The sequence below is a fragment of the Glandiceps talaboti genome, chromosome 4 (genome assembly GCF_964340395.1).
Source record: "Glandiceps talaboti chromosome 4, keGlaTala1.1, whole genome shotgun sequence".
Lineage (NCBI taxonomy): Eukaryota > Metazoa > Hemichordata > Enteropneusta > Spengelidae > Glandiceps > Glandiceps talaboti.
In genome coordinates this window covers 4,178,572-4,239,519 of record NC_135552.1, presented here as the reverse complement: position 1 = coordinate 4,239,519, position 60,948 = coordinate 4,178,572, and the positions used below count along the sequence as shown (strand labels likewise).

The 60,948-nt window shown below is 34.8% G+C and overlaps 2 protein-coding genes across 2 annotated transcripts; one reads left to right on the top strand and one right to left on the bottom strand.

Annotated features, from left to right (window-relative positions):
* Positions 1 to 1,722: 1,722 nt before the first annotated feature.
* LOC144433554 (selenocysteine-specific elongation factor-like) lies at positions 1,723 to 20,954 on the bottom strand. The gene is made up of 16 exons (XM_078121873.1): positions 20,557 to 20,954; positions 19,703 to 19,786; positions 18,712 to 18,831; positions 17,351 to 17,421; positions 16,366 to 16,464; positions 11,784 to 11,915; positions 11,268 to 11,408; positions 10,393 to 10,570; positions 9,906 to 9,974; positions 9,177 to 9,263; positions 7,924 to 8,141; positions 7,420 to 7,479; positions 6,386 to 6,457; positions 5,794 to 5,950; positions 4,969 to 5,049; positions 1,723 to 4,113 (listed from the first exon to the last, which is right to left on the bottom strand). Exons 1-16 carry the CDS (start codon positions 20,621 to 20,623, stop codon positions 3,992 to 3,994), a joined length of 1,758 nt encoding a protein of 585 aa, XP_077977999.1. The 5' UTR covers positions 20,624 to 20,954; the 3' UTR covers positions 1,723 to 3,991.
* A 44-nt stretch (positions 20,955 to 20,998) lies between these two features.
* LOC144434008 (uncharacterized) lies at positions 20,999 to 34,040 on the top strand. Its single transcript, XM_078122445.1, has 4 exons — positions 20,999 to 21,130; positions 22,560 to 22,690; positions 23,143 to 23,274; positions 32,498 to 34,040. Exons 1-4 carry the CDS (start codon positions 21,115 to 21,117, stop codon positions 32,720 to 32,722), a joined length of 504 nt encoding a protein of 167 aa, XP_077978571.1. The 5' UTR covers positions 20,999 to 21,114; the 3' UTR covers positions 32,723 to 34,040.
* Positions 34,041 to 60,948: the final 26,908 nt, after the last annotated feature.

Here is a 60,948-nt window from a genome sequence, read left to right as displayed (position 1 = left end):
GAACGAATATACTAAATTATATTGAAATTGAAGTATGCAGTCTTAAGATATTGCGTTTATTTCATTAATATGCAAATTTCTCTAATTAAACATTAACAGATCTGGCTCAAAACCTAATCAGGTCTAGCTATTACCCTAAAGATTATATATCCCAAATTTCATTACAATTGAGCCAGCCGATTTTTAGAAAATGATGACACAGACAGACAGACAGACAGACAGACAGACGGACGGACAGACACACCTTCCCCTTTTAATACCTCCCGTACCCTTACGGGAGGTAAAAATAGCAAAAGACAACGGAAATTAATATTCAATTTACTTCATATAATTTTATTTCCAACTGTAAACAAAATTTCAAAGGTACATTTGTATACAGTGCATAGGGCCCTATGGAAAACTAAAATTCAGTCAATTATTTCTTTGATGAAAAATACTTAATTCAAATATGAAAAAAACAGGAATTTGAAGTGTATGCTGTTTTGAAGTTTGTCAAATTAGGAAGGACTCTTCCTTTCCATAGATTTGACTCAAGATAAATTTTCCATCTATCTAACCTGAAACTGGATACAGGAAAACTTAATAATTTCCTCTAAGTTAACAATAAAACGTCAACTCATTTACAAATTAACCTTGAAATGTGAGTAGTCCTATGTGAACTCTTACTATCACAGCCTGAAAGAGCCAGGCACAGGGAGCTCAGGCTCAGTTAGTTTTGTTTACAAATACAAACAAACAAACAACAAACACACAAATACTACCCCATATAGTTACCAATGGATCTCCATTGGTGACTTCTTCTTTTTTTCTTCTTTTTTTTTTTTTTTTTGGGGGGGGGGGGGTGTTTAGTGTTTGTTGTTTATTCATGTATTTATCTACTCATGTATCGATTTATTTGTTTATGTTTTTGTTTATTTACTTATTTGTTTGTTTGTGATTATTTGTTTGTATTTGTAAACAAAACTAACTGAGCCTGAGCTCCCTGTGATCCAGGCACTACTTCCGCTTTTATAATGTGTTTCTACAGTTGCCGTCCAAAAATGGGGTAGCGAGTGGTTACGGAAGTGGACCAACAGCTGGGCCTTTCAGACTAAATATTACTTATCAGAAAAGATTATTGCGCTACACCCACTAGTATAGTAGTAGTATTGGTTCAAATTTTTATAGGCAAAATTTAAAAACTGCATCGTGATATATTAACATAAATACTGGTGATCATGATGGCACTCAAAGTCTACAACTTTTAGTAAAATATGGTTAATCACAACATTCTGTTTATGTTTTTGTAAACATGAAAACTTCTAAATCTATAGTGCGCTGAGGTCTTCTCAAACCGCCCTGAATTGGTCCAGATATAAAACATCTACATTGTACATTGTATACTACACAAGGTATGTTTCCTGAAACCATCCCAAGTGTAAAAGACACCTACCGTATATTAAGTCTCCTGAAACCATCCTGACTTAGTACACCTACAGGAAATCTCCTGAAAGCACCCTGGCTTAGGAAATCGACAGGTGATCTCCTGAAACCATCCTGACTTACGACACCTACAGGAGGTCTCCTAAAATCTCCTGACTTAGTAAACTTACAAGAGGTCTACTGAAATCATCCTGACTTAGGACATCTACAGGATATCTCCTGAAATCATCCTGACTTAGGACATCTACAGGAGGTCTACTGAAACCATCCTGACTTAGGACACCTACCGGTACAGGAGGTCTACTGAAATCATCCTGACTTAGGACACCTACAGGATATCTCCTGAAATCATCCTGACTTAGGACATCTACAGGAAGTCTCCTGAAACCATCCTGACTTAGGACACCTACAGAAGGTCTCTTGAAACCAACCTGGATCTGCCCTGGATTAGTTCCATTTGTAGGCATGTATAAGTACATTTAGCATTATACAATGCAAACCTGCTTTAAGATGCCTAATGTTGGACACCTAAATACACACTGGGCTGCTGTATTAGGGAGACAGTGATGCAGAAAAGATTGTAGGTAAACCCTGTTTTCCCAAAACTTGACAAGATTTAGACTAACAGATACATAAAAACAACCAATCATCCTGGCACAACTCTGGAATATGTAAGAATAATTGAAAATCATTTTATTTCCGACAGTAAAAAAGCTGGAATTCCCTGGAAATAGTTAATCAGGTAAGTAAATATTGGAATAAATATGATGTGAACTTAAAGGGACACAAGCTGAGTTTTCATTTTTTGGGATGTAATTTTTTTCTGCATTTTAAAAAAAGTACTCACAGTATTCTACTTACTAATGTATTTGACTGAACTCAAACCTGGTATGACATAACTTATCAATGATTCAATGATATAATTACTTATATAATATGCATAAAAATATACAAGAACTCTCCTTATCATGCAATCAACTTCTAACAAGGTCAAAACACAAATTGTAATGTCATAGAAAGTGTGCATTGACATTAACATTACAATAGAAGAGTTTAAAGGAAGTTTTTGTAAGTATTTTCACTTTGAGTAAACAGGTTATAAACTCAGCTTGTGTCACTTTAAATAAGATGTCAATCATTCATCAGTAACATATCGTCTATCCTTAATATCTTTTACAACCCATAACACTAAAGTAAAGCACTTTCTGTATGTACCACAATCGTTTATAGCATACATATCTGTTTCATTTGCTAATCGACTACATTACAAAGACCACACGCTATGCTTGTAAATAAACACCAATTCAAACAGTATACTAATACACCTGATATGAATGCTATAAATGAGTGTAGCACACAGAGAAAGTGCTTTACTTCGGTATTACTTGTTGTACCACATTCATAATGTTTCTCATCATGCTATCCTTGCAATGTCGTCCTATAGTACAGTAAGTACAATAGTAACTTTGACAAAGCTGATCATACCTTGAATCAACAACAGTTTTACTTCCATTTTCATTCTGTGCAAACCCTTTCAAGGCAATAAAATGTAACCTCTATTTATGTAGCATGTCTTCACATGGCAAGTCTGATTAGTGCCAACAAACAGTCCAATGCAATAATTTGAATCTTTCTTTAAAATGGCTGTGTCCATTTGTTGTATGTGTTGAGATATAACTTTCCAGATATAAGATGGCACATAAGAACATTTATAATTGGTCAATAGGTTACAGGTCAATAGTACTTTGTAGTCCTGTTAGGGCATGCTACATAAATGAAATTGCAGTATTTTCAATGTCTTGTGTAAAATTTGTGGATTTCAAATGTATTAATAGTTGACTAGAACAAGTAAAATATTACTCAAAGCCTCAAAGGTAATATACATTTCCTAACATGAACTGAATTGTATTCATTTCTTTTAAAGGGGCACAAGCTGAGTTTATACATATTTGGGTGTAGTTTTTTGCTGCTTATTTGAAAGGTACTTGCAGTATTGTACTTACTGAATCCTACTTAAACACCACTTGCAATTGCCAGAACTCAAACCTGGTATCAAGATTTAACCCATAAAAGGTCTGATGATGTAATTTATCATGTCTCAAAAAATATTCAGGAAATCCATCTATGCAATCAACTTTTCTAACCATGTCAGAAGACTAAACTTAATTTTATACCGGTTGAAGCATGTATGAACATTAACAATATACTGTTTAATTACAGTATTTTCACTTGGGTAATATGCTTAGAGACTCAGGTTGTGCCACTTTAATATGAGACACTCTAAGACAATGATAAATTACATTATGTATTAGCAAATTAATTATCATCCTTGTATTTTAACAAAAATGATTTTTCCACGGCCCATTGAAAATATTTCTCAGTTTATTAGCTGACTTATATTAAGAACTTTGTTTTAAAAAGCATACTTAAGTATACAATTTTATAACATTTCAACGTTTTTGAAATTTATGTTTTCTAGTCAAATTTACCATCTACAATGATATATTAGGTAACCTAATCTAATCCAATCTAATAAAATCTATTCTACCTAATTCAGTTATCAAGAATGTTATGTTTGCATCATCTTTTTCTTGGGGTCATGTATGTATCTTTTGAAGTTCAAAGTGATATGAATTGCCTGGTGTTCTGTAGATGTCTCATCTCCCCCAGCATCGCCAGCTGCTGATGTATCTGAAACAAAGAGATAATGACAAGTTATGTTTCACTCAAAACAATCAATTCCATGATTTGCATAGGTATATCAATATTGTATATCATTTTTCACATTATTAGCATTAATGCTAAAACTGTTACCTAGACACATTTTCTGCTAAAGTCTGAGAAAGCTGGTAACAGCAGGGGGCATCGGGAAAGTTGGTAACAGCACGGGGAAAGTTGGTAACAGCAGGGGGAAAGTTGGTAACAGCAGGGGGAAAGCTGGTAACAGCACGGGGAAAGCTGGTAACAGCACGGGGAAAGCTGGTAACAGCATGGGGAAAGTTGGTAAAACTTTAATAGATTTCCATACCTTGCATTAAGATTTTGGTAGGGAACTCTGGGAAATCACTTTGGGCGCTGTAGTATATTTACTAACTTAGTATGTCATGGGGTATGTACAACAGTTTGAATCAGTGTCTGTCTCTAAATAAAAGGTTGAGGGGTCAGCCAACAGCTTTAATAGAGTACACTGTATCATTGTATTTATGGCAAAAGCTGTTATTTTACTTTTAGACTAATTTAATCTAATGTGAGAGAGAGAGAGAGAGAGAGAGTGAGATAGAGAGAGAGAGAGAGAGAGAGAGACAGAGAGAGACAGAGACAGAGAGACAGAGAGAGAGAGAGAGACAGAGAGAGAGAGACAGAGAGAGAGAGAGAGAGAGAGAGACAGAGAGAGACAGAGAGAGAGAGAGAGAGAGAGACTCACATGTACAATAGTCATGCATATATCTGCAATTTTATAGTCAGACACACAGACAGACAGACAGACAGACAGACAGACAGACAGACAGACACAAACACACAGACAGAGACACACACATCTCTTACCTGGCTGGGGTGTCTGTTTTCCTTTACCTTTCTTCTTACCAGTAGAGGATAATAACTTTTTAGTGTCAGCCTTTAGTCCATCTGGATGGTATAGAGTATATTAATATAAAGATTTCCACGCTTTAAACCGGTCAAAATGTACTATTAATAATACTCAAAATGTGGCACACGCTTTAATCTTTCTATACTTCAACACTTGATAAAATCACTTTCAATAACTTCAAAATGGCAGGGCAGGTTATTCATATCAGTATTATTGTAGACACTTTTCATCAAGTCTAGATGTATTTGTTTTTAGGTGTCTATTTTGTATGACAAATATGGCCACCATTTGGTCACCTTTCCAAGGTTATGAATTTATAGGACATGCCTACACCTTGTAGTATGTCAACCATTTATTGGCATCGATATGGCTGCACACAGATACATGCATGGACAGATAGATTGACAGAATCCACCACAAGAGTCTAAATATATGCTGTTTGGCATAGTCCCTCCAGGTTACAGATAGAATAACAGAATCCTTTCTATACGGTGATATATATGCTGTTTGACATCGCCTACTCAAGGTGATGCCCTTCGACGTTAAAAACACATCTGAAAGCTCACTCACTTGAAATATGTAGCTAAAAGTGGCCACTGTGAAACCCTTGAAAGAGTTCTATTGAGTGGATAGGAAAGTATTTTCAAGTATATTAATTTATAATTATGAACAACATGTTCGAAACTAATCAGTGTGAACAACACCATTATGATGTAAAGAATTACAAAGAATTACTGGTATGCTATTTACATGTATACAACACTAGAAACTAAACAACTTACCTGGTATTCTAACTTTGTACTTGCCACTCTGGCCAAAGCCACCTTCTATTATACCAGTTTCACCAGTTGAGAGGTTAACTTTCAAACCAACAAACAGTTGTATGTTTGTTTCTTTTTTGAAAAGTGCTCTACCAATAATATTGTAGTCATCAAGCATCTAGAACAGTAGATGAAAGTAAAGTTACTACATGTATTTGGTTTTATTTAAACTTGGTCTGATTTTATAGCATACTTAATTTACATATTTGAAGATAGACAAATGGTTGTTGATTTGTATACTGTTATGACATCATATGGTGCTTAATTATGTAATTTAATAGTGGTTAGATAGTGTTTCATTTGAAGATTTCATGATATCATACAATGCTTAATTTGCATATTTGGTTTCATGTGTTCTATTTCAATTATGCTTTTTGGAAATAAGGTATACACAAATGAAAACTGGCTGATTTCAACAAAGTCAACTTGGAAGGGTTCCAAAATGTTTGACATGCTTTCGTCTTGTTTAATAGAATACCATCACGTTGGCATATCAGTAGGAGATAAAATGTAAATCACTAGAATTTGTTTTTTAAAGTTCTTTTGCACATACCCTTTCAGCAATTCCTTCTCTTGATTTGTTTTTGAATATTTTCAGTTTTGGCAAGATGGTTTCATGATAATTCTGCAAGATAAATCACATGATAAATTAACTTATTAGTTGGACAACTGGTATACTGTGAAAATACAAAATAGAACTCTGCATGTATCATCGACAGAGAACAGGACAGGTCAGCCAGGTATATTTGAGAATCATTCTACATTGGAAGACAAGGGAGTAACATCATGAACAGGGACAAAGGCTCATACCAATTGCAGCATTCCTATGACCACATCATTGTCCATACGTCACCTAGCAATAGAGCCAACAAATGGATAGTTTGACAAAGCTTGCCAACCTTAATATGTATTTCTTATAGGTGAAATATTACTTGCAGATAATTAGAACTCATGATCATTTAAACTGTTTACCACACAAATGTTCAAAGTCACTTAACATAGAAGAAATCTTTCGCAAAGTATGTTTTTTCAAGATCTTGGCAAAACTAGGTTATTAATAAAAAAAAATGTTTTCTTTGAAATGAGTAGAATGAGAGGCAATGTTCATGTGTGTGAAGGCTAGTAGTTGGCAAAAACAATCACCTACGTCTACTTTTCCAATTTTTTCAATATGTTATCAGCAAATATTTGTAACTCTCCAAGGACTTATAAGCTAATGTTAGCAGAAGTAAGGTGCTCTCATGATAGGAACTTGTCAAGCAAAATATTATCAGAAGTTTACGATGACAGACATGCACACACATTTTTGAACTCATAAGTAACTATGAATGATCACCAGCACTATTTCAGTTTGAAATTTTGTGAGTTCAAACATCTAAACTCATCCTATCTGAGGTGTTGTCTGTAGTGAAGTTTGGAATTTTCAGGGCCTTCATATGGAAAATAAATGATCACTTTAGGTAGAAAATGGTGTATACTAATTTGCCTCATTAGCATATCAACTACCTATGAATTCTTATTGCCACTAGTACATATATAATATTGAATGAACTAAAATATTGAAATAGTTGAGCACTGCAAACTCACCTTGTCTGAGATGGAGTATACCAACTGACCATAGAAAGCCAATCTACACATATTAGCATGTAAATCTTTTGTTAGGGAAATATACTTTTTGATAGGACTGTAGTCTTATGGACCAACCATACATTTGTCATAAAGTTAGGGATGTTTAGCCCAATCGGCCATACTCTCATCATCAAATTAGAGGTTCCAGTCCAACCAGCCATATTATGTTCAACAAGTTAGGGAGTTCAGGTTACAATGAGGGTTATGACTGGATAAAGTTGGACCCCTTAGCATTAAAGAGATTGCAAATGTAGCTAACTGGATTTGTATTCAGCAAATACAATAATTTATCTAGACTCAATGATAATGTATCTATATATGCCAAAAGCAATGCCATTTTCATGACAGTTGAAATTTTGTGACTCAAAATACAGGAAAAACAATAAAATTTACCAGCTACTCCAACCTGTACAAATAAAAACATGGTCATTAACACAAGTGTGTGAAGTTTGAAAGGATATGAATATCTGTGTCTAGTTTTGAGCCAATAAGAAGCGAACTATCTGCACAGGTGATAGGTTTTTCAAATTCAATGAGAGCATACTGCTGATTGGGTAGAGGTGACTTTGTAGCTTCATCTGATTGGCTGGCATTTTCTTTGTCACTATCACTCTTCTTGGCTGCTGACTGCTTACTTTGTAACTCCTCTTGATAGATGTATTCTTGATCAAAGTTAAAACCTGGAAAGAAACAGAGGTAGCCGTGTAGATTATTCCTGAACTTTTAAAATTCATGACAGAATATAACTAAAATAGTTCAATATTGGAGATTTAAATAAAAAACTTACATTTAAAGATTATACCGTAAATATCCTATGGAATTTAGGAATGAAATATTCTTTGTTCTAACCTGGTAGCTGGAGTTTGCATGCATGTTCAATATGTGTATACATTTTCAAGCTAGACAAAATTGTTTGGTTTTTAGGTAAATACAAAAATGTTTGCTACCTATAACACATTGGTAAGTCAGAAACTGAATTTAAAATAAATGTCTACTGAGGTGTGACTATGAATAGAGGCTGGTTCCAAACCTTAATGTTAGTACCGGTAGTACGGTTACAGTTTTGATGCATCATTGCATACACAAATAAATTAAAAAAAAAAAAAAATTTATGATCAACAAACAGTTAAGCTTTTAAGCCATTGAAGTGTTTTGTGTAAACATTTTTTTTTGAAAATGCATCCTTGGAAATATTTTATTTTATTCCTACTGACAATCACTACTATAAATTAACAGGAAACTCAGTTTAAGGGAAAGTCCGGTCAAGTTTGTTTGTCTTTAGTACACTTGTATTGATTACCACTATCAACTTAAATATGATTTTGGGTAGGAAGATAGCACTTTGGTAACTTACAATTGAAATCTTGCAAAAAAGCATTACAACACTGAGTGTATCTGCCGCCATTTTGGACACTATTTTTATTTGTTGAAACAAAAAGATTTGGGTATTCGTGATATGAACACCAAAGGTTTTCCCATAAACCCTTGCAGGAAATCCACAAAATAGCTGAACACATGTCAAGTGCAGTATTGCTTCTTTTCATTTTTCAAAGTTGAGCAAGTTACCAATGTATCATTTTATCACCTCAAATCATATGTGAGTTGATAGCAGTAATCAATACAAGTGTACTAAAGACAGAAATAAGTCTGACTGGACATTCCTTTAACTAATCATATACATGTGAATATGTTTAGTATCTGTCATATTTCATTACCTGAATCACTTGTAACTGAATCTTCTTTCTCCGAGTTAGGACTGAAGAAAGACACTCTTCCCATCACTGTTGCATGTCCAGTGGTAACTGAAATGAAAATAACAATTTAAGGAATATTAAAGGTTCGTCCATGCTTCAACTTACAATCTCAGCTTTTGTTGTTACTTGACTGGTAGATTCTCCATTGTGTAATCATTCACAGTGTTTAGCTAACATTTAAAGGGGAATGCCACTCCAGGACATAAAGGTATTTTCACAACTTTGGGTTCTGAATAATTCTTAGATGAACACTGAATATTCATGACTATTTACCTGAAAGAAATCTCCTGTTATGTCCTCTCTCTGTTATCTTAATACAGAGGGCCCTGGAGAAGACTAGCATTTAGCCTACTGGCTAATCAGTATGATTGTTAATTTTTTTTTAAATACAGTTTCCATAAGATAAACAAATATAAATAAATAGGTAAATTAGTAAATTTATAATAAACAAAACTAAATGAAGCACTATGATTCATAAACAAGTTCTCTTCTTCCACTTTTGATTGAGAAATAGACATGTTTCAAATAAATCACTTGTCCTTCAGTGATCAAAATCAAACAGTACCCCTCGTCACTACTCACTTCCAGTAAATTATGACACTGTATATAAATATATTCCAACCGACTAATCTCATTCTTATAATTATTGTAAAGGGATAAAGGCAAGGACAGATAGAGAATGATACTCACTGTGAAATTTAGCTTTTGTTGAAATACTTGCTTTATAATAACCTATTTTCTTGACATCAATAATTCCAGCTGAAAGGACAAAATCACGACAAATAAATCAGCACCAAATGTGGCTACTTTGAAGCCTTTAAAAAACAGTAACTACACAAAGTGTTAGTTATGTGATGCATGGTGAACTGTATGTTGACAGCTCCTTGAGGTGATTTGTACAGGGTAATTCAAAACAAAACAAGACAATACTTTAAACTTTCTACTCTAGACAGTCATTAGATAAATCGGTATTAAACAGAGTTCTCACAATGTCTTCATTGAGTGGTGGGTTCTTCAGAAAGTTGACCCATTATAAAGTAATGATTTTTTTCCACAGTCTAAATACAAAGACAGCATTCATACATAAAGCTACTAACTACTGTATGAGACTCAACACAATGAACTTCTTTCCTGCATTCTGTTGACCAAAAAGCAATTAATTGATAAGTAAACTTACCAAGTATGGTTGGTAGGGCACCAGGACTGCACACCATGCCCCTCTCTAGCTGCTTAGGATCAAACTGTGTTACACAAATACCTGCTCTATCACCTTGCATGACAGAGTTGACTGGCTTCCTAAACATTTGAATAGATTTTACTTTCTTTGTCATCTTCAAGGCTGTGATTTCTATGTTCTAATAACAAAAAGAAGAAATTATATATAAGTTTTTATGTACGTGTATGAGCATAAAGGATGGTAGTGTGTCAGGATTTCATAATTTCTGTTTTAGCCAAGTAACTTGTACACTGTATGAGTATGGTGATATGGATACTTTTCTTAGCTAGGGATCTGAATACTCTTTTAGCAAGATCTTGTTTCAGATAATCTTTCATTTTACACCTGAGTTTTGTGAAGAACAATTTTTGATGTTGTTTTGAGAGAATTTATCATATATCACATCACACAAGTTTAATAATGTGTATGTGTGACTGTCTGTCTGTTCATAGTGTGTATGTGGGACTGTCTGTCTGTCTGTCTGTCTTTCTGTCTGTCTGTCTGTCTGTCTGTTTCTCTCTCTCTCTCTCTCTCTCTCTCTCTCTCTCTCTCTCTCTCTCTCTCTCTCTCTCTCTCTCTCTCTCTCTCTCTCTCTCTCTCTCTCTCTCTCTCTCTCTCTCTCTCTCTCTCTCTCTCTCTCTCTCTCTCTCTCTCTCTCTCCATCAAGATTTTAACCTCTTATAATACTCATCAAAGATAGAATCAAAAACTAATTAACAAGAAAAAATTCTTGTTTACATGTAATTAAACATTTTTCGGTACATCTATCGATTATTGTTTAATGAACAAAAAAATCTCCAGCTATTGGTGTGCTGGTGAAGAATGCTACAACTCACATCATTGACTGCAATACTTCCACTTAGTACTGTTCCTGTCATTACTGTGCCTTGTCCTCTAATAGAGAAGCAGTGATCCACAGCATAAATGAATGGACCATTGGTATCTCTCTTTGGTAAGTAAGATTGCCTTTTCAACTCCTGAAATGGAAAGAATACATTATCTCATTGTAACCAGATGACCTGACCAGTGACCTATGCACTACCTCTCTCATTAACAAACAGAAGTAAGAGGTGTTTTCTTATAATTCTAAAGTGATGAATAGATCATAAAAAGTGACCTGCACAATAACCCTTTTATTCCACAAGTAGTAGTAGTCACACCACGTATATGATGAAGGAGTGTGTACCTGTATCCAATTGTTCAGTCTCCTACTTTCCTAATAATGGATAGGTACAATATTTCAATACACTAACCTCTGACCTTAAAAAGCAACCTTACAAAATTTGCATAATGTATTTAGCAAAGAATATTAACTTTTATAAATTTTCTGTATATTTTCCTATTTTCTGTACCTCTACAAGTGTGTTGACTCCTTCAGCCTCAGATTCTGGTGCTTCTGGCCCACCTGGCTTTGCTGCTACAGGGATAACAACTGAATCAGCAAAGCGTGTGTTTTCCAGTGTTTTCAACATCCTTTTAGTCATCTGCAAATAAAATACAACACCACTACTATTATTCCTTACTCTACAGTAAGACCATAGACCCTGTGGAGGGTCTATGGTAAGACAGTATATCTGAAAACAAATGTACAACACCACCACAACTGTTATTCCTTACTATACAGTAAGACAGTATATCTGAAAACAAGTGTACACCACCACCACTGTTATTCCTTACTCTACAGTAAGACATAGGACAATGTTTACAGTGCTTCTTGGCAAGGTTGACAGTACAGCCCAAGAATTTTGTTCTGATTTGCTACCCCTGTGTCAGCCTAATACCTGGTCTGTAGCATTGGATTGTTAAGTTTTAAATAAGTTACCACTAAAATGCTATTTAACAAATTATAATCATATAACATGTATTAACAGTATTATGTATATAAACACATTAATAGTTAATTCGCAATTTGCATAAGACTGAATTATTAGCTTGCAACAATATTATGTATATATCAGTATACGAGTTATTGATTACAGGGGAACACCACTTAAGGCATTTTCAGACACTTTGGGTTCTGGAGAATCAAATGATTCATTTCATGATTTGACATCACATACATTTCATGCCATTGCCAAGAAACATCAATTTGAATTTTATGTCACATAATCACATTCATTGTTTTGTAACAGTCATAGCAGTGATCCCGAGTGTTGCATCTTGGGAGTAAGTAGACATGCATATAATGTATTAGATAAACAATAAATATTCAAGATTCCTAGGTGCTTATTACTTTCAGATAAATATTCATGAATATTTGTTGTCCATCTAATACATATGCATGTATGTATGTTAATTCCCATGAGGTTGTGTGGGATCACTGGGACAGAGAACATGAAGCAACTTTCAATTGGGTGTTTCTTAGCCATCACACAAAATTTATGCAAAGTTATATTATAAAATGACTCTCCAGAACCTACATGTAAAGTTTATAAAAATACCTTTATTTCTTGGAGTGGCATTCCCCTTTAATCAATTAAAACCATAACAAAATTGTCCATGGCACAAAATGGCTGACTTTAGATTTACGTTGTGTGTTTGTAGTTTTTATATTCTGTTACCCCAACAACACCATTTGTTTTGTCTATTAGTTTTTTCATTAATTTACAATCTTTAGGCATTCAAATCAGTTTGCACAAAAAAACCAAGAATTCACAGATTCCGTGGTAAAAATAAAGAGAGTGAAAACAAGATCTCTATGATGATGCTGTGTATGGGGAGGTGATTTATACAGATTACACACAATGTCCTTTATATACCCCTATCATGTTAAGTTAAACAATTTTTCCTTAAAATAAACTACATGTTATGAATTCAGTTCATTAATTATACTAGTATCACATGTTTTGTCATGGTTTGGTAACCCTGGTAACAGGTTAGGGTAATCAAATAACTGGAGAGATTTATTTCCATTCATCGTACAATAGTAAATTTGGTATGGAACCCCATTAAAACACGTTGGGAACGCTGGTAGATTTTACCTACTTTAAGCCATCCCTCACTAAGTTACTAAATATACAATGGTAAATATCTTGTTTATGGACACATTTGTTACTAATTTACCATTCCAAAATAACTAAAGAGAAGAAAAAAACATACAGAATCAGAAAATATGAGGTTAAGTGTTTATCACCACTTTTACATAACACTGTTTTATAGCTTATCTACAACTAAGACAAGGAAACCTATAAATCATTATACATTGTAACTCTTGTAAAATATTATTTGTAATTTTAGCATCAAAATCACATTTCCCTTTCCTGATATCACATCCTGACATAAACAGACTTCCTGGTACATGTACATTACTCAACAACTCAAAGGAAGATGACTACATGGTCATTTTAACTCTGCTAGTAACAATTTCATGGTTACATGTGTTATACTTAGTTCATTTTATTTCCTGCTGACAAACCAGACAATTCTGGAAAGACTGAAAAAAAGGTTGGGCCTATGTTACTTTTTGTTTGTCTAGATACTAGGCTTGAAATGAAATGTTTTCTTTGGTAGTCCTAGTGGGCTACCAATTTCAGAAAGTGGTAGCCTAACATCAATAGTCCCACATTCCTGAACTGAGAACAGAGTTCCTCTATTGGAAATATGTGTGCTGTTGAAATATTTTCAAATCAGTAAATCTTCCATCCTTGAATCATGGCATAATCAGTGGTAGTCTGAGTGGGCTACCAGCTGCAAATTATGGTAGCCCCATGACAAAAATTGGTAGTCTGTGGACACGGGACTACTGTTAATTTCGAGCCCCTGTGATGTTATGCTAGGTATCAAATTACCTCTTGAGAGATCATGAGATTTGATAACACTAGACTAGACCTATGCTGGGTATTCTAGTCAGTTTTGTAACATAACCGATATGGAGGTAACGGCCTAGTCATGTTAGGGTTATGGCACAGCACAGTCTATGTTGATATAGGCTTTATCCAATGCCACATTGGTATCACATTTGGCACAGTATCATTCAATTTGTGTACGTTTCCTGTGGACTGTATGCACTGTGAATAACCTGATAAAGAAAGGGCTAAAATATATCACCCACAATTCAGTTTTAGTTGATAATGATGATGTCAGAGAACATTTACGAGGCCATAGTTCAAGAAAAGGTCAAGGTTAAATAAAGTGTTGATACCCCGGTATCACAAAATTCACTTCCTATAATATTGTATTTATGAGTGTTGTAGACTATAATTTTGCCTCTATGTATTAGTTGTCTAATATTTTCAAGCAAAATGAGCCTTTACATGACAAAGATATGGCTATGCATACACTAGCATGGAAGGAATGATTGAAGTAGTCTCCTTCCACAATAAGTGCTGTATTGACAATAAAGGTATATGGAGGTACAACTACCGAGACTTTTAGTGAAGATGACACTAATGTTAACATATTGACATTACTTGTCCTTCAAAGTTTTCAAATTTGGTCATTTCACTTTCATTCAGTGTACATTATTATGTACTACCATGCTATAGATAACACATTGTAGTTGCCCCTTCAACTAAACCGTGGCACTGGGGTGGGATTAAAAGACCTGTACATGTATCATTCATTCATTCAATCATTCAATCGATGAATCATACAATCAATCAATCAATCAGTCAATCAAATTTCTATAGCACTAAACTCCAGAGCAATGTTCTGTTCAGTAGCACTGAATGGCTAGAGCACATTATAGGCTTTGGGGAACAAATTTGGGTCTTCTTTTTTGTTTTGAAATAATCCATGCTGAAGGCTTGGCAAATGTCAAGAGAAGAAAGAGTTCCATAGTTTGGGGGCGACATACAAGAATGAGTGATATCCATAGGTGATTTGTTGTAAGCAGATTCTTGTTTGTACCTAATCTCTCAGGGTTTAAAGGCCCATGAATCAGTCCTAAATTCTCACATTCATGCTATCTCATTAAAGCCTTCATTTTGATTTGAATAAAATCATTATTTTGTTCAGAATCAACTTTTTCAATAACTTTGTCAAACATCGTTGTTTTCTCATTCAAATCTTAATCAGAGTCCAACACAAGTCTTTAAAATGAATATAACTTAGACACATTGTCAACATATTGACAGCTGTTGTCCTTCAAAGTTTATACTTTGGTCAGCTAACACCCACACAGTGTATATATGCCTCTGATATCAGCTGTACTGTAGTCATGGAGGTAGATAACAATGTCATGCCATAGATAAGATTGTGGTCATTATAGATAAAATTTGGTACACACACTTCACACACCCAGTATCTTCATAGTTACAATACTATGACACAGGTTATTTTCCCTACTGAATTCTCAACGTGATGAAATAATTCAATACTATCTAGTCTGAGCAATTATATGATTGTGCTTGGGTCATTTTTATCGACTATCCATCTCCCTATATTGCAATTGGAAAACTTCTTTTTCTTTTTTTCTTTACATTTATATGCATATGTCACATTAAAGTGGCACAACTAAGCTGACTTTATAAGCTATTTAACTTGAATGAAAAACCACATACATGTACATGCTATACATGCTGTATAGATGACCATCGACACATACTAATACTTTGGCATGCAGTGTTTTCGTTAGGGTGGTAAGCAGGTAAAATCTACTTGAGTTTCCAATCATTTTACTGGGGTTCCCCACCAAATTTATGGTACTAATACTACTATGTATTGAAGGTACATTTGTACGCCAGATTTCCCCTTCTGCTACCAGGGTTCTCAAACCTTACCAAAAACACTGGCATGGTACTGATATCATATTCTGGCATTGTTAGGGTTTTGTCACTTCTTGTATTTGACTCAAAAAAAACAAGGCCCCTTAGATCATTTGTTTTATATTTGGTTGAACAAGGCCCCTTAGATTATTTGTTTTATCTTTGGTTGAACATAGCGGAATAATAGCTATAAATTGCAGCTCAAACAATACAAAGAAATATTCCCAACCTTTTCAATTTGTTGTTTCTTCTTCTCTGGAGGTAGGAGATCTACTTTGTTCAAGACCACCACCATCTTCTGACAAGTAATCTCTCCAATGACCAAACACTGAAATACAGACATACTGAACAACTTGAGTAGTGCAATTTATGGGCCCTTTCTGCCATAAAACCTCAGTTCGCAAAACCCATATTCAGGCCATAAAGATTATTATCAATACTTTTACATGTAAGACTAACTATAAATATATTATGGAATTGAAAATTAGAAATATTATGAAAAAAACTATACACTGGTAGAAATTCAACTGTTGTAGACTCATGAGTACTAAATTTTAACAAATTCTCACAATTTGATAAGCGAAGGGCTTTCAACTGCAAAGTCTTGTTCACTCAATGATAGGTGGCGCTGTTAATGATCATATCACAGCGAAAGCTCTCAGCGTATCAAATTATGTTGTGTGTTGGTTAAAATTTGAGTATTCATGAAAAGACTAATTAAACACAATATGGTCAAAACAGCATTGTGATATTGACTTTAGTATTGCTATACCATATTTCTATTTTATTTTAAATTTCTATCTGAGATTGTAACTTTTTCTGTTTCATGCCACATACTATCATCTGTGCAACTTCTAACAAAGTAACATATTTCACAGTATAGTAAAGAGCAGTGCATGCAGAAAGTTTTACTAAAAGGAACTGAATTTGTTTTTGTAGCATTAGAGGTCAAATTCTCAGATTGTTTCAAGACAAACAACTGTGAATAGAAAGTATGTTTTCATTAATCAAGAACAAAATTCAGAGGTTTGAAGATATCAGATACTGTTTCAAATCTAGCCATAAACGATGCCGACTGGCAACTAACTGTTACTCTCATGACCTGGTGGGCAGCTTCCGGGAAATCAAAGTCTTTGGCTTCTGGGGGATGTATGTTGCAAAGCAGATACTTAAAAGCGGATTGTATGCTCATACTCAGAGAGAAGATGACGTACCTCAGCAGTCTGTGTCTGTACACCTTTGGTGACATCAACTACCAACATCATCAAATCTATAATTTGTGCACCTGATAAACAAGAATCATACAAAATCATGTCAAGTTGTGAGTCGCAAATTTTATACCAAGCATACTGTATACCTTTCTCAATGATATAGTCACTACTGTAAACCTAGATATTTTCACCACTAGGAACTTTTCAATTTTCATCTTCTAGTTCTCAAAGACTAATTTCTACTAATTACCAGACTGGTACAAAGTGTTCATGTACAATACAAGAAGGCACTTTACGCACTACTTATTTTTGTGTTTTGGTTTTTCTGCAAAATAAAGCAAAATAAATCTTGAGTGAAAATTCCCATGTTTATAGTATTTCTTCTCTGATACTACATGTCTAGTGGTAGACTGTAGGAAAGTTCAGAAACATGCAGTAACTATCCTGACATTTGGTATCTAAGTAGTACATATTTCAATGTTCTTAGGTCAATCATCTCTCGATAAATGCAATATCATTTATCTCATGCTCAAAAAAGAACAAAAAGGTTGACTTATTCTCGCATGCACCTACAGTAATGTATGTGTAGTGTATGGAGCATAAGTCAATGAAGAACTTCAATGATTGTATTTTTCTGCCACACCTTGGGTGTAAAATTTGGAGGTAATGAGTATTGAGAGACTGTGACTTTGTCTATGTTATCCAAGTGACAGACTGATTTATTGTGTGGTAGAAAGTCTCTTCAAGTCAAGTACGAGTTTAGGTACAATGTCCTCATCTTCAAGTTCAATCATCACAGGGTTTATTTTACGAAATGTATATATATAACCTCAAATGGCAAATCTTTGAACCAAATCGCTATTTTGAAAAGAATCTATTAACAAATCAAACACTAAACACTTCACACAGCCATTTTCAATAATACACCAGTCCTGCATAATTGTAAACTATTATGTTCTACATTTATTCTAAAGAAGACTTGGCACGCTTTGATTTGGTGGACAGTGGAATGAAAAGTAGACACTACTTGCAAATAACTCATCCAGTCAGCATGTTCAACAGTTGAATTCAATACAACTGTTATTGACACCTTTCACAACACATGAATATATAAATATGACAATTCGTAAACTATATCAGCCAGACTTATTTCACAGAAAAATGTTTTGCTCATTTTCAGCTAAGATAAATCTATCACTGAAAACATACAACTACAGTTTTCATTCTGATCACATAGTAATTGGTAATGTCTCCAAGAGAGTATTACACCAATAGGAATCTAGGATACACTTAGCAATTATTGAATCCTTTTTTTTGGTTTGGTTCAACATCAGGAGACAGTTGTCAGAGAAGACTTGATTTACCTCCAATGATAGTTCTAATAAGTGAAGCATGTCCAGGACAATCCACCAATGTAAACTGCAATCTGTCATGTTTAATGTCTTTCATATGGTCTGGAATGTCAGTCATGAATGATGAAAAACCTGCCAAAGATAAAGAATAAACAAGGATATACAATAAATGGTGGACAGAAGTAGTGAATTGTAAGAAACCTGCCAAGGATAAACAACAAATAATGTTATACCCTGCATGAACCAAGTTGAACAATAAATATGGAATATATACTCTGGTTGTTCTACATCACAACAATGAGCATCTGTCTACATCACTGGTTCTGCTGTGTTCGAAATATGAGTCAAAACATTCAAAGTTGCTATTACTTTCCCCAGTTTTACTTTTGATATTACTGGCAATGGTTATAATTATATTATTTCCAAATATCTGTCTTCATTCAGCTGGAAAATACTTGTGAACTACAGGTTTTGTCACTAGTGTAACAAGTCTAGTGACTCGTAGTGACAAGGCCCCTTAGGTCACTCATATTTCTATTGGTTGAACAAAGGAAAATATTGGGGAGTACTATTTACATACGCCCAATAAATGCTGGATTCAATAAGGGTAGGTTGACCAGTGCATTGATATACTAGTAATTATAATGAATATCAGAAATTGTACTGTTCACATGATGGCACCCTACTCAAGTACTCCTAACTTTTACTGTGGGTACAGTTTTGCATTATTTACATGTAGTGTGGTACAAATGTTACAAAGCTTTACAGGTCTATACAAGCTAAAACAAATTCAAAACAGTTTCACGATTTTTACAAGATGATCAAGGATGTAAATTCTTGAGATGTACATTTGTACCTATTTTTATGAGTTTCAGGATATTGCCATGGACGCAACCATCTAAACTCCTAAAATATGGAAGCTGGGGGTATTTTCACACACTTGGGTCACTGAATTCCTGGTATTGATATAGCAACTGTTATTTCATTTAATTCCTTCACTCACCTAAATCTAGTGTAATTCCTCTTTCTTTACTCTGTGGATTTTTATCAAAAGATGCTGTGGCAGCAGTCTGACTCAAAGCCTTGGCTGTAATAATGACAAAGAAAAGATGAAGAAATCAGCATTTACTCAGCTGATATGAAATAATAGATCAAGACATTGACTATCTAGTACTGTGATGATGTGACTGTCATCAGGTGTTCATATTTACCCTTGATATGATGTTAACATTAGCAAAACTGCAATGTAAATAAACATACATACATGTTTATGAGAAATAAATAAACCCCTGAACTTAATAATGTATGGTGTAGTACATTGTAGTTGATATTAAACATAGACTCTACAAGATGGGTTTCGTGTAGGGTCTATGATTTAAAATAATACAAATTAGCACATTTTGACCAATAACCTTTAGAACATACATACATACATACATACATACATACATACATACATACATACATACATACATACATACATACATACATACATACATACACATTAAAATTGCCAATTTTCAGCCACATTGAGAAATGAAAAGGAAATAAAAACAGACGTTCTAACTTTTACATAACATGGCCGGAGTGAAAAAAAATATACAAAGAATGGAGTGCAGGAAAAATACATATTCTGTTATTCAAAATTAAATCTGTGCACGTATGACAGATCATGGAGGTATATGGGCGGAATGGACTAGGTGGATCATCACACTTCAACCTTTTTCCCTGGGTCTATGCACGACATTTAAAGGTTTACACATGTATCATGCGCCACCAATGGTGGCCCTGAGTCGAGACGTAGACAGTGCTACTTTTCTTCCCATAAATTTAAATATTGGCCAATAAAACACTTACCCAAAGACGTTTTTCCGCTATCAATATGCCCTAACACACCAACATTGAAGTTCAAAACAGTTGCCATTGTCTTGGTGTTTTAAAATAATACAATGTTTATACAAATCACAGCCTAGCTATAGTTTGCAGGCACTCCACTGCACAGTGCACTGCAGAGTTGATCAGTGGGTACGCCACAGAATCGTACGATCGTACGAGCGGCGAACATCGGCCGGGTTTCCAGATGGTGGTTTCGTCGAGTTTTGCAATGTATCGTTCAGCAATAAAGTAGTGAAAGGAGATCAAGAATGCAGCGGTTAGCAAACTGCGATTCACTAAAATCAATGAATCAGCTATTTACAGGTAACACCTTTCAGAAATCATAATAACGAATCTATTTGCCGTGAGCATACACTAAACAAGCATGACCAGCGTCCAAATTATTACTTCCGGGTTAAGGAGAAGAGAAACCACACACAAACCAACCAATTATAATTGTCATCAAGTACTACGCAGTACAAAAATAAATAACGTTTGTTTCCCTTTTTATGGTCGTTTCGAAGAATTGCTACAGAAATAATGTCTGATAAGCAAGGTATGTTTAAGGTTTTTTTTATAGATCAGTATATGGAAATTCAAAGAGAAGTTTACGTTTGCTATGTAATTACATTTCTTACATTATATAACAATTTATTATATTGGTGATTGACAATGACATGGAACGCCCCCAAGTTTTACGAAAATGCCTTTATTTTGTGGAAGCGTTCCCATATGTAAACATGTTGATTGTAATGCAATATGTAAATTATAATCAATATGTTAATTATAATTATAATGTAATAGGTAAATTATGATCAATAAATTATCAATCATTATCTGATCATAGCAATCTTCAGTGGATGTATTATCTTTTGACAATGCTTTCGTTTTTGCTCTGACATTATTTATACCGTGTGTGTGTGTGTGTGTGTGTGTGTGTGTGTGTGTGTGTGCGTGTGTGTGTGTGTGTGTGTACACATATGTATGCATGTATGTACATGTATGTATGTGCGTGCATGTGTGTGTGTGTGTGTGTGTGTGTGTGTGTGTGTGTGTGTGTGTGTGTGCATGTGTGTGTGTGTGTGCTACATGTGCATGTGCATGCATGCTTTAAATGCATAGTTACACTTGCAATTATGTATTTAGTTACACATGTAGCTACACATGTAGCTCTGGAAATATACACTTCAAGAGAAAATCTGTTCCCTTGGCACAAACAAGGAAGGTTGTGTTTTGGTTACTCCCGATCAATAACCCAGAGACTGACCATTTATTCCCTGCACACAGCTTTTTGCTGAAAATACCAGACCTTTGGTAATGACTAAAAAGAATAAAGAAATGTACTTTAAATCACTCAATTTAACCGACATCATTACATGTATATCTTGTAATATATCTTGTATATCCTATCATTTCTTGTCTAACATTCCCTTAAGTCTCAAAATGGATACATGTAACTTGACTGCAGCATGAATGGAGGTTGTGTGTACATGTATGTGCAATATTGATCTAGTCAATTTGTAATTGTCTGTTTTGCAGCTCTAGTGAACGTTAGACAAGAAATGGCAGAAATAACAAGACATAGTGATTTAAAATTCATTTCCATATCTATCAAGGACTTTAGCAAATGTCTCGGTAGTTGGCAAAATATTTGTTTGTATTCTCGGGGTGTTTTTTTTATAGGGAGGAACTATAGCAGAGTGAAACAGAGATTTCTTGGATTTCTTGGAGCATGTATTTGTAGAGCTATATGTATTAGTCTATGTACATGTATGTATTAGTGAGTGAATGGGTTTTACTATGAGTGGGACACTTATTGAAATCTCTCATTAAAATCAATGTAATTTTCTATTTAAACCATCACTAGCAAACTCCTGATTTCTAGTACATGTACGATTAATTAAAGAAAAAGTCCACAAAATGTTGTATACAGTAATCAAAACATCATCTTTGACAAGTGTTTTTTTTAATCTAAAATATTTCAGATTTACAAAAGGCCGAGGAAGGTGATGCCATACTTCATGGTCAAAGAGATCAGAATGTTTATGTATCACCACCAACTTACCAACAGCCACCTCCACCACCACCATACATGTATGGGCAAACTATACAGACAGTAAGTTTTTTCCTCAATACTGTAAAACCATAGACATTTTTGTCACTGGAAATTTTATGATTTTACTGCCTTTGACTAGTTCTCAAAGACTAATGTTTACAAATTACTATTAAAGACTGTTGCACTATTTCACTACCGGTACTTATTTTTGCATTTTTGTGTTTCAGTAAAGTAAGTGAAAATATTAGTCTTTAACAAAAGAATTTCCAGGTTTACAGTTTACAACAATGGCAGATAAACTTTAGGAGAGATGCACAAGAATATTTACTTGCTATTTGTAACCAATAATAAAAAGTATTACAGCTCAATGTGGGTGTGTGTGCTTGCAGGTCTGGATGTCCGCCACCCTCCATATGCTACACAGATTAATACCATGTAATCTTCATGAGGGCAGCATTGTAAGTTACATGTACTGTGGTTATCAATAATTTTGTCTTTCTCTCTCATATTAGACTGCAGGATTACCTGTAACCGTGCAGCCTAACAATGGGCAGGCTCCACCTGATCACCTAGCCTTGGCTATCTTTGCCACAGTTTGCTGTTTCTGGCCAACTGGTATCTTTGCCATCCTGAGGGCATCAGATGTAAGCATTCTGGTTTTTTTTTTTTTTTACATACATGATTCATATAGCTCAGGCAAATGAAATAAATCTTATTTGCAACCAATCAGGATGAACTTTGCATGCTTCACATTGCACAACATATTGTAATTATTTTTTTTTATTGCCAATGTGAAAACCAAGGAGTACTAGGAATCCCCTATGATTCAACTAGTAAGGTAGCACCAATGTGAAAACTAAGGAGTACTAAGAATCCCTTATGATTCAACTAGTAAGGTAGCACCAATGAGAAACCAAGGAGTACTAGGAATCCCTTATGATTCAACTAGTAAGGTAGCACCAATGAGAAACCAAGGAGTACTAGGAATCCCTTATGATTCAACTAGTAAGGTAGCACCAATGTGAAAACCAAGGAGTACTAGGAATCCCTTATGATTCAACTAATAAGGTAGCACCAATGTGAAAACCAAGGAGTACTAGGAATCCCTTATGATTCAACTAGTAAGGTAGCACCAATGTGAAAACCAAGGAGTACTAGGAATCCCTTATGATTCAACTAATAAGGTAGCACCAATGTGAAAACCAAGGAGTACTAGGAATCCCTTATGATTCAACTAGTAAGGTAGCACCAATGTGAAAACCAAGGAGTACTAGGAATCCCTTATGATTCAACTAATAAGGTAGCACCAATGTGAAAACTAAGGAGTACTAGGAATCCCTTATGATTCAACTAATAAGGTAACACCAATGTGAAAACTAAGGAGTACTAAGAATCCCTTATGATTCAACTAGTAAGGTAGCACCAATGTGAAAACTAAGGAGTACTAAGAATCCCTTATGATTCAACTAATAAGGTAGCACCAATGTGAAAACTAAGGAGTACTAAGAATCCCTTATGATTCAACTAGTAAGGTAGCACCAATGAGAAACCAAGGAGTACTAGGAATCCCTTATGATTCAACTAGTAAGGTAGCACCAATGTGAAAACCAAGGAGTACTAGGAATCCCTTATGATTCAACTAATAAGGTAGCACCAATGTGAAAACCAAGGAGTACTAGGAATCCCTTATGATTCAACTAGTAAGGTAGCACCAATGTGAAAACCAAGGAGTACTAAGAATCCCTTATGATTCAACTAGTAATAGGTAGCACCAATGTGAAAACCAAGGAGTACTAAGAATCCCTTATGATTCAACTAGTAAGGTAGCACCAATGAGAAACCAAGGAGTACTAGGAATCCCTTATGATTCAACTAATAAGGTAGCACCAATGTGAAAACTAAGGAGTACTAGGAATCCCTTATGATTCAACTAATAAGGTAGCACCAATGTGAAAACCAAGGAGTACTAGGAATCCCTTATGATTCAACTAATAAGGTAGCACCAATGTGAAAACCAAGGAGTACTAAGAATCCCTTATGATTCAACTAGTAATAGGTAGCACCAATGTGAAAACCAAGGAGTACTAAGAATCCCTTATGATTCAACTAATAAGGTAACACCAATGTGAAAACCAAGGAGTACTAGGAATCCCTTATGATTCAACTAGTAAGGTAGCACCAATGTGAAAACTAAGGAGTACTAGGAATCCCTTATGATTCAACTAATAAGGTAGCACCAATGTGAAAACCAAGGAGTACTAGGAATCCCTTATGATTCAACTAGTAAGGTAGCACCAATGTGAAAACCAAGGAGTACTAAGAATCCCTTATGATTCAACTAATAAGGTAGCACCAATGTGAAAACTAAGGAGTACTAGGAATCCCTTATGATTCAACTAGTAAGGTAGCACCAATGTGAAATCCAAGGATTGTATCTCTGGCATTTAAGTTTTGGATGAATGTCAATAATCAGATATAGTTACCAAGTTACAGTTAGGTTTCTTTTACATATTGAAACTTTTTGAAATCATAGAATTTGATAATGATAAAATAAAATTTGGAAATGTGATGATTTTCTAAAACAGAATCTTAATGAGAGAGTTATGAGAGTACTGGAAACCTGGATATTTTCACTAAACACTTAGTTTTGTTAATTTCACTGGAGAACAAAAACACATAGATAAATAGTGACTAAAATGCCTTCATGCACATGGACACAATGTACCAGTCAGGTAATTAGAGAATATTGGTCTTTAAAAACTTGCTGAAGGCTGTAAAAATCACAAAACTTTGTAGTAGTGAAAATATCTAGGTTTACAGTATGTTGACGAGGTCTACAAACTTTCACAATGAATCTACACATGATATTAGCAGCTATCATTAACAGGCACCCATAACAAAGTTTCTACTATCTGTCCACAGCCATACCTCTAACACAAAGGTGACATATAGGTGACACCGTGTTCCATTATCAGATTATTTATTATCACGTTTGACCAAATGGCAAGTAATCACTATTAAAAAAATGTCAGTGAAAAGTTTTTCACAATAAATGTTAATACTAATAATAGTCCATGAAATGAATTCAACTAAATTGCTAATTTTTCCAAAGTTTTTAAAATTGATTTGACATTTTGTGCTGATATTACAATAAAATACATTCCTTAACAATCAACCAGAAACACAATCCATGCAACAGAAATGTTGAAAGGCGCTGAACAAATAATTCAATACAGGTACATTTGTATTTCAAATGCCTTTAACAAATACAAAGAATATCAATGCAAAGAAACTAGCCAGGTATATATGATGTCATCTACATAGGTTTCCTATAAACCCTTGCAGGAAATGGTTGAACACATGTTCAGTGCAGTAGGACTTCTTTACAAGGTTTCAAAGCTGAAGAAGTTATGAAAGTGCTCTTTTATTATCAAACTCATATATATCAAATGATAAAACTTAATACAAGTATGCTAAAGGCAGAAATGAGTCTGACAGGACTTTTCCTTTAATGTCTTTGACATAGTTCATCTTATAGACTATATAAAGACTTACTTTAAAAAATGTTGTCAAAATCGTCCCTAGATGTTAAAAAGGCAAAAAAGGCACTTCTCAAATATTTGCCACTCTGTTAACTCTGTTGTCAGATCTTAATGCAACTTTTAATTTCTCCCAGAAAAGTCTCTGACCAACTTCATTTTCTGTCCATTTGATATATTTCTGGGTCAGTAACATCTTTCGTAAAACTCTTGGCATGTCATTATCAGGAATTTCATGTAACAAAACAAGAAGGAGAAGGTTTCTCTTCTGTCGAAATAAATGATCTTGAGCCATTCTCATCTCAAAATAACACCACTCACTTTGTGCAAAGCCAGGTGACAGTATCAACATAGTTTTGTGACTAGTCTCTATACTTTCAAGAATGTTGTCAAAAATATCAATACCTGGCATAAAATCACGTTCATGTAAACACAGTTTGAAATTAGGTGGATCAATATTTTCCAAATGAGGAAGTAATTGCTGCATGACCCAGTCTCTGTCATTTTCATTGTAACAAACAAATGCATCATATCTGATATTCAATGGCTGCTCCTCATCATTGACTTGGAGTTGATATCCACCACGCTTTAGTTTGATGAGGAAACAACAATAGCGTATATACCAACGAAAGTGAACACAAAGTCCAATACAAATTGCTGAAAAGGCAAAAATGCAAGTAACAGGTACTGAAATCATAAATGCTAGATTACATTCCCATCCAAAGGTCATAGTTAACACAGACTTTTCATTCATATTGTAGGGCTCTACACATTTGATAATGGATGGTTCAACATAGACTTTTCTATCTGTTTTCATCCATTCTACAAATTCCTTCATCTTGCATTTTGAGCAGTCTAAATGATTATTCTCAATTGTAAAAGTTGATAAATTATGTAAATTTGTCAGAGCTTGTGTATTAATTTCACTGATTTTTGTATTCATAATGGTCAGTGTTTCTAAATGAGAAAATGTTGGCAGCAAGTCCACCATAAATTTGTTTGTCAGGTCTTGTACATCAGTCAGAGAGAGTTCTTTTATATTAGGAAATAGATTTATGAACTCAAAAACATCAGCTGGGTTTGTAAAATAGACATCCTTAAGTGTTAAAGATAGTAAAGAAGGGACTGAATTGTTTGGAATGGTTTCGAATTGTATATGGTCAATAGTTAAAGTTTGCAAACTTGTTGCATAGTCCAAAAAAAAAGTAAAATCTTTTGAACGAACAGTGTCTTGTCTTACTCTGGTTAAAGAAAACACCTTAAGTGATGGATTTATAGCATATTTTCCAAAAGGCGAAACATCTATTGATAGTGCTTGGAGATTTGGAAGTTTCTCCACGCCAATGCTTTGAGGAAAAAACAATGCAGTTGTACTGCTGTGAGAGATATCCAACTCTATCAGAGAAGTCATATGACTTAAAGAATATGAAAGATCTCCACTTTGTATGTCGTTGTAATCTAGATATATGTATTGTAATGTGGTGAGTTTCTGTAAATTTTCTAAAATGTCATTCATTGTATACCAATCTTTGAAGATATTCCATTGTATTTGCAGTGTTGTCAGGGATGTCAAATCATTGAAAACTGTGCAATGTCATCAAAGTCATTATACAGTAATCTCAAAGTTTTCAAATTGTGTAAGCCTTTGAACATTGTTCTTGAAATTTTAAATTGATGATTGAAACGTAATTCTAATGTTTTCAAATATGACAACCATTGGAAAACTCCAGCAGACAAGCTGGTGTCTTCAACATACATATTATTTATCCACAGTTCATCTAACTTTGATGTTCTCAAACCTTTGAAAGTAGTGCTTGTGATTGTTACTGGAAATCCTTGTCTTGTGTTCCCCAAATGCAGAGTTTTGATATTAGAATGTTCAAGGTCATACAGTAACTTCTCCAGACATTTACCATTGATTGGATTGTCAGATAAGTCCAGCGTTGTAGCTCGAACTGCATTAAATGTACCATCTATTGGACATTTCAAATTATTGTGTGAGAAATCCAACATCTGCAGTGGGACATCTCTAAATTTTATACTCTGTATATTTGAATCATTGATATTATTTCTGTCAAGAGAAAATACTTCTAGTATTTGAAAGTCTCTCAGATCAATGTCCCCACAATCATTGTCAAATGTTAGTCTCATGTACATATATGAAAAATCAATTATTTCAATATTTTTCAAGAGCTTGAGTGATTGACCTGGAAAACAGACAAAACAGTTACCACTCAAATCTAATACTCTTAATTTCTTCAGGTCTTTAAATGTATCATCTGCCACTTCAGTTATTGAACTTCTAGTGAAATATAATTCTTGCAAATTGACAAGTCCTTGCAATGATGAAGATGACAACATTTCAATTCCAGTATCACTTAGGCCAAGTGTAACCAAGTTTTTCAGAGGAGTGAACACATAATCTGGAATTCCTCTGAGGTCATAGTTAAAAGACATGTCAAGAATTTCTAGTTTAGGGACATCTCTGAAAGCATGTGCTTCAATATTGGAAATAGAATTGCCTATCATGACCAGTACTTTCAGTTGATGAAGTCCTTGGAGAAAGCCAGAATGGAGAGTTTCTATATTGTTGTTTCCAAGCTGTAGATACTCCAGTTGTTTTAGACTTGCTAAACTGCCTGGTGGGAAAGATGTGATTTCATTACCATTTAAATGTAGATTTGTTGAATATGATGGTAGATTGCCAGGGATGCTATCCAATCCTCTCCAACTGCAGTCAACATATGACTGGTTGTACACCTTACATGTTGCATCTGAAAAGACCACAGGAATATCAACAGTCAGGAGTAGGAACCCCAACAGGAGTATGACATGTAACTTGTACATTATCCACATCTTGTCAAGTTGGTTATTTGGTATCAAAAGGAGACACAGGCTGTGCGAAAATAAATCTCCCAGATCTTGTATTCCTGACTTGTGTACTACATTTATACTGAACTGAACTGAACAGAACTGTACTCTGATAACTTTGTTGTGTGAAATGATAACATCATTAGTTGTTTTTATACTATACTATGACTAGGTGTAACTATGTCTCTTAAGACCTTTTGATATTTGGACAGCTGTGAAGCCTGTTTGAACTTCCATTTTTCTACTTCCAGATGTATATGTGTAAGGTAACTAAAGAATTTCAAACTGATATTAACTTTCTTAACTTCAAATATACAGAACTGAACAGAGATGTACTCCAGCAACTTTTTTATGTGAAATGATGACATCAGTGTGTGTCTGCATCATGTGACTAGATGTAACAATGGCTGTCACACAGACCTCTTTATATTTAAATAAATCTGTGAACTTTTTCTGAACTTCCATTTTCTTTACTTCCAGGTGTACATGTGTATTTTACTTCCTGGTGTATGGTGTATATGATAACTAAAAACTTTGGTAACTTTAAAATACTTAACTTCAAAACTTAGGTAGCTCTCTGAATTGTTAAACTTAAAATAAAGAAGTTTTTCATAAACAAGTTCATGTTACCGGTAGCTGCCGTCATGTACCGGTACATATCTGTACATGACGGCAGCTAACATGAACTTGTGGATATCATAAATGAACAGTTAATATAATAGTGACATAAGGGAGCCTTCAGTATTTACAATGTGCTGGAGGGATTGAAGAGTGAGGGTAGGGGGTCATTTTGTAAGAGAGGGCCACATTTAAGTCAAAGAAATCAGGAAAGGGTCACATTTTACTTGTCATTTTACTTGGAATGTTATGTCTGCCCATTTGTCCCTTGGTCTGTGTGTCTTTCTACAATGTATCTGTCTTATTTTCTCAAAAACAGATGGCTCAATGGACATGAAATTTGGTACAATTCAGTTCTTCTGGGTACTTGGGTACTAGCTAGAGCTGATTAGATTTTGCTAAAGGTTCTCTGAATATTGATGATGATGCATTTGCATAAATAATGATTTTCAATAATTAGGCAATATGTTTATATGTGCTTCGAATTCATTTAATTTGGTAGAAACGTTGATAATGACAAAGAACATGTCTCCTGAAGCATGTTGATATAGCTTTTGCATTAATGAGTAATTTGCATAATTTAAGATTTTCCATGCTTAGACAATATTTTATGAATGCCAGCTTCAAGCTTTATAAAATGTTATACTAGTATCTACATTGATGATTACAAAGTGCAAATATCCTACAAAATTTGTTGATGTACTTTTTTCTTGGCATTATACAGTGTATAATCAGATATCAATGTATATTCTGCATTGATAATGAGTTCAACTTGTTATCATATAATTTGCATACAGTAACAAAACTTGTGAATGTAATTTACATAAATGAATTCTATATCACCTTGTGTAGAATTCATGTACATGTACACTAGGTATCTAAAGTTCTCCTTGTATAATCACACTATAGTGCATGATCCAAGAATTAGGAATATTTTGCATTGATTATGTTTCATTGTAATGAAATTTCAATATTGCAACAACACTCATAAATGCATTCTAATTACCCTCAGATTTTGCACTAGATATGTGTGGTTAAAGGTCAAGTTTAAGTTGGAATTTAGAATTAAAATTTAGAAGTGAAAAACGGTTGTCTAGCAGAGCTATAGAAAAAAATGATCCAGAACAAAAGAATAATCCTATGTAATCCTTATGGCTTTATTGATGATGTAGCATTATTTATGAAAACACCTGGAATTGAATCCTTGGCCTTTAAGTTTTGGATGAATGTCAGTAGAATGTCTTATGCATATTAAAAGTTTTATTTTACACTGACAATATTCTGCAAATATGATAATTTTGTAACTCTGAATCTAAATGACAGAGTCATGAGAGTATGTTGACACTGCCTGCAAAATTTCAGAATCAGTCTACACATGTACATCATAGAGGGAGCTATTACAAAGGTTCTAGTAGTAGTAGTAGTAGTAGTAGTAGTAGTAGTAGTGATGGTGGTGGTGGTGGTGGTGGTGGTGGTAGTGGTAGTAGTAGTAGTAGTAGTGGTGGTGGTGGTAGTAGTAGTAGTAGTAGTAGGAGTAGTAGTAGTGATGGTGGTGGTGGTAGTGGTACTAGTAGTAGTAGAATAGTTTATTATAGTAAAGTATGAAAAATCTACAAAACCAGATTTAAACTGAATGCCTTCCATAAGGTATATAGTCTTGCAATTTCATGATTTATGCAAGAAATTTAGCTCTACATCTGCGATTTTTTAGCACAACTGAACTAGGTTCATTAGTGCTATAGGCATCGAGAAATGTGTGTGTGTGTGTGTGCGAGAAATGTGTGTTTATAAACGACTTAAAGTCAAAAGTAAACGGATTCTTAGACAAGTGAACAAACATTCAAAAAATGTATGCAAATATGCCTAGCAACCAAGACCACGCCCTTAGCAACAACCAAATGGCATTATATTTTGGTGAAATAACAACATTATCTTGTAGGCAAGTAAGTAAACATTCATAAAATGAATGCAAATATCCCTAGCAACTCTGACCATGCTCATAACAACAGCCAAACGGTGGCATATTTCACAAAGATAACATCAGGGATTCTTAGTCAAATGAATAAACATTTTAAAAAATGGATGCAAATATACCTAGCAACAAGACCACGTCCATACCAACAGCCAAGTGATCACATATATTGCAAAGACAGCATCAGGGATTAATAGACAATTGAATAAACATTCAACAAATGTATGCAAATATGTCTAGCAACATGACCACACCAATAGTAACAGTCAAATCAATTGCAAATATTACAACAGGGTTGGATAGGCAACTCGATAGTCATTCAGTAAATGAACATGTATACCTATTATGGCTCCCATGTGAATAAACATTTTTACACTGTACAGTTGTGCTACAACGCCACTGGCGCTATTTTCATAACGAGAGTTGAGAACAGGCATCTTTGACAGCTTCATTTACCCTGTAAGAATATAACACAAATTACAATATCACGGTAAAGCAGAATTTGATATCAGAAAAGTCACAACATCAACATACTATTAAATCAAACTTTGAGACTTTTGCCCATTATTCCAGGTTATTCAGAGTTGTATACATCATCATTGTATACAGGGGCTTATAGTAAAATCTGTGAATCATGGAAATATAATGGTTCAAACAAACATTCTTAAAACAAATTTCTGAAAAAGTAGGTAAAAAGAATTAAGTTGTGGAGTAAGTGGCTATTTTTACTGGCTGCTGCTGTATCTCAAGGGGACATACATGCTAAATATTGCAAATGATTTGTGTCTGAAGTCTTGTATGGTTTAGTACATTCAAAAAAAAAAAACTCACACTCACTAACCAATTCTACCTGTGGTTATTTCTTAGGCAAGAGTTGCAGCTGCAAGGAATGACTTGACTACAGCCTGGGACCATGCCAACAAAGCCAAGAAGATGTCTTGTGTCAGTATTGGTATCGGCATAGCCCTCATTCTCTTAATCATGCTGTTCATGTTTGTTGAGTACATGATACTACTGCCATTGTTGATGTCAGATTTCAATGACATGAGTACAACAGCAGCTACTGATCTGGAATATGCAACAATGATGTAACAATAATGTAACAATATATGATGTAACAATAATGTAACAATATATGATGTAACAATAATGTAACAATGATATCACTGAAGTGAAATGTTTATGGTCAACTAAACTGACAGATTTGTCTTTAATGGTGCTCCTGTTAATCATTTGCTAAACTTCTCGGTAACAAATAATTAAAAGGAGTGTACATATTGACAAATCTTACAGTCCAATATTCAACCACAACTTATTAATCATTTGTGCGTTCACATAGGTACCATGCACATATGCATATAGATCTACATATATACATGCTTTTCCAAACTGTCAAAAACATAATTGATAAGAGTTCATCAAACTCATGCAACAAAAGATAAACTTTAAATAGGAAACTGTAGATGAAATAAATATTAAAGCTGTGTTTTTTGTCTTCATTTACTGCTATATGTTTATATGCACTGGTCTTTCACTCACTGAAGAAGATATTCACGGCCAATATTAAAAAATGTTTTACAATACCTGATCAATGATAGAACCTTGAACTTTTTTAGTATCAAAGATCATGAATGTATCTATTCCTAAAGTGTTTGCCCATAATTTTGATGTGTAAATTCAGACAACTTACAAGTGTTGTGTGTTTTCACTGAGGTAATTAAGACATTTAGCTGTTGTGAGAAATGCTCAAGTTGTTATAACCAGTGGTACTGTGTTCTGGCTAAATTTTGGAAGAGATACCATGTCAAATGTAATATACATTACGAGTACCAATTTTGATAAATCTTTGAAATAAAAATCATATAAATGTAAAGTGAAAATGGAAAGCTTTCTTTTGAATTGCAAGAATTACATTAATATGAAACTATAATGACAAAGTCTGTGTTTTGAAACTCAATACATTTTTAAAAAGCTATTAAAAAATGATAAAAGTTCATTGTTGTATGTACAATAACAAAGATTTTACACATAAATCTTTTGTAATTTACTGAGTTACAAACAAGGACTTTGCATTTGTTGTTTCACATTGATTTTCAAAGTAGGAAGCCATGATAAAATTGTTTTATAAATTAAAAATCCTCAATCCTTTTCCATATGACCACTTTATGTTCTAATTGTTAAATGGTGGTTGGTTTGACAAGTAATCTTGACTGTTTTAGATACATTTATTTTGACAAGACTGTGAATACATCAGAGATTTGGTGTAAAGTTCTGAGACTTTATCCAGTCATTCGTCAGTCCCTTTTAATCACTTTGTATATGTTTTTTAATTGTGCATTTACATGAAGTTTGAAATACTCACTTTGTTTCTTTTTGCATACAGCATGGTAAATAGATTGATTTCTTGCAACCCACTGAGTATATGTGTCAGTTTATTTACTGCATGTACTAGTAATTTGAACTATGCGTGACTAAACTTGATCTTAGTACACATATCGCATTGCAGTTGTATTATTCAAATGAGATATCTCTTGGAGTTATGGTTGTGAAATGTTTACAGTGACTGGCTTAGAATGTACAAGTTTTTGGTTTGCGTATTGTCATTGCCATTTATTTCTGAATGGCTAAAGTCTTTAGTAGTAGCCTACATATCAAACAAAAATCGTATTAATTTTATCTGAGCAATGGTGGGTCATTACTAGCAAGCCAGCTTGGGTTTGCTGTAAAGGGTACACCATTTAATTTCGGAGATTGGAGGATTTGCCAAAAAAATGTTCACAGGCAAAATGTGGGGGGGGGGGGGGGGGGGGATTGTGCTGACCAACTCAAAACAGAGAAAGAAAATTTGCTTCCAGGATATGACCTAAAAAACAACTGTGGTCCTGTAAGCACAGAAACTAGCTACAAACGCCAAATTCCCAAGTACATGTGTTTCTGTGGCACCTAAACTTTTAAAAACTCTTGTCAAAGGTTTTGTATTGTTAAACTGTTGGCAAATCTCAAAATAAAACAAAACAAAAGACTTCCAACTCAAATTATTAAGTTGAGCATACTGACCTGAATTTATACCTTGAATTCAACATTTAATAACTTTGACATTTTTTGTTGACGTTAGTTTTCTGAATTCAAATTTCAGTTGTGATCAGGAAAGGGTTTGGTTATCACCTCGACAAGTTAAAATTAAAAAAAAATTCCAGGGACCGGAGGGGGGGAAATCTTCTCATGTACCCATTACACACTGCTCTCTCACCCATTGAGTTATATTTTCACCACAGGGAGCCCGCGCTGTGAACCATGTTACAAATAAGTAAATAAACAAACAAATAAACAAAATATTATGTTTTGGTAAATATATAATTTTAAACTCATAGATAACTATCTATAGACATGGATGTATGTATGTACGGGCCTGTATACTAGTTGTTTCTCTATATATAGTAATTATGTGGTGCTTGTATAGATGAGTATATATTGAAATGTAGTATATTATTTCAATAGTATACAGAGTTCATTCATTAGTTCGTTCGTTCGTTCGTTCGTTCGTTCGTTCATTCATTCATTCATTCATTCATTCATTCATTCATTCATTCATTTGTAATATGATTCCCTGTTATTTTATCGTGTGAGTGTGTGTGTGTGTGTATACAATCATCAAAGAAATTTGTTTTTAAAATGTTGCTATAGACATTAGACCATAGGGACGCGTCGTGTTGTATTTATGGATAGATACCATTACCAATTACGGTGCCAGTACACTTCTGTATCGTAAGCGAGCATGCACAGTGCATGAAGAATATACAATTATTTGTACCTGCATTTATTCAACAGTTCGTATCCACCGAATAAAGAAAATGTTGTATAGTCCAGATCCTGAACTCCCCCCGCCTCCCATCAAATGGTTTACCCCAAAGAAGGGAGGGGGTCATCATCCCGTGTCATCATTTTTACAAAGTGAATAAAGGGGAGGGGGGGGGGTTCCACCCTATTTTCAGCAACTGAACGAAATCATGACCCCCTGCTGTACTTAAATTTCCATACAGCAAATGTATGTGCATGCGATAAACAATGACAAACTCTTTGTCTCTTGATACATCCCAAGCATATGACATGGAGTGAGAACATGTATTGCACCTTTTAAGCAACAGCTTTGTTAGAAATGACCTCAATATTGCAGGCATTAGTTGCATTGTATCATCATGTGGTATAAAAATTTGCATGTGTAGCTGTACACGTAACACATAAGAAATGAAATATATTGAAATTTACTGGATGGACTGAATCTAAAATCTGTGCCTCCATTGACCTGAACATGTTGAATTGCACACAAACATAGCCAATAGAGACACACTTTCAAATAATTTAATGAATTTGTATCTCTAAATGGTAACATTGGTAACTGACCTCCGCTGTGCATATTTCCCCCAAATTTTCTTACTTTCTACTTGACCTTTTTTTACTATTATTTGTGTCAATATGACTTGAAATGATTGAAACCCTAAAATACTTTTATGATATAACTAAGTTGTGTTTTACTTCTGAATGGTGCTCTAAATGGCCGCCAAATGGTGTTCATTTTTCAAAAAGCCCTTACCGTGGGAGGGGACGTCCCCTCCCAACTCCTCCTCCCCTCCGCTTGTATAGCAGGCTCACGCACGCGCATAGCGTGCACTTCTCCCCATACTGTTTCCAGTTCTCTCCCTACTTTGAAACTTATTGAAACCCCTAGGTTTACAATTATATTAACCCCATTTCTAATATTGTATTTTACAATTAGCTGAATTAATCTATAATGGTAATAGTTCACTCAGTCTAAAAGATGTCCTATAACGTTTGGTCTAAAGCATGAATAGTTTGCATGTCCGTCATACTTCTCATAGGGTTCCTGTCTAAAGAGCTTTATACATATGAAACAATGGATTTGGGACAGCAATTTACCAGATACACTTCAAATCACTGTAAAGTTAACTATGCAGTGTGCTGTATTGTGCTTTCAGAATCTAGAGTGTCTTTTGCAAGCACAAGAAGAATATTTCTTGTCAACAGATGTCGGGGGGGGGGGTTCAGTGTGTTTTATTATATGTCAGAGGGGGTTGGGGTTGGATTGTCTTGCGGATGAATCACGGGGGGGGAGGGGGGTCACTATTTTCAAGTACAACACGAACAAGAAGTCACCGGCCTAACCCCGGCCGTAAAAAACTTATTGCTCCCTGATGTGAAATTTTATTTCCTACATAAATTTACGATAATTTGGTTGTTCGAATGCTGAGCAGTTCGATACGGTGATGTGTTTCTACTCAGACTGCTGTACTGTGCTTTGGTTTCGAGTTAGGGCAGAGGGGTCAGCGAGCATGTAATTGATTGATCGATCGATTGGTTGATTAATTTATTATTTGGGTGAATGATTGATAGATTGAATGATTAACTTTTGTGGTGAAATAAAATTTATTTTGTGTGTGATATCGTTCAATTGACTTTTCGTTATGATACAAAACTTGGTTTCTTCTTTCCTTGGATACTTTTCTTTCTTTCAGATGTACAGAATTCTCTCTTTATTGACTAAATAAAGACATCTTGTCCATTCTTCTCTTATCTAAATTAAAACACCCTTAATAATCTCATAATTAGCCGGGTTCAGTTACCATGAAAATTTTCTTTATCTCTTATCTTCTGGGAGTTTATACCTTTGACTTGAATAATCCAATCTGTGGTTTTCATTCACAAGCAATACAATTTCAAAGAGGATCGTGCATCCGCTTTCATCGTCTTCTCTGACGGACAAACGAATAATAACGTCAACGAACGAATAGTAGATGTTATACGTGTCCTTGGCAATTAAATAATGTATTTGACTTGTGTGGGCACATCATAAACAGTAGCTATCACACTAGTCCTGCTTACATGACGGTGCACGAGTCTGTATTACTGACTTGGGAGGGGGAGGGACAATTGTCAGAATCGAGTCCCGAATTCCTCCGTATGCAAGCAGGACTACTATCACACAGATGTGGGGTTCTACGAGACTCAAACGTTATTAAGAAATAAATCGCCCAAACCAGTACAACAATAGTCACAAATGCGAAGAAAGCATTTAAGCATTTTTACACAAAAGAGGGCGTACGTTTGGAGAAGTCATGGGAAAAAAATCATAAACATCCCATAATGGCTATATGTATATACGCGGATGTGTGTCTGTGTATGTTTTCAAACTTTAATAAATATCTCTTCCCTCTTGCCTTCCCTTCAATATAAAGTAGACCCACCAATCTTTGATTTCATGCATGTCTTTTTTACGCACATTGATCCCAGGACCCACTCATTAGAGAGTTAATTTGGTTGTCATGGAATGAGCGTTTTGCCTTCAAAGGAGGCGTGGATCTACAACAGAATTTACAAACCCTGAAACGAAACGTCGCCTGGTTCGACAAAAACCTCACTAACTTTGCCACAGTTTTTGTCTGGCCAGACAAAATATAACTCTTTGATGTTGTAAATGTTCTCGTCTGGCTCGACAAAAATCTAATTAATAGTTCCACATGTTATCGTCTGGCACAACAAGAACTGAACTACAATTGATACATTTTAGTCAATTGGCTGGCTCAAAAATATCAAAGAACGCTCCAGACCTTAGGTTCAAGTTACCAGACGGGACAGATGAATTTGGCGTTGATCTCCTAAGATAATGGTAGCTCACACAAAGAAAGTGCAACAATATCGGTAAAGATGTTTGTCACACCAGACAATTGACGAAACGCTGTTGGTAAGATTTTTGTCTAACCAGCCGATAGAATGTAGCTTTATTAATGAGATTTTTGTTGAGCCAGACGACGTTTTGTTTCAGGGTTTATGATTTCCGTTGTATTTTAAAGTTCTTCATAAATTGTGACCTCCTTATTATACCCTGTATGAGAATTGAGAGAATTTTCGAAGTTCACGACTATTTGGCAAGACAAAGATCAAACCCCAATACGCGCATGTACAGATACAATTAACAATTTCAAGATACATTTTCGACAAAAATTGATATTTTTAGACTATTTGCATATTGCCGATGAGATCATCATGTTGTGAATACACCTTCATACATGTACACATCTCCATAGGAATTTAATCAGCTCAATCTGCTCATCTCCATATTAGGCATCCCAGTAAATTTCAGCTCAATCTGCTCAGTCATTTTGGAATTATAGATTTTGACAAACAGACACATTTTTTAGACCTAATTTGCATATCACTTATGGGGTTATAATGTTATGAAGAATTCTTCATATAGACACCGCTAAGAACGTTCCCGCCAAATTTCATCCCAATCTGATTAATGGTTTTGGAATCATAGATATTTGACAAAAAAGACACGTTTTATACCTAGTTTGCACATCACTGACGGAATCATCATGTCATGAAACTAATCTAAATACCCCTAAGAATATTCCCATCAAATTTCAGACCAATCTGCTAAGTACTTTTTGAGTTTGCGTGCTTTGACCAAAATCACACTTTTGACCCAAATCACACACCTGTGGTAAGATCACTTTGATTTGAACAATTTCCCAAGTAGACACCCAAGTTATACGGTAATATAGCCACCACATATGACAATTGGTTCAGCGGTTTTTTACTTTAAGTTGTTTACACAGAAACTCATCCACACATCCACACCTCCAGACAGACAAACAAACAAACAAACAAACAAACAAACAAACAGACAGACAGACAGACAGACAGACGCTTTACTATGCCATAAGCACTACTGGATCCCAGTTCATTTGTGCTAAAATGAAGGTTGGGAGGTTAACATTATTAAACCAATTTAATCGAGCCTCAGTAATTTTGGTAGGGAGAGAGTATCATTTTCTTTGATACAGAAATGTTGTTTTTATAAATATCGTGCAAGGTACATTTCAGATTATTTTTTGCTCTCCTCTATCTTCTACAGTCTTTGTAAACTTAAGATAACGTTTATAATGAAGACAATGACAATGATACAAAGTCTGGTTGTATTTCTGTTCCATACAAATTTTCCTTGAGCAAAAAAAGACAGATAAATTACTTAAGTCTGTGACTCTAAATCCATGGTATGTTTGAGTTTTTAAGACGTGCACTTTTGACCGTTGGCCATATATGTAAAAGAAATGATTACATGAGTACAAATAAATAACTTATAAATCCAAAGAAGATTTAAAGCAAGTATTTTGGCAGGTGAATTAATTTGGCGACATTAGCACATCACAAGCTATTAAGAACGTTTATCATCTCCACACCAAAAAGCACAAAATGAAAAGACAAAACCAGCACATGTAATAAAACCTAACATTTTGATTTAATATTCAACATATTACAATACTGATATTAAATAGAATTTTAAAAAAGAAACCCACCATACATGTATCATTAACTACATATATAGAATATAAATGTATTTCAGACATTTTTGAATATGCTAAAAGCATTCATAATTCTGTGTTGGATTTCTGGTATGTATATCGTCGTAAAACCGTTAGGCCTCTTTACAGGACGGTCCAAGACTCTCAATTTGTGACGTCAGTGGGAGAATGTACCCTGGCTTGCAAACATTTGTATAGACGACAGATAAAACGTTCAATATTGTCCAAAAATTTAAGTTGAAGTTACAGTTACAGTTACAGTATCAAATTGATACTTACACAGGTTTGGGGGCAAAAGTGAGCTTCATGATGTAAACCAAAATGACACCAATCCCGACTGAATTTTATAAACGCACATTTTCTCCAAACAGTGGGTCGATGCTTGTAGGTCGTATTGAACGTATTCCAATAAGTAATACTTATTGATGTCAAAATTTAATAAACAGACATAATATAGTAATTCTATTTTTATCAGAAAAGTTATATCATAATCAATTGTAAGACAATATGAATAATATAAAAATAATAAAATGAAAGTCCCTCCATCATTATAATAGAATATTCCACCAAAACCAAACAAAATACAATCGACACTTCTATTCATGAACGTAAGAACATACTGGTAGCAGGCTATAAAGAGACAACTAAACATTCTTACGACATCTGGGATTGACTTAGATGTCTCTCATATATCTTTTATATCATCCTCATAGATTGCTAGTAGAAGCATAATGCACCAACCAACTAGTAATCCAAGGTTTTGAATGAAGAAAATCAAGCACTGTGCACCCCATTTCATATTGTCGTCTTCTACCGTGTTGATTTCTGGTAACTATTGATAAAATGAAAAATAAGAGATTATGTATGAAACATTATACTGAAATAATAAAATGTAGAATTATATTTAATTGAGTATTGTTACCTGAGTGAAAACGCTATAAATTCAATTTGTGCAGCTTTAATTGTGTAGCTATTCTACTAAAATGTATAATTATACTATCACACTGTTAGGCTAGAATGTGATCTTCATTATTTTGTAATTTGTCATTACAATGACAACAATGAAATCCATTGTTTCTAATTCTGATGATGCACTTTCAACTGCAACATAATAATCTATGTATACATGCACATATTTCTATCACTGCTATATACCTTGGCTAAATGTGTGATTCTTGCCTCCTGTAAGTGTAGGTTATGTTATACTTGTTTGTTTGTTTGTTTGTCTGTCTGTCTGTCTGTCTGTCTGTCTGTCTGTCTGTCTGTCTGTCTGTCTGTCTGTCTGTCTGTCTGTCTGTCTGTCTGCCTGCCTGTCTGTCTGTCTGTCTGTCTATCTGTCTGTTTGTCAGTCTGCCTGGCTGTCTGTCTGTCTGTCTGTCTGTCTGTCTGTCTGTCTGTCTGTCTGTCTGTCTGCCTGCCTGCCTGCCTGCCTGCCTGTCTGCCTGCCTGTCTGTCTGTCTGTCTATCTGTCTGTTTGTCAGTCTGCCTGGCTGGCTGTCTGTCTGTCTGACTGTGAACACGATATCTCAAAACCACTGCATCTGTTGTAATGAAACATTTTCCATATGGTAATGACAAAAATTGATTAGATTTTGGTTAACATCCAATGAACATTAATTAGTAATTTTCATAATTGGTGTTTTTTAGTAATTAGGCTATATCTTAAGAATGCACACTTCAATAGAATTGTATGCATTCGTTAAACATAACACAGCACAAACATTGTATAAAGTGTGTTGATGTACCTTATATTTTCAATAATTTGCATAAATAGCTATATCTTTAGAGTGCTCCCTTCAAATTCTGCAAAATTTGGTACATACATTTACATCAACCATAATAAGACGTACATGTTCTTAAAAGCTAGTTGGTGTATTTCAATTTTCATATAATTTGGTCAATATGCCATATCATACTTATATGCACATCATTGTCATCGGTTTCACTCCCAACGAATATTTTGCATAATTAATGATTTTCAGTAATTAAGTTATATCTTAAGATTGCATACTTCAAATTCCATATAAGTTGGCACATACATCACCCATGAAATGTACAAAGCACACACATATCCCATAAAGCATTTTCTTATAGTTTTTAGTTTTAATGAGTAATTTGCATAATTAATGAATTCCGGTTCAAAGTTCATATAACTTGCTGCATACATCAACCATAACAAATCACACGGGCTTGGTGTGTAGTTTTAAGTTGAAATGTGTACTTTGCATAGATTAATCATTTTTGATAATATTACTATAACTTTAGAATGCAATCTTTAATTTTCAGATAATTTAGTACATGTGTTGAAGTACATGTGTCATTTAAATCTTGTTGATGTTATATTTTAATTTAATTATATTTCGATGATTAGGCAATATGTTGACTATGCATGCTTCAAATTTCATATAGTTTCACATAATTAAATTTGTAATTAAGGGGTACATCTTGTATAATAGCTATAGCTCAGAATTTTGAATTCTAATAATGTGTGTAGGAACAGAAATATATGGCTTTGCCCAGTTTAAATCTGGTTAATATCGTTGGACATGTCTAACGTTATGGAAGTAATAGATTGCCGTTTCGACAAACACATTATTAATTAATTAATTAATTAATATAGGTTAATTTTATGTATTGTTGTTAATTAATTAATGAATGATTGTTGTTGTTGTTGTTGTTGTTGTTGTTTCTGTTGTTGTTGTTGTTGTTGTTGTTGTTGTTTTTGTTGGTATTATGATCTTTTTACTATGTAATAACTCAAATAACTGTAATGAGTGTAGGTTTGTGTTTTCAGTGTGAACAATAGCCTTGTTTGAGAACCATAAAACAGGACACTACTACAAAACGGCACTCACTAATTATTATAAGTTTATCAACGACAATGAAATAAATGCATGCTGTACATTAACTTTTTGTTGTGGGAGATGTAAATGAGAAAGGGAGACAGAGAGTTCAACAGAAGACACATGGCTTGTGATTCATTTTATTGGTACCAGTAACATTTTTCTGTCTGTCAAAGAGTCTCTAAAATCAAACATTCTTAAGATAATAATATCTGTGCAAGACTTACCATATCCACCAGTGCAATGTAGAGGAACATTCCACATGTTATGATAATAATATCTGTGCAAGACTTACCATATCCACCAGTGCAATGTACAGGAATATTCCACATGTTAGGGCAAAGATCCACCTGGCTCCATCTGTGTATTCTCCCAGAATGATACCTGTTACCAAACCTAGGTAACACATGCAGGCTGATAGGAAGTTAAAAAGTAGTGCCTTCTTGAATGGCATTCCAGAGTTCAACAGGATGGCAAAATCACCTGTAAGTAAGAATATAGTGTATGATATGACTTTTGAAATTGGGACTGGTTTTCTGACTCTGAAGACAGACGTTGTGTGCTCTGTTATGTTCATCTTATGCAGACACGTGTACCTAGTTTAACCATCAAGAACTCCAAGAACACGACAACACTCAGACTAATAATTATTTCTAACTTTGTTCATGTAAAAACTCTTCTCAGACTCTTTAACCACATACGTATATATGGTAATTCCAATTCATAGGGAACTCATTAGAATATGCAACCGCAGGGACACATATGGCAATACCAATTCATGTGGGAATAGCAATACCTATGGCAATTCCAATTCATATGGGGCCTATTCACTGACTTTGCAAGCACACTGATACATACGCCAATTCCAATTCATATGGGTACTCTTCACAGACTTTGTAGACACATCGATACATATGGCATATGGCAATTCCAATTCATATGGGGCCTATTCACTGATTATCTAAGCACACCGATACATATGCCAATTCCAATTCATATGGAAACTCTTCACAGACTATGCAGCAACAGCGATACCTATTGCAATTCCAATTCATATGGGAACTATTGATAGATCACAACAAAAGTAGGATAAGTCCTACTCCGGGTAGAAATGCCGGATCTACAGCCGCATCGACACAGATGTGATTCATATGAAGCTAATATGGACACTCTCAACCAACCACAGTAACACATGTGTTGAAACCAGTTTCTCATGGTAGTTTAGTCATATATTTGACTTCATTTTGCATTTCATTTTTCTCAGTCCGTGATTTCATTATTTTGCCAATCATATTCAACTATTTCCACAACAAAGCTTTATACTCATATGTAGCTGAAAAGAATGTCTACAATAATCTTCTCAGATCTCTGCGATTTACTGATTTTTACCTACTTTAAGTGGAAACTCTTCACAGACTAAAGTGTTACATATACTGATTCTTACCTAGTTCATGTGGGAACTCTTCACAGACCAAAGTGTTACATATACTGATTCTTACCTAGTTCATGTGGGAACTCTTCACAGACTAAAGTGTTACATATACTGATTGTCACCTATTTCATGTGGGAACTCTTCATAGGCCAAAGCGTTACATGTACTGATTCTTACCTAGTTCATGTGGGAACTCTTCATAGATTAAAGTGTTATATACATGTATACTGATTGTCACAGAGTTCATGTGGGAACTCATCAAAGACTAAAGTGTTACATACACAGATTCTTACCTAGTTCATGTGGGAACTCTTCACAGACTATAGTGTTTCATAAACCGATTCTTACCTTGTTCATGTGGGAACTCGTCACAGACTAAAGTGTTACATATACTGATTGACACCTGGTTCATGTGGAAACTCTTCATAGACGAGTGTTACATATACTGATTCTTACCTAGTTCATGAGGGAACACTTATATACTGATTGACACCTAGCTCATGTGGAAACTCTTCATAGACGAGTGTTACATATGCTGATTCTTACCTAGTTCATGTGGGAACTCTTCACAGACTAAAGTTCTACATATACTGATTCTTACCTAGTTCATATGGGAACTCTTCATAGACTGGTGTTTCATAAACTGATTCTTGCCTAGTTCATGAGGGAACTCTTATATACTGATTGACACCTAGTTCATGTGGAAACTCTTCATAGACGAGTGTTACATATGCTGATTCTTACCTAGTTCATGTGGGAACTCTTCACAGATTAAGTGTTTCATATACAGATTCTCATCTAGTTCATGTGGGAACTCTTCACACACTAAAGTGTTTCATAAACCGATTCTTACCTAGTTCATGTGGGAACTCTTCACAGACTATAGCAAGACTTATACTGACTCCACTGATGACAGAAATGGTGAATCCTGCCCCAATAGCTAATCCATCCATGAAATTATGCAGGCCATCTCCCAGGATGATCATGTATGCAACTGTGGCAACACTTTTTCCTTTCAAAAGTTCGGTGTGAGAACACGACCTGAGTCCATCATTGACCACCATTTCATTAACATCACCATTTCCCTGTGGAGTAACAAAGGTGAGAGACTATTCATGACCCACGTTATACAGGCTGGAAATACAGTGATCTGATCCATGGAATTATACATGATCCCCCCTATGCAACACAATATTATAATTTGACAACTACTGATTGATAATATTACTATGATAACATTTCTGATGTTTCCAGCAAAGAGGCTATAGAATTGGAACAAATCTTCGCAGAAGGCACACTCAAAGCGAGGTAATTTGGAGGAAATAAAATAATTATTTTGCTTAGTAATGTCCTATACCCTGTTATCACTTATACTCAGTATCTCAGACCAGTATGCTACTAATTAGGTCCAAATTTGTATCAATTGTAAGGCAAATGAATTAAACCTTAGTTATCTGAATGATAATATCTATGATTAACAAACAAATGTCTCAAGTTGCTCGTACAGTGACCTTTGACCAACCCATAGTCTAGCAACAAGAGTCGAACAAGATGAAATATGTAATAATGTTACTTTTCAACTCCAATAAGTATAGAAGATTAACATACTTTGCCATTACATTGGTCAATATTTAATCAAAAACTACAACAATAAACAAGTATAGAAATAATCATATTTCTGCTACAACCCAGGCCACACTTCTTTAGTATACAGGGACAGTGGTACTTAAAAAATAGGTTGATTCTGACATCTGAACTTAAAGGTCAAGATCAAAATTAAACCTTGGCAATATGGATGTAGATAATGTGAATCAACAAATAGTCGCTATTCTGTAATATTTACCATGTGACACACTAACATCTGATTCATTGTGCGACCTCATAGATACTGTAGCTGCTACATTACTAACAGCATCCAATCAATGAATGCATCGTATATCGATTCCTAGGTTAAAACACGATTAGGCTTTCCAACTACTTATGCATTGAAGAAAGCGTTGTCAAGAAAACACTTTTTTAATTAATTATTTCGAATTTGAATTAATTCGAATTGGTGAAAATTGTTCTTATGGAAACAAATATTGTAAACGAGAAGTCGAGGAGTGACATCACGTGTACACTGACAAGATCACGCGTATTTTCCAGCTGAAATAATAAGGAAATAATGTAATTGTACATGTGGCCGTGGAAGCATGATGTATGAAAAATCCTCAAAAAGTAGTAATGTACACATTAAATGTTATCACTTGTATACTCTTCTTACTAGAAGAGCAGGATGAATGGCGAGGCCACATTTGAGTTTGGAATATCATATCTATAATATATTGAGTACTGTGTACAAGAAGTTTACAGATACACAAACTAAGTACATATGGTATACTGTGTGCTACCTTTGATAAGCCTCCATCTGCCATTTCCGGCTGATATATGTTTCCGTCACTATGGCCATGGTCGCCTCTTGTGTGAATACTCGGAGTCTTAGACTTGACATAGGAGGAAATGGATAAAGAAGAGAATTACAATGACATGTATTGTATGAGATTTTGTATCAGAAAATGACTAGACACAACAAATACTGATTTTCGGATGTGAAAATGGTGACTTGACTGTTCGTAACTGCTATCAAAACACAAGGCCAAAGCCATTACCTTAGACCTCAGACCAGTAAAAAATGTTGTTAGTGGTCTGAGCTTAGACTGAACTTTTGCACAGATGAGCTTTCACCATACAAGTCCAAATTAAAGGTTTTTGATACTTAGTAGTAATCTTTGTGGTCATTTATAATCCAATTAAAGTGGCTATATGGATGACTAATGGGTATTATTGGATTGTTGATTCTTAAGACAACTCTACTATGATTTCCTACTTGAGAAAACCGTGTGAAATAGCATGGACCAGGTCTAAGAAGAGTGTTAAAAGTTGTTGTACACATTCTTTAAGTTTTTGATTATTGTTTTACAAACACACAAAAACATTACAGTAGTGTTGTTTTATGAATTAAAAATGCAAAATAAATATCCATTGTTCATCCAAATGGGGATCTCATTTCAAAAGTTATTACACATCAGTGACCATATGCAGTCTGAAAACGATCTGTATTGTACTGACCAACTCGATCCACGCACTTAAACGCACCTTAATATTTCCGAAACAGCCGAACATATCACTATCTGTTGAACCAGCGAGTTAGCGAGTGAATGTGTTTACGTTAACTTTACATTTCATGGACTCATAATGCCCCTCCCCCCTGATTAGTGTGCAAAGAGTCGATCGACACAAATCTGATTTATCTTTAAACCCGTATACATACTGTTACTTTGTTCAAGAAAATGCCATCCTAATCAATTTTTATAAATGGGGGGGGGGGGGGTCAATTTTGTTTTGATTACGTTTTCTTCAATTGTTTAAATTTGTTTATTTTATGAACGGACAGACATCAACAACAGATGAATCTAAAATCCGTATACTTTCCAAAAGCAATTCCACAGAAATTCTGCTGAACTCAGGAATATGATTCCTTTGTTGTGTCGAATTCAAAATTCGTACAGTTACGGTACATGTACGGTATTGTTTTTACGTCTACGAAAAAGTTGTGTTTTTACAGTTTACAGTCAAAGTAAATAGTTGATGATTCAGTACGGTGACCATGCAATTAAGATTTTACGAGCTTTAGTCCAATGTTTTTACAATTTATGAACATTAAAATAGCCCGATTTCGAAGTACGAAATCACCCCTTGCCCACCCTCTTAATACATGAATATAAGTCTTATGTATTTGTGTTAATATTGTTAATTATCGGCTCTTCACACCCTATATTTTTTATATTTCTCATTACATTTTCGACTCATCCATGGCAACTATTGGTTGGTTGGTCGATTTAAAAAAAATCTTCACGTTTCTTTCCATCTCCTCCTCCTCCTCTCTATCTTCTTTTTATTGGATTCCTGGCAACAAGCTCTTTCTCAGCTTCTCTACACATAAGCATGTTGTCAGCCCTCCCCTACTTAAAATGACTTCTCTCATGAAAAAAATGAACAAGTGTCGTCATCGCCACTATGACTGTAGATGACACCGACAGTCTAGACACTTGCTTATATTTGACATAAAGGGCACTATTCCGTAAAATATTATGGGCGGACAAAACATATTTTTGAATTTTGATATCGGAGCTGAAAATTTGGGTCGGTCGGGTAATGAGAAACAGAAAAAAAATAGCGTCACCCTAATCAACATTTCAGCGCAATTGCAAGTTGTATTATATATATCTACCTATGTATTACTGTTTTAATTATTCATTTCTCATAACATTATAGGAATATGCGTAGAAAAATGTAATCTATCTCTTAGTTTCTTTTCACGATGGTCAGATGGACTCAATTCGTAAAATGATTGATCTGCTGGAAAATTAGTTGTCCTCGTATGAAAGACCACTTGGTTTTCTCGTCCCGGCTAAGTGTAATCATATAAAATCCTTACCTTTCTTCCTGCCAGAGTCATCTTCATCAGTTTCTCAACGACAAAGAAAAAATAGATACCGCCAAGGATCGTCAGGTTTTTCAGGTAATATGTCAATGTAACACCTTCAAACTGATGTGTCTTGAATAAGAAATATATAATAAAGATGACATTTATGACAATGACATTTCAAAGCCTATTAATTTCTTAATTTCAATTATATTGATATCTGTTTTGTCAGTACATAGTTTATATCACATAAATTATGACATCCCTAAAACTAAATACATAGATAATACATTAAAAGGTATTTTATCATTGAAATAAGAAAGACTATTAAAATAGTCACAAATGTGCATGATGGCAACCATGGACCCAACAACTAACATTAATATTATTACGTGCAAAGATATCAACTGTGCTTTGTCTAGACTAAATGATGTACCACCAAGCAATCCAAACTCCGAAAACTATCATAAGCAATTCCCTACTGAAAGTTATCGATAATTCTTATTGGCATTGAAAACAGATTCAAAGATTGTCAGTTACAAATGTAATAACTCTCGACATAACAATAGTAAAATCGCGAAAATTGGGAAGTGTCGCCAGAAATAGCTATAGTGGATGCGGAAACTGACTAAATATACAATATAAAATTGTTCTTCCAATCTGTAATGGCTGTACATCTGATGAGAAGAAACCAAATTAAACACAGAGCATTTGGTAAACAACGGAAAACATAACTACCTGAACTAGACACTCACACGTGAAATAAAACAATCCTCCTAACCCACCTATTCTAAAATTGAGTGCAATCGGAACCACACAATTTTTTAATTAGGCCTGAGTATTACTTTGCGGAATTAGTGCAACAAGATTTTGGCTGGTGTTAGGATGTAAACCCTAAGTCATTAATTTATTCATGTACAGCTATGAGATAACAAATATCTCATTATTCATATATAGATATCACAAATTAGTACTTTAGAGACTCTTAGTATAGTGACTGTGGAATATATAATAGATTTTACGCACTTTAAGCCATTTAACAAGTTTATTGTGGTTTTAATTTCAAATGGTTGATGAATACGCGTATGAAGAGCGTGTTGGGTCTTTTCTTGGCAAACAATATGTATCGTCGTGATCAGCATGTAAGCTGATGAACCCATCTTAATTCCGGCTTACGGTATGTGTGTGTGGGGGGGGGGGGCATAAATCATGTAAATTTCTGTTCTGAAACAAAGTTTTATTGGAGCGCCCCCAGTGACTGGCTAGATTATCGGCGTATGGGTTACCGATGAACGAAACTGGACAACTGTTGTACATGTTCGTATCCAAATAAAAGTCCATTAATTCATTTCTATGTTTATTGGTCTATACTATTTACCTTTTTCAGGAGATGAAAGATTGCACTACCAGAGAGAGTTCCTACTGCCAAACAGATCAGAAACATGAGAACGTACTGATAGGCTTTCTTAGACATTAATGGTACAATGAAGGCACCAACCAGTGAACAACAACTGATAATGGTCACACAGAGGAAACCATAACCCCACTCTGAAAACAACGAAAGGAAATATGACGTAATTAGAATGTACAGCAATATCAGAAATATATATCAATCATTATAAAAACAGGATCAGAAATGGTATAACTATGAAACAAAATAGTAATATCAGACATTGACATAACAGTAATATCAGACATTGACATAACAGTAATATCAGACATTGACATAACAGTAATATCAGACATTAACATGACAGTAATATCAGATATTGACATAACAGTAATATCAGATATTGACATAACAGTAATATCAGACATTGACATAACAGTAATATCAGACATTGACATGACAGTAATATCAGACATTGACATAACAGTAATATCAGACATTGACATGACAGTAATATCAGACATTGACATGACAGTAATATCAGACATTGACATAACAGTAATATCAGACATTGACATAACAGTAATATCAGACATTGACATAACAGTAATATCAGACATTGACATAACAGTAATATCAGACATTGACATGACAGTAATATCAGACATTGACATAACAGTAATATCAGACATTGACATGACAGTAATATCAGACATTGACATAACAGTAATATCAGACATTGACATAACAGTAATATCAGACATTGACATAACAGTAATATCAGACATTGACATAACAGTAATATCAGATATTGACATAACAGTAATATCAGACATTGACATGACAGTAATATCAGACATTGACATAACAGTAATATCAGACATTGACATAACAGTAATATCAGACATTGACATAACAGTAATATCAGACATTGACATGACAGTAATATCAGACATTGACATAACAGTAATATCAGACATTGACATGACAGTAATATCAGACATTTACATGACAGTAATATCAGACATTGACATGACAGTAATATCAGACATTGACATAACAGTAATATCAGACATTGACATAACAGTAATATCAGACATTGACATGACAGTAATATCAGACATTGACATAACAGTGTAATATCAGACATTGACATAACAGTAATATCAGACATTGACATAACAGTAATATCAGATATTGACATAACAGTAATATCAGACATTGACATGACAGTAATATCAGATATTGACATAACAGTAATATCAGACATTGACATGACAGTAATATCAGATATTGACATAACAGTAATATCAGACATTGACATGACAGTAATATCAGATATTGACATAACAGTAATAACAGGCATTTACATGACAGTGATATCAGACATTAACATAACAGTAATATCAGACATTGACGTAACAGTAATATCAGACATTGACATAACAGTAATATCAGATATTGACATAACAGTAATATCAGACATTGACATAACAGTGATATCAGACATTGACATAACAGTGATATCAGACATTGACATAAGAGTGATATCAGATATTGACATAACAGTAATATCAGACATTGACATAACAGTAATATCAGACATTGACATGATAGTAATATCAGACATTAACATAACAGTAATATCAGATATTGACGTAACAGTGATATCAGACATTGACATAACAGTAATATCAGACATTGACATAACAGTAATATCAGACATTGACATGACAGTAATATCAGACATTGACATAACAGTAATAACGGATAGTTACGCAACAGTAATATCAGATATTGACATAATAGTCTTTCAATGATGAACAGTATCGTTTACACATATCTTAAATCATGTGTCCCCGTTTCGCCCACGAGAAATACTTCCTACAAATGAATGGGTGTTCAGGAACCTTGGTGCACAATCCCGTCTCATACCCCCCCCCCCCCGACCCTGGCCTTTATCCACTTTTACTATACATGATGTACTTACTTTCAGCAGTGGTTGGAGTATCTTCAGATTCGGTGTCATTAGAACTGCTGCGACGTACTCTTCTCGACCAAAATTCTTCGAACTCAAGTACTTCATTTTCGTCTTCGTCTTCTTCGTCCGCACAATCTCTTCTCTCGAATTGACTGAGAATTAGCGGACACATCTCTGACAACTTGTATCTGTCGATTTCTGCCCCACTGTCTAGATTGTGAATTTGCATCATTTCCACAGCAGAGTAGCACTACAGGAATTAGACAGTCAAAAGCGTGTATTAATAGATAGTGTGATCTCAGTTTGCTTGGTGGTCTGAGGTGTGATCATGGAGGTAGAAACAGTTTCAACGAACCATAGGCATATCTGAGCAAGGCAAGGTGACTATACACGTTGCCGAAGCCGAAATGTAATGCATACTTCTAATTCCATGGTACATGCATTTATTGATAAATAAAGTAAAGTGAAATCTGTTACAGTTTCCTTGTGTAGTTTTAATTGTAATCAATCATTTACGAAGACAATTGTGTGGAAATCACTGTAGCCGACAATACATCATGGCGATTTTCACCGTTTTACTTTAGCGACGGGACGAATCATGTACTACCCTAACTGCAAAAATGTTCCACGTTTGTTATCACATGAGATATAATTTGCTACCTTGAAACACGTACCCTTGATAGCCTATATATATATATATATATATATATATATATATATATATATATATATATATATATATATATATATATATATACAACCAAGAAAGAGTTCCAGAACTACCAAAACTATATATTAATACTAGGGTACAGTATCAAGTAAGATACATAGGAGCCGTTACACAGAGTTTCATGCTTTCGCAATCAGAGGTCAGAAAAGCAGAAAAGCTATGTATCATCTACGCTGACAAATCCATTTTATTAAACAAACGATCTGAATTAATATCAAAGTGCCGACATCAAAATAGATATGTACTGACCAACTTCCACTGGAGTCTTAGAATTTTTGAACTTTAATAGTAGAACATCACTGACTGTACCGTTAGTCGTCTGATGATTGCGAAAGCATGAAACACTGTGTAACGGCTCCTGTGTATCTTACTTGATACTGTACTATTATTTGTAGTTATACAGCTCTACATGTATATGTATTGAGCACTGTTTGCTCAAGTATAGACATATTGTATATGCTGAGTTTTTCTATACATATATGTCTCGCTGGAGAACAGTGCAAATATTAATAGCAGAGCTTTATAGACCTAATTCAAAAGAATAAGGATGTCATAAGTCGTTAATCAGAGTTTCACGCTTCGAGCGATCTTCAGACAACTAAATTGGGATTGTCAAAATCGGTACATACACTTAATGTTTGTATGTATATATTGCGAAACAAGATGATCGGACTAAATCCTTATGGGGGGGGGGGTTACTTCTGTAGTTGGCGAGTGAGTATTTGCCTTCATGGCGACATTTCGAGATCTGTTCGAATTTTTTGTTCAGTAACATACGCTTTTCAGCATTGATTATACATAGTTTCTCAGTTAAACAGTGGTTACAACGTTTCGTCTCACTTGTAAGCAGCCGCTTGGGTGATAATATCCCACTTGATATTATATGGCTGGTTCCTTTCCTTCAAATTCCATACTTGTTTGGATAGCTGTGTGCTGTACTGTAGCTTCTTATGAGTAAATGTGTGTTTGTGGTTTGAGAATTGTTGTTTAACTGTGTTCTCTGTTAGCCCAAAGTATAGTTTTGTGTTGTTATCTGGTGTGACTTGTGCCCTGTATATTAAGGACCGGTCAGTTTCTCCAGCCTGGGGGGGGGGGGGCGGTGGATTCTTAAATCGGGCCGACAAAAAGTCACTGACCCCCCTATCTGTAAAACCCAAACAGGCTGACCCCCCTATCACTTAATTCTAAAACATGATGACCCCCCCCCCCCATATATGATATTCGCATGAGTGACAGGTATTTTTTGATCGTGACTCAGTGTGGACTGCTTGACTGTCTTGCATCTACTTTATAAGATCCCGGGTTAGCACTATCATAATTATAATTATTGACTACACAGGGTAAATATATTCCAAAAGGAGTTTAATAGCATCTTTGACAGTGAAAGGTAGGGGGAAAGCCTGAGAAGGGGATATGTACAGCTGTCATGGGGGGTCCTAGGGGGTCTCCCCCTAGAAGCCCAGGAGGTTTTTAACTCTGAAAAGTCAATTTTGAGACTATTCAGACATTTTTAGAAAATCATTTCCAAGCTTTACAAGACAGCACCAACATGTAAAAAGCAACTACATAAGGTTGAAATACTTTTGAAATATACTTTGATAGCATCTTGACAGTAAGAGGGGAAGAGCTTGAGACTGGGATATGTCCACCTCATGCGGGGGGTCTGAGGGGGTCTCCCTCTAGAAGCCCTGGAGGATTTTTACTCTTATAGCCAATATTTAGACCCTTTCAAGCAATAACTTAATCCATGCTTTACAATACAGCAAGTATCAGAAACTATTCTTTATAACTTACACTAAGGGTTGAAATATGTTCTTAAAAAGCTAAATGGCATCATTATATACATGTAGTAAAGGTCAGCACATATAATGGTAGTATCATTGGTAGGGGAGATTAAGGCAATTTTAGACTATCTTGGCAAACATTTCACATCTTGAAAAGATAATATCATCTCAAATTAGAATAGGGTGAAATATTTAAGAAAAGTTTAATACCATTATGACAGTAAAAAGGTTGTTGGTGCATCTGATTGTTGGTTGAATGCATGAGTGACCTCTAGGGGTGAGGAAGTCCTTGGGGTTTTCCCCCTGGCAGATATGGAGTTTTTTGCTTGATGAGATACTAAGGCAATGTTTAGGTTATTATAATATAAGGTTTTATTGCTTTACTAGGCCACCGGCCCATATGCAAAAGGAGTACATAACATGAAACAAAAATAACATGCACTTATTGCACAGGTACAGAATTTATAAATGAAGTTCTCAATTTCATTGCTTGGAAAACAAATTTACACAAATTAATCAGTAAGTCATCATCAGATGTACACATTAATCTTTTGAATTTGTTGAAGTTTGGTTCTCAATATACAGAAGGTGGTAAATACTCAGCTCTCAACAAATTGTAAGTACAGCAAATAAAAAAGAAATGGTATTCATCTTCTATGTCACCAGATTTACATATTTTACATACTCTGACCTGCGAGACAATGCCTTGGTAACGTCCCTCTTCGATCGCTAATGGTAGTGATGAACATCGAAATCGCGCGAACGTTCTAATGAATTTAATATTACACTTCAAAAATAAATATTTTTCAGGCTCAAGTAAACTTTTGAAAGAACTATACGTACGTAGTTTGGGCTTACCAGCCATCTTAGCATACCACATTTGTTTACAAACATCTGACACCCTGGTGGTGAAAAAATTTAAGAAGGTTTTTTCGTTTCCAACTTCTTGTGCCAACCAAGCATACCCGAACCCGTATGTGAACAGAATATGTTTGATTGATGTAGCTAGCCCACGTATGCCTACCAAGTTCATCTAGGTTACATAACATGGTATAAGCTTGCCTTGGAAGTCTGTCTGGAGACATGCGGAGGAGCTTTAACCAATAACTGATGCAACGTTTTAATGTAGACACAAAAATTGGAAGACGTCCACATTCCCCCACCATGTTTAGGTTATTCATAACCTTTGAGGTAATATTTCCAAGCTTCGAAAAGCTAACGTAAATGTACGTTTTAAATGAGTTTCCTATATCACATAAAATAGACATGTAACATTAGTATAGGGGCATTAATATATGTATAATAAAGTCACCGGTATGTTAGAGAACTTTAGGTGGTCATACCTAGTGTATAATAGAAACTGGAATCTGATGAGATGTGGTGATTTGTAGTGTCAATAACATGACGAGTAGAACAATTTAGATTAACTTCATTTATAAACTATCTATGAAAATTGCCATTATGAAACCTTCAAGTTCACTTTTGCCCCAAACTGCAATATAAGTGAAGCATTGATTGTGAAACAGCCAAGCATTTACATGACATGTTCTGTAACTAGTGTGGTAGCTAGGTAATACATGTATATGTATATGTATAGTAATGTTTGAACTAATAAGTAATATTAAAGAATTCACGTAAGAAACAGAGACAAGAACAAATATTGACATGTACCACATTTCAGACAAGGCTATATGCCATTGTAGAAAGGATATTTTTCTTCCATCACAATTCAAAACACAATGACCCCCCTATCCACAATTTTCAAAACAGCATGACCCCCCCTACTGCCAATTTCAAAAACAGGATGACCCCCCCCCCCCACCAATCCACCGGACCCCCCCCCCGGCCGAAGAAACTGACCAGTCCCTTATGCTGGTTGATAGGCAGTTGCCGTTGAGTGGACATTGTTTGCGATCTCTACAGCTGCAGGATTTATTAGCTTTCTGTGTATGGTTTGTACTGACTGACTTGTGTGCTTTCACAATACTCGACATGTTCGGCATGCAACTGTAACTTAACTTCAGATTTCCTAAGATAAATTACAGTTGCATGCATATGCCGAACATGTCGAGTATTGTGAAAGCACACAACCAGTCAGTCTGAGCTATCCAAACAAGTTTGGAATTTGAAGGAAAGGAACCAGCCATATAATATCAAGTGGGATATCATCTCTTATTTTTATTGATAAATTTCAAAAAATGAGAAAAAAAAACCTGTTACAAGTTTTGCCTGTTGTACAGTCTGAAAAGGTGGCAAGTACTTTTTTCGAGCTTGCTATCAAATATATTATTGGTAATACAGTGAAAAACAATGAGAACCTCTTTTACCTCTCACTTACAATGATTTACAAATATTGAATACGATAATGATAACGATATAATATAATAGAATATGATATAATAAATTATATATGTAATTTTCAATTTGTTTTGCTATTATTGGCGATAGTTGAATTTAAAGGAACTCTTTCCAAAGTAATCTCCAAGTTGACAAATTCTTAGGTGATCTTTGGGAAAGTAAACAAGGTTGGCTAGATTTTCTGTCACTGATTTTAATAGGACAGAAACCAAAGCCAATGTGTCACACATAGAAGAAGCATATTGCAAAGCAAAGGAAAAGGGTTCTGTGTAAAGTGATAACAATGGCATGGCAAGCACATGACACTCTAGATATAAGAAAACTTACAAGATAAGATAATAAATGTATAAATATTTCAAGTAGTACTTTGTGTTTTGTCTGTTTTAAAGACTGGTAAGGGAGTGATCAGTTTTTTATACGGCCGGGGGTGGGCCGGTGACTTCTTGTTCGTGTTGTACTTCAAAATAGTGACCCCCCCCCCCCTGTGATTCATCCACAAAACAATCCCCCCTCTGACAAATAAAAAACACACTGACCCCCCCCCCCCCCGACATCTGTTGACAAGAAATATTCTTCTTGTACTTGCAAAAGACACACTAGATTCTAAAAAGCACGATACAGCACACTGCATAGTTACTTTTACTTCTCACATTCAGTAATTTTAAGTGTATCTGGTAAATTTGAGTCCCAAATCCATTGCTTCACATGTATAAAACTCTTTAGACAGGAACTCTATGAGAAGTATGATTGATTGTTCCTGGACATGCAAAATATTCATGGTTTAGTAGTAACCAAAAGTTCTAGGATATCTCTTAGATTGAGTGAACTATTACCATTACAGATTAATTCAGCTAATTGTAAAGTATCGTAATATCGCTACGCGCGCGCGCCTGCTATACAAGCGGAGGATTGGGGGTTGGGAGGGGTCCCCCTCCCAAGGTAAGGGCTTTTTGAAAAATGGACACTACTTGGAGGCCATTTAGAGAACCATTCAGCAGTAAAACACGACTTAGTTATATAAAAGTATCACTAATTTCAGGGGTTCAAAAGTTTAAATCATTTCAAGTCATATTGACACAAATATTTAAAAAAAAGATCAAGTAGAAAGTGAGAAAATTTGGGGAAAACGTGCACAGTGGAGGTCAGTTACCATTTAAAGATACAAATTCATTGAATTATTTGAAAGTGTGTCTCTATTGGCTGTGTTTGTGTGCAAATCAACATGTTCAGGTCAATGTAGGCACAGATTTTAGAGTCAGACCGTCCAGTAAATTTCAAGGTATTTCATTTCTTATGTGTTTATGGTTTATTGTATGCACATACATTTGTTGTATGGAAATTTAAGTACAGCAGGGTGGGTCATGCTTTCGTTCAGTTGTTGAAAATAAGGTGACCCCCCCCCTTATTCACTTTGTAAAAATGATGACCCCCTTCTTTTTGTCCCAAATTAAGGTGCCCCCACCACCCCGATTTACCGACCCCCCCCCCCCCCCCCCGGCTGTAAAAACTGATCGCTCCCTAAGATTTAGTAAATCACGTTACGTCACGTCAACAATGCCCAACAAATGCAGCCGATCGGAGATCGTGCAACAACACATTCCTCAGTACCATCAACCAGCCAGAATGCAGTCAATCAATTCCCACAGTTATCCGGAATGTTTTCAAACACACAGATTAGCGGTGGATTGCCGTGGCCGATAACGACAAACCGGTCTTCTAATTCAAGTGTCGGTCTTCTAGTTCAAAAAACCGGTCTTCTAATTCAAGTGTCGGTCTTCTAGTTCAAGTGTCGGTCTTCTAGTTCAAGTGTCGGTCTTCTAATTCAAGTGTCGGTCTTCTAGTTCAAGTGTCGGTCTTCTAATTCAAGTGTCGGTCTTCTAGTTCAAGTGTCGGTCTTCTAACTCAAGTGTCGCGTCCATCTTCTCTTTCAAAGGTTTTCTATACTATACTATACTATACTATACTATACTATACTATACTATACTATACACTATACTGTAATACTATACTATACTATGATATGCTATACTATACTGAACTATACTATACTATACTATACTATACTATGATATACTATACAGTACTATACTATACTATACACTATACTATAATACTATACTATACTATGATATGCTATACTATACTTAACTATACTATACTATACTATACTATACTATACTATACTATACTATACTATACTATACTATACACTATACTATAATACTATACTGTACTATGATATGCTATACTATACTGTACTATACTATACTATACTATACTCTAATACTATACTATACTATACTATATACTATATTATACAATAAATACTATATACTATACTCTGCTATATACTATATACTATACTATAGTATACTATACTATATACTCTACTATGCTATACACTATATACTATGCACTATACTATACTATACTATACTATATTACTGTATATACTATACTACACTATAGTGTAGTATAGTATAGTATAGTATAGTATAGTATAGTATAGTATAGTATATAGTATAGTATTCCCGTATTTGTTTGCCCAGAGTTTACTTGTGTTGTTCATCAAATAGAGATGTCAGGATTATGATAGTGGACTCAAGTTACTAGTATTTATTTCTGTTTCATAGCCTCTCCTCGCCAGTTTCCCGGTGAAGAATTTCACTTTATTCGAAATTCTTCTTCGTTACTACATGTTCCTATCTATCTGATCGTTTGACCCTTAATGGACCCTTTGAAGACTGAGTCTGGGTGACATGATTGCCTGTGTAAATATTGGAATGAGTTTTGATATCCAATACTTTGTGTTATTGGTGTCGTTGACATTTGTGGATTGTAAGAGCAAGACATGTTACTTCCATATCCGAGCTTTCCAACGAAAATTTGAAAGTTGGATGTATTTGGTTTATTTTTTCACTCAGATTATTTAGTTCGACTTGGGTGCCACAAAATATCACGAAAACGTCATCCCTGAAACGTGTCCAGAGTGATATTTTATTCGTGTAGATTTAAATAATGCGACTTTCCAGTTCATGGAATGCTATGTCGACTATTTCGGGTAGGCCCAAGAGCCCATGCTACATACACATGTTTGTGAGTAGAATTCTCCATTAAATTTAAATGTGTTTTTCGTGAGAATCACATAATAGTTTTAAGAGATACACTGGTAGTGGTTTTGGAATGCTGCAGTCGATTGTTTGTGTAACTTGTGAGTCAAGTGCTTTGACAACTGACTGCATTGCGTCAGACTGCAACATATTTGTGTACATATATACCACGTCTAAAGTGACTAGTATCAAATTTTCAGGAACTACAGTAGTATCTGATGCCATGATGTGATGATACACGTTGTGCAAGTGTGAGACATATCTCGAAAGCCGGACATCCTCACATGAGATCCCATTGGTCTAGTATAGTATAGTATAGTATAGTATAGTATAGTATAGTATAGTATAGTATAGTATAGTATAGTATAGTATAGTATAGTATAGTGTTGTGTAGTGTAGTGTAGTGTAGTGTAGTGTAGTGCAGTGCAGTGTAGTGCAATGCAGTGCAGTGCAGTGCAGTGCAGTGCAGTACATTACAGTACAGTACATTACAGTACAGCAAAGCATAGCGTAGCGTAGCGCAGCGCAGCGCAGTGCAGTGCAGTACAGTACAGTAAAGTACATTACAGTACAGTACAGTACAGCAAAGCATAGCATAGCATAGCATAGCATAGCATAGTATAGTATAGTATAGTAAAGTGTAGTGTAGTGTAGTGTAGTGTAGTGTAGTGTAGTGTAGCCTGTAGTATAGAAAACTTTTGAATGAGAAGACGGACGCGACACTTGAGTTAGAAGACCGGCACTTGAGTTAGAAGACCGACACTTGAACTAGAAGACCGACACTTGAATTAGAAGACCGACACTTGAACTAGAAGACCGACACTTGAGTTAGAAGACCGACACC

Coding starts and splice junctions, on each gene's coding strand:
- LOC144433554 (XM_078121873.1), bottom strand. CDS start 20,623: ATGGCAACTGTTTTGAACTTCAATGTTGGTGTGTTAGGGCATATTGAT. Junction 7,480..7,923: donor CAAAACTAGACACAGATATT/CATATCCTTTCA, acceptor ACAAAAGATTTA/CATGCTAATATGTGTAGATT. Junction 5,050..5,793: donor GTACAAAGTTAGAATACCAG/GTAAGTTGTTTA, acceptor TATACCATCCAG/ATGGACTAAAGGCTGACACT.
- LOC144434008 (XM_078122445.1), top strand. Junction 22,691..23,142: donor ATGGGCAAACTATACAGACA/GTAAGTTTTTTC, acceptor CTCTCATATTAG/ACTGCAGGATTACCTGTAAC. Junction 23,275..32,497: donor CCATCCTGAGGGCATCAGAT/GTAAGCATTCTG, acceptor GTTATTTCTTAG/GCAAGAGTTGCAGCTGCAAG.